Source organism: Triticum aestivum, chromosome 7A (genome assembly GCF_018294505.1).
Source record: "Triticum aestivum cultivar Chinese Spring chromosome 7A, IWGSC CS RefSeq v2.1, whole genome shotgun sequence".
NCBI classification, from domain to species: Eukaryota; Viridiplantae; Streptophyta; class Magnoliopsida; order Poales; family Poaceae; genus Triticum; species Triticum aestivum.
Window position 1 is genome coordinate 715315406 of NC_057812.1, and position 71293 is coordinate 715386698.

A 71293-nucleotide genomic window follows, 5' to 3' on the forward strand; every position below is an offset into this window, starting at 1 on the left:
TCCTGAGTAGGGCATCAATTTGTTTTAAAATATTATTAAATGCTCGGTGAAACTACAAGAAAAATATATATATTTTGCATCTGCTCAAATTTCTCTTTCAAATATATGCACTTTCACCTCATTGTGTCTACCAATGGCAATTAGTTCTAGTCAAAATTCAACTCACCTGAACATTTTCATCATTTCTTGTTGTAGGAGATTCAACCTGTTATAATGTCACTGCTACCACTTAAAGAGGCTGTGAGGGCCAGCATTGTTTCAAAAGGTTGGAGAATGCTCTGGAGATTCCATAGTAACCTATGTTTTGACAGCCGCAATGATATGGATTCTGACACAGATGATGAGTTTACTCATCGGGATAGTACCAAAATAAAACAAGCAAAGTTCATTGAGACTGTAAATTGTGTTATTCAACATCATAGTGGGCTAGGAATCAATAAGTTCAGCATTAGGTGTGGCCTGCACAAAGAGGACTCTGAACATCTTAACAGATGGGTTAGCTTTGCTGCTTCATCAAAGGCAAAGATAATAGATTTTAATCTGAAGATAATTGATTGCCCGTTCGACATAGTTCATCACTTTCCTCTTGAGGTCTTAGATGCTCAAGGTAGCTCATTTGTGCAGTCATTGTTTCTTGTTGAAGTTGCTATAAGCCCACACTCGGGCATACGTGGCTTCATAGTACTCAGAAGACTTGTTCTAAAATATGTTGAGATATTTGGAGACTTCCCAGGCTTTTTAGCAAATTTGCTAGCACTCGAGGACCTAGAGATGATCAAGTGCTCCGGTGTAACAACTTTGAGCATACCACGCCAAGTTGATAAGCTCAAGCATTTGCTAGTTGATATAATGGATGTTGAGATGGTTGAGTTTCATGCTGGTGATCTAACTCATTTTGAGTACCAAGGGCCAGTGATCCCTATAGTGCATCATGGTTGCTCAAAATTAGAGAAGGCAACAATAATGTTTGAAGGTAGTAAAGGACTGAGCCATGTGTTCAATGATGTTCCAATCATTTTGGGAGTGAATACACTAAGTGTGCAAGCTCATGTACTTGCATATGAACAGGTTACCTGGTGTCTATTTATCTATTCTGGTTTGCTTACCTCATTGTTCTTGAAACTGTGTTCTAATATTATCGTATTTCCCTATCATGTTTCAGTTGGAGAAGGTGGCACCAAGACCACATGGCATGTTTATGCATTCGCGGCACATGACTTGCGGATTAACTATCATCTCTAGCGTACCAAAGGCTGACAATGGAGTTCTTCAGCTTGCTTGTTGTCTAAATCTCACACCACAACTGGAGACGTTGCACTTGGATGTGAGTGGCACTTTGTTGGTATAGTTAAGACCCGTACTTGGATTGTTTCTGACTGAGTGGTTGCTAACATCCAAATGCAGATGACGTATTCACACTGTAATGTTTCGGTGCCTGATGATTTCGTGGAGGAGGAAGGTCCCCACATGCATCGCCATGATCATCTCAGGAGTGTCGGCATCAGCGGGTTCCGATGTTACACGGCTCAGACGGCACTTGCGTATTGTCTCCTGGAAAATGCTTGTGTTCTTGAGCACATGAGATTACAACCCTGGATCGTGACCTGGATATGCCCTAATCCTGGCATGGAGAATATCGGCGTCGAAGGAAGATTTCTGCTGGGGGTTCGTGAATGGGCACGACTCACCTCTGAGCACTTCGGTAAGGCGATCACCGTCTTAGATGCCCCTTCAGAGTGAGTAAGCATGTATCATCTCCTCATCTGTGAACCACCAAACCATATTGTCATTCATCTTTAAGGTTAATGTTGGCTGGTGCAGCTTCTGTGCGCGCGCTTGTTTTCTACATTTCTTCGGGCTATAGCCGGTGTGTTGTGTTATTGGCTTGGATGGTTGGATGTTCTTATGTTGAACTGGCTACTTCCAGTAGATATCCATAAGTCATGACCAGCATAGTCTTTCTCTTACAAAATAGCAAAACTATCTCTAGGTTTGTATCTTCAGTGAAAATGGAATGTATCTTCTAAGTATGCGCTAGGCTGTCTTGGGCCATACAGAACATGTACACAAATTTTGTTGCATGTCATTTTACATGGCTGGCACCCCGCACCCGTATGAACATGCATGCTCTAAAACCGTGCTCGTTTGCTAGCCCAACCACAGATGAGCATGGTTTTCTATAGCATGTTGTAGGGGCGAAGAAAGGCTCCCGGAGGGGGGGTTTCACTGTAGCGGTTCAACATGGGCATAGATTTTCGGTTTGTTTGGGCGGAATGCCACCCAAGCACACAAATTGTCACCGAAAGTTGGAGATGGCATGTTCACCGCATCGACCTCGCCAGAAAGATGGTCAGGAGGAGAAGGGTTGAGGACTTGAGGATGCACATGCACGAGGAGAGGAACATAGAAGGTGTTTGATTGACAACCCGTAATGAAAACTTAAACACATGATCCGATAAAGATGGGTAAAACTCATTTTTTTTGTTTGGTTTCTGCAAGTACCGGTATCAACAAAACGAAGGATGAACAACCACCCTTCTCCATAAAAGAAAATTCAGAAGAAAAAAAAAGGATGTCAAAGGACGAATCCAAAACATGGATATTAAACTGAATAATGCGACAAAGGAAGACGAGGAATTTTCTTGCAAGCGCCATCGCCTGATCGTTGCCCAACCGTGGAACACAATGTGACCCGTCGAATCTGGGAAAGGTGACGTCGTCAACCAAGTCAGATTGTGCCTAGATGTGGCTGGATTGACCCAAGCACCACCACATGAGAATACAGCCACGGGTCTCGACCAAGATATGCTGTTATGCTATCTTGTTGAATATGGGCATCAGAGGAAGATTTTTACCGGAGGTCCATGAATCGGCACGGCTCACCTCGGAGCGCTTCGGTAAGGCGATCACTGTCTTAGATGCCCCTTCAGAATGAGTACGTGTATATCATTTTCCTCATATGTGTATCGTCAAATTATCATTTCATCACCTATGCCTTTTTAAGCTTGGAACGAGAGGTTATTTTGTGTGTAGTAGCATAAAAGCTCGAACAGAATCATGACTTTCTTTTTATTCATTTACCTTTGCTGACTCTTGTGAAAGAAGTAAAACTATCTGTCTCTCGGTTGGACATGAAATGTCTCTACAAAGCACACTTGATTGGCTTGCCTGAACATGTACGCAAAATTAAATTTACTTGGAGCGGTTTTTGGTACGTTTTACATGGCATGCGTGTACGTGTGTAATCATCCTAGGAAGCGAAGGTGAGTGTCACAACCTTCTTCTTCCTCCTCCAAAGTGGAGAGGAAGTGGAAGTGCAAAAAGGGAAAGAAGAATAGAAGGTCTAATAGGCAGAAAAGGAAGTGGAAGCTTGCTTGGCAGGGAGCTCACGGCGGTGTCAAGGTGCCATTGTCCAGCCACCAGTTCTTTTTCTACCTCTTTGGCCTTCTATTCTTCCCCAATCTCCTTCTCCCAGGCCGACGGTGGACGGCGGGCGTTGGAGAAGTTGCCGCTTGCCGCATGCAGCTGTTGGTTACCTGGTCACTACAAATGCTTTTACAACATGAGGTTCTAATCACGGTAGAGGAGACTAAAATCAATACAAGAAACTAAATTGGAAACGGAAAAGGTGAAAATTTAAGCAACTTAACAGTAGCTAAGCCCAATTTCCCCATCTGAAGTGTATAAACTGAACCATGCCGAAAAATCCCAGAGATTCTAATCCTGAAAATCATACAAGCCTCGGAGGAAAAATTTCCGATGATTCTTTCCAAACATACAAAGTTCTTTTAAAAACTTAAAAAGTCCCTTAGAATAAACAATTTATATTTACATACATGTTGATTGAATATTTCTTGGTTAGAGGTACAAGTCCTTTTAATATAAAAGCACAACCAACTAGACTCCATAACTCAACAACAGCGACTCAGAAACACATCAGTACAAGAAGAATAAACTTAGATGGCCATGAACAAACTAACTTTTTACTTTTATGTTGATGCATGTTATCAATAAGAAAAATAATAACCACCCTGATTTTTTAGATGTTCTGTCACGCTCTACCACCATTTTCCCTATGCTTCGACCTTCCATCAACAAGATTCCACTCGGAAACACATCGGTACAAGGACATCTCATCAAATTCATCATGGTGGCAATCTGCTCTTGGTTTCTAGCACACGAAGCTGGAGCACGTCAGCTGGGGCTAACTTCAGACTCTTACTTGCTCTTGCCATGCTTCGCTCGGAGGTCAGCAGTGGCGGCCTTGATGGTGCAGAACCTGGCAAGCAATGCATCCTTCTCGTTCCCGGCAATTCCATGGCGTCCCAAATGTATCTTTCTTGTTGAAACCAGTACAAGATACACAAGCCGGATGACGTAAAATCGAATACCACAAAAAAGTAAGTAGTTCCCCTGTTACAGGGTTTAAGAATGGTGTTCAGGCACACAGAGCTTCAACACACCTGACGGCGAGACACAGCAGAGCAGATCATGAGATGCATGATTTGGTATGAGACTATTTGACAACAACAGCAAGTGCATAACACAATGTGCTCCCAGGACTAAACATTTTGGTTGACTCTGCCATATTGGGGTAGGGTCAACCAGCATGCGAATTAAACTATAACCATTTTCACTCTTTGGAGTATGATGGCATCACACGGTGGCGAGCGCCCATCAGCCACCTGTACTACATACTAACTACGATGACTGCAGTAGCTGATAGCTGGCCTAACATGACTACCTTATACAAGCAGAAGCGCAGCAGTAACTAACTATTTTTAGTGTATAGGCCTCAAGTATGACATAAAAAGTGGACCACATACCAAATCCATCAAAAGAAGCAAGAACAATCTCTCCAGGCAATGAGCTGAAAACCTCTCGCCAGCCTTTTGAGTTAGCTGATGACCTTGTAAAGTAGTCACTGCACTCTTCACAAGTCCAAATAACAGTACACTTTTCTAAGCCTGCCATCAACAACAAAACTAATGTTTCGATCAAGATTATGTACATAAAAATTGTGTAAATTAGCTCAAGGAAAACAAAATTCAATATTCTCATTAAGAAAACTCAGAAAATGAGACATCTGAATTTGTTGGACCAATAAGCACAAGCTGCATAGAACATGTGGTGCTAGGTACCCCGAGATCGCTGATGAACAGTGTGACAGTACCTGCAAGGCACACTGTTTAGACTCCATGTTCATTCACATGAATCTTTATGCTCAAATGATATATGATGTACTCCCTCCGTTCCCAAATATAAGTCTTTCTAGAGATTCCAACAAGTGACTACATACGGAGCAAAATGAGTGAATCTACACTCTAAAATATGTCTACATACATCCGTATGTTGTAATCTATTTGAAATGTCTAAAAAGACTTATATTTAGGAACGGAGGGAGTATTTACCAGCTCGCGATTATATCAACATAATGTACATAGCAGTAAAACAAGCTTAAAAAGAAAGGTCATCGTTAGAAATAAATACATTCCACGGTGAAAATCCAGTCAAAATGCAAATATCCACAATCACGGGCCATTTTGATACGAATGCTTGGGATTCTACCTATATGACATAAGGATCGAACCAAGGCATCAAGCCATAGCTACGATTTAACAGAGCAAGAACACAAGTTACATAGCAGTATAGCACCAGGGATGGCAAACAACAGAACTAGTAAAAGGCATGTAAGTGCCATCATGGTTACAGGAAGGATTAAAGAGATTGTCCCTAATGATCATAAGATTTTCTAACTCAACTGAAAGTATGAAATACCCTTAAAGAATAACGATATACTAATCTATCTTTGAATTATGAAGTGCCAAAAGCCATAGACGACAATCCCAGTTCCTTAAACTCCACCACGTTAACCTTTTTTCAAGATGAGTTGAGTATCTTCTAAAAAGAATTAACATGATTGTTGGACTATGCCAAATCCATAGTGTGCAGCAAATGCGAACGTCCATGTCTGTGGAAAAAAAAATCTTGCTGCTGACTTACTTCTGGATTATGTCAAGATTTGTTATGCAACTCCAATATTATCCTTTGATTTTCCTGTGGGATGTAAATAACTATCAATTTTGAAACGGAAAAATTATTATGAGAGAAATGTTTCTAGCTGGTAGAATTTCAGCATTTCTTGGAGGAAACATGTACAAGATAACCAAACAGTTAGAAATATAGTACAGTTCAGTTCGGTAGTGGTTCAGTTCATAACTGATTACCATTTAACATCAGGTCTGATTACCATGCATCATTGATCAATCCATCCATGGAAGTAAAGACATTTTCTCATGCTATTTTTGAGCTCATTTCTACCGGGAAACCAGCGACACAGTGGAGTTGCCTCAAAACAGAAACTCAACCAGTCATCACCGTGCCCAAAGAAGCAAAAAAGAAAAGAAAAATGAAAACCCTGAATTTGCAAAAGCAAGAAGCACTAATAAATCATCTCTCGTTACAATGAATCCTTTATCAGTGCTCACCCGTGCAGCCGCCTTACCGCGGGCTACGGTTGCTGCTGCTGCTGCCGGCCACCACTACACATCCTGAAGAAGCCGCATGTGCCGCCGCCATTTGCCTTCCCCTGACCACTCGTCACGGTCTCCTTGTCGTCCTCGAGCTGCTCCAGCGCCACCACCACCTGCTCCATGCCCGGCCGGACTCTCGGGTGGATGGAGATGCACCGGAGCGCGAGTGCAGCAGCCTTCTGCGCGCCGCCAAGGGAGTACTGCCCGTCCAGCCGCGCGTCCAGGATGTGGGAGATGCGTCGCTTGCTCTTCAGGTACGGCCGCGCCCACTCCACCAGGTTGCGCTCGCTGGACGGACGGCTCCTGCTCAGGGCTCGCCGGCCGGATAGGATCTCCAGGAGCACCACACCAAAACTGTACACATCGCACTTCGTCGTCAGATGGCCTGTTAAAACAAAGATTCAGAAAGACCCAACTAGATACTCCTCCTTCCAAGGGTGCAGATTCCATAGGCGTCAAAATCATATTTGTTTTTTCAGATGCTGCAAAGGAACAGACAAATGATCCAGCTTGGATATAACCCAACATGGATTAGCATACGCATTAGCAATATTATATGGGGATTACACTACACAGCTCATCCCTACCTAGGAGGCTAGGAACAAACAACTAAACTAAAAGAACATGTACTGGCCGCCGTTGACCGGTTGGTACAAAGTACATGGATGCTTATCTAGCTGCAAGATTATGCAGGATTCTTTTATGGATCGATCCCCTGCTACTCCCTTACAATTAAAGTGGTGGTGATACTTAATCAATCTGGTTTAGTGCATGCGGTGAAGGGGTCCAGTTAGGCCTGTAACCATGACAAATTGGAGCAGTTGTGCTGCAACTAACTAATATGACCTCCTCAAGACCTCAGCGTCCAACCCAAGGATTTTAATAGTGTTCTTTGCTGCTTCTCACAGTGCTTCATGACGACATCAAAATTATCATACTGAAAGTTCAGGGCATTTCTAGTATCTCCCCAATGCTAAATATACTCAATAAATTGAAGGTTAGAACCATTTCAATGACGCCAAAGCATATTATGAATATAAATTTACGCTAATCCGGTCATGACTTTGAAGAACAAATTAAGCTATCTGTTCATTTGATGTAAAGTACCTGTATCCAGATATTCAGGGGCTGCATATCCATCTGTGCCCATGACCCTTGTAGAGACATGGCTCTCATCATCGTTTGGCCCATCCCTCGCCAACCCAAAATCAGACAACTTTGCGCTGTAGCTCTGCAATCCACCAGTCAACACAACTAGCATCAACAAGGTACTGAACAAATTGTTTTCTCAATCAAATTAGAAGGCAAAAACAGAAACATACCGAATCAAGGAGAACATTTGACGTCTTGAAATCGCGGTAGATGACGTTGGCCTTGTCGCTGTGGAGGAACGCAAGCCCCTTAGCTGCTCCAAGAGCAACATTCATCCTCACATTCCATGACAGTGAGTGGAAATTTAAGCTCCCTACGTCACCATTCAATCAAAGTTGTTATTATCCCACTAACCACTATTTCACCCAGTAGTAACTAAGCTGGGCCATGTTGACCGATCAACGGAAGGCTAGAAGAGAGTTAGAAATTGCATTTACTCCCGAAAAGATGGTTCTCCAAGCTTCCCTGTGGCATGAACTCGTAGACAAGTAGGTGCTGCACGTCTTCGAGGCAGTAGCCTAGGAGCTTCACCAGATTGGGATGCGACAATCTGCCAAGGTAATTCACTTCAGCCTGCATGGGATTCAGAAACAGATCCAGAAATTAAGAACATATCATTCGGTAATAATGTATCCAGAAATTTCATTGACATGTTGATTGTGGATGTACATACATGCAGAATTGAAGAGATGAAATGAATTGGGATGATTGGTGGTGAGTACTGACCAGCCATTCCCTGTGGCCCTGGATGCCTTTCTGGCTGAGCCTCTTAACGGCAACGGGCATGCCAGTGTCGCTGCTGGCCGGGGCGAAGGTGCTCTCCTCGACCCACCCTTTGTACACCACTCCAAAGCCGCCCTCACCGAGGATGCTGTCCCGCCGGAAATTCCTAGTGGCTGTCCTGAGCTCCTTGAAGGTGAAGCTCCTGATGTTGGCCGAGTGGAGGATCTCGCCCTCGCTCCTAGAGGTTGGCTTCGCGAAGCAGTTACTCATGGCTGGTGATATGCCAGATCAAACCAAACTCCACAAACCAGCAGATGGATTAGAATGAATGAATACAACTATCTGAGCACCTTAAGACTGATAGTTGACTACTGACTAGACATGCACAAACGAGATCCCAGCTGAGCTTAATTATTTACTCCTCAACAACTACCACCACTACTCTTATATTCAGGAATTAATGAGCACAGAAAGGAGAGGATTAATTAATTTAATCATGTTAAAGCAGCAGGCACCGGCCAGTACATTTGTAATGGATAAACATATGACGCTACAGCAGTACTACATTGTGTTCACACTTTTCATAGGCTCTTCACCTCTGTACCATACAGTAGTCCCATAAGTGAAGAGCCTCATCCATCTATCTCCTTTGTTAAACAACTAAGCAACCAATGACCTATCTGCAGTTCTGTTCTGCACTACACAAAAAGCAATCTGTGCATACATCCATATTATCTAGTTGACCTTTGTTAATTCTGGCACGTGTCTTTTCTTGGAAGCTTCTGCATCGTGGCTGGCTCCATTGCAACAAGTTATAGCTCTTTGGCGCATACATAGTACAATGTCCAAGTGGCACCAACATTGTGTTCAACATAGGCCGCAATGAAACGGAGTGATGGCCCAAGAACAGAAGAACCTATGCAAGAAAGGAGTCAACTGGCAGAGTTAAGCTCCCACACACCACAAAATAATGTTGTTGAATTTCAGCAATGCACACAACATCTTTCATGAACAATCACCAAAACAATATGGAAAGCCTAGGCTGCAAGGGAACATATTGGTTTATATAGCACTAGTATTAGAATAATCTTGGTTTCATCTAAATTTGTCTGCGTTTTCAGCAACTTTTGGCAACAAAAATAATTAAAAAAATCAAACTGATTTATTGGCAAAAGAAGTATCGCTTAACCAGTCAAACAAGATTTATTTCATGCAACAATATCTGCAGCTGTTGATGTGCATATTTAAAAGAATAAAAAGAGAAGTCTCACATGGGAACAGACATTTTAAGTACTATTTCTATCTATAGTTAAGTGTTTTTAGCCCCCCGCCCCTCTTTTATGGTCATATTCTTGGGAGGCATACCTCACTACTCGCTAGCAGTGTAGCACTATGGCAGCGAGTTCATTATGCGTATGACTGCAGTAACCGATAGCTCGACTAACATGACAGCCTTGTATGATGAGAGGCAGCAGTAATTAATTATTTTTAGTGTAGGCCTGAAGTATGACATAAAAGGGGATCACGTACGAATCCATCAAGAGAAGCGACAACAATCTCTCCAGGCAATAGGCTGAAAACCTCTCGCCAGCCTTTGAGTTAGCTGATGAGCTTGTAACATGGCCAGTACTCTTCACAACTCCAAATAAAAGTATTCTAGCTGCCACTTTCTCAGACATTTTGGTGGTCAGCTTCTTACCCCTGCCAGCAACCACATGAGGTCATTCTTTCAGACCGACAACAAAAACTAATATTTGATTGAGATTATGTTCATGCAAATTGTGTAACTAAGCTCAAGGAAAAAATTCAGTATTCCCATCGAAACAACTAATCACAAAATGAGACATCAGGATTAGTTGGACTAATCAGCACAAGCTACATAAAACATGCGGTGCTATGTGCCTCGAGTTCGCTGATGAACAATGTGACAATATGACATCATTCACAAGGCACAGGGCTCAGACTCCTTGTTCATTTGAATGAATCTTCATGCTCAAATGATATACGGTATATTTAGCACCTCAAGATTATATCAACATAACATACTTAGCAGTAAAGCAAGCTTAAAAACATCTATGCCGTCGTCACAAATAAACAGTAAATACACACCCCAGTCTAAACCTTAAAAAAATGCAGATATTCACAATCACGGGGCATTCAATGCGGGCATAAAGATCAAACCAAGGCATCAAGCCATAGCTATGATTCAACAGAGCATGACCAAAAAGCTACTTAGCACCAGGGATAGCAAACTACAGACCTAGAAAAAGGCATGTAAGTTCCTGCATGATTACATGAATAATTTAAAGAGATTGTCCCGACCTATCATAAGATTTGTAACTCAACTGAAATACTCTTAAAGAACAATAAGATACTCATGCTGGACACTGTACCAGGGTATGAATTATGAAGTGCCAAAAGCCAGAGACAATCCCAGTTCCTCACCACTTTAACCTTTTGGGTTTTGTAAGATGAGTTGCATATCTTCTAAAAAGAATTCAAATGATTTGTTGGAATAAGTCGGGCTCATATTGTGCAAATGTGATAAGTCTATGCCCATGGAGACTATGGTCAACAAAATCTTGCCGCTGACTCCCTTTGGAAGAATGTCAAGATTCGTTGTGCACTCGAACATTTTGACATTGTCCTTTGACTTTCTTGTGGAATACTCAAAGATTTGTTGTTTTCCCTCTGTATCACAATTCACAAAGTTGACAATCACTTTGCTTTCAGCCTTGAATCACCAGTAGTCATTGCAAGAACATGACCCCATCTTGAAGTGATGGAATCTATTCAGATCCCTCACAACAAACTCACGCTCCATAATGTCACTTATGAGCTTGAACGCGTCATGGCAGTCGCAGCACATCCTCAGGTTCTTCATCACCCTGATGGTCATCCCCTTGGGGGTAACCAGCAAACCAAACCCCAAAGCCAATAACTCGCTGTGCACTCCAACCATCTCGCCTTTCCCATCCTCTCCATCCTCTTCATGAGCATCAAAGACTCTGGTACTACCTAGTCCACCCTTGTAACCCTTCTCCCGCATCTTACCCTCTAACTCATCAAGCAACATCATCACTTCACCTGCCCTTGCACCGGCGGGTGATACCAATCCGGCGTAGAACACGTACGGTATGTCTTTTATCTCAATCCAGCTGCACCCAGGGTCTTTCTGTATGCCTCGTCGTCTCATGTTCGACCATACAGCAGCAGCATTGTCAGTCTGGCCGGCTGAAGTGTATGCATTTGACATCACTACCAGTGCACCTGCTACATCTTGGTTGAACTCTGACACTCTGTGGGCAGCCCTGGTGGCTAGATCTAAGCGCCTATGTGTCCGGCAAGCTGACAGCAATGAGCTCCACAGCATGAGGGCATCGCGGCCTTCAACCTGCGCTTCGTTGGCCAGCTCAAATGCCTCCTCAAGCCGTCCTGCTCGGCCGAGCATGTCAACCGCACATGTGTAGTGGCTGGCGCATGGATGGATGTCATATTTGCTCTGCATGGAGTGGAGGAGATGGAGGCCAGTGTCAACAAGACCTGAATGGCTGCAAGCATGCATGACGCCAAGCAGTGTAACACTGTTCGGTAGCACATCTCGATCGATCATCTCATTGAAAAAAGTGAGTGCGCACCTCCCAAGACCGTACTTTGCTGCTGCCACGATGATGGAGGTATAGCAGATGACCGATGGATGCTCAATCCTGTCAAATACCTTTCTTGAGTACTCGTAGAATCCACACTTGGAGTACATGTCAACCAAGCCTACAACAATCACGCCATTGCATCCATGCCCAAACCGAAGGACTGTCCCATGCACAGACTTGCCAACTCCAAGCCGCCCAACACCTGCACACGCATTCACAACACTTGACAGCATGAAGTGGTTGGGCGCCATGAAATTGCTTTTCGTTCTGAACTCGGCAAAAAGTTGGATGGCCTCACGCCCAAGCGCATTCTGCGCGTATACAGACAGCATCGAGCCCCATGAAACTGCATTCCTCGCCGGAGCAGCCATACCAATAAACACTGCACGTGCAGTCTCCACATCTCCGGCCTTGCCATACATGTCAATGAGCGCGGTGGCAACAACAGCATCAGACGCATAGCCCTCGACCTCAGCACGGGCATGCACTTTCCGCCCAAGTCCAGCATCAGCAAGGCGTGCGCACGCGCTAACGGCAGTTGAGAAGGTGAAGGCATTCGGTGGCACACCGCTGTGAGACATGTCACGGAGGAGGGAAACAGCAAGGCGAGGTCGGCCGGTGCTAGAGTACCCGGACATGAGGGCTGTCCAGGAGATGACGTCCCGCTCGGGCATTCCATCGAACAGGTCGTGAGCGCGGGCAGTGACGCCGCATCGGCAGTAAGCAGCGATGATGTGGTTGCAAGATGAGACAGCGGAGGCGGTGCCGACCTTGAGCAGCTTTGCGTGGGTGGCGGCTACAGACGCGTGGTCGGTGGCGCCGCGCAGTAGGTGGATTAACAGCGGCGTGACCGTGGCTGTGGTTGATGTCGCCGCCATGGGAGTGGATTGTCATCCGAAGGTCATTACGTTCCATTCTCCCAGAGAATCAGCCCACCACTAATACCTCCTCTTAATACCATATACGAATGTAGAATTTGGCACAACTGCTACTTCTGCCTGCAATTCCACACACACACACAAAAAAAAATGAGAAGAACTATTGAACATTCAATACAAATTGAACATTTGAGAACCAGATTACCCTTTAAGCAAAATCACCTATAATGCTAGCTAAGATGGTCCAAGGTTTCAGGCAGCCTCTCTCTTACATCAGAGTGCAACTGCAAACCTATAAAAATGAAACTTTCTAAATGACCACTAACATGATTAAGGATCCTGATCAGTTGAAGACGCATTTGTTTTCCCGACATTCGAAAGCCCACTATCCAATGTTTCTAATTTCATCAGCCTGCAAATTTACGATGCCGTGGTAAACTAATCTGGTTAGCAAGTCGCGGCAACACATGACACTGAGTTGATATGCACGAACTAGACAGACATGGAAATAGAATCGGAAAATCGAGTTACCAAGGTGAGCGGCGCGGGGTCGCTGGGCAGCTCCGTGGACAATCAATCCACCTCGGCCTGTCGGGTCCGCGCCGGATTGGGAGTGGACACGCCTCAATCCGTGGCCCGCTACCGCGAAGCGGAGGCCTGCTGTGGCTGGGGAGCGCCGGGGCCTGGACGACGGCAAGCGGCGCCTCCCCTTGGGACTCGACGAGCAGGCGATGGGGGCGGCGGCGCGTGGCGGCGGGAGGAGATAGTGGCAGGGGCGGATGGCTGCTACTGTCGTTCTTCGGTCGTCACCCCCGTTCAGGTAACGAACGGCCGTGATTGAACAAGGAGAAGAGACACGGATGGCCCAGATCAACTTAGTTACAGTGGAGCTTAATTTTCTGTTATTTATGTTGGAGGTAACTAGGAATTGTCCAGTCTAGATTTTTTTTATCCTTTTTGAGAATCTGTCCAGTCTAGACAGGGAGGAACAAGAGCATAGATGGATGAGGCGGGAACCAAGGTTTTTTTTTTTTTTTGAAGGGAGGCGGGAACCAAGGTTTGTCAAAGTGGCTGCCTTTCATGAGGATGCAGGTAGAGGAGCAACAGTTGTAATAATCCGAGATGAGAAGGGACACTTTCTGGCTGCCCAATATAGATACAATGATTTTGCCCCAGATGCTACAACTATGGAGGATAGAGCAATGCGTGATGGTCTTCAACTTGCCAACTCTCTAGGCTTTAATCGAGTGGAAGTAGAATCAGACTCCCTTGAGTTGGAAGAAATGATTTGCCGTGAGTAATTGCCTCAGGCTGGTCTTGTATTTATAGTCAGGAGATATACATGGTGCAGAGTTTGTTACAACAAACATTGGCCGGATAAACATTGGCCGGATAGGAACAACTCTCTCTCGTGCTAGATAAGCTATAGGAGATACTAACAGACTAGCTATACGACTAGCTATACTAACTGACTAGTATCCTGGCTAACTCAATACGATTGCGTTAACATTCCCCCGCAATCTTAACCTATATGAAGGTTCAGATTGGTTCGTAATCGATTGAGCATGATCTTCGTGAGAGGTTTGGTGAAAGCGTCCGCCACTTGGTCTGCTGTTGAGACGAACCGAACATCAAGTGCTCCCATGGCGACCTTCTCTCTCACAAAGTGAAAATCAACTTCAATGTGCTTAGTGCGAGCATGAAATACTGGATTGGCCGTCAAATACGTAGCACCGAGATTGTCACACCACAGCACAGGAGCTCGGGGCTGAGGAACTCGCAGCTCTCTCAGCAATGACAGTAGCCAAGTAGCTTCGGCAGTCCCATTCGCCAACGCCTTGTACTCAGCTTCAGTGGATGAACGGGACACTGTTGGCTGCTTCCGTGCACTCCATGATACAAGGTTGGGTCCAAAGAAAACCGCAAACCCACGCGTAGACCTCCTGTCATCGCTGCAACCCGCCCAATCGGCATCAGTAAAGACACGCAGAAGAGTGGAAGGTGATCGCCGAAGGGTTAAACCAGTGGACAGTGATCCTCGCACATACCGCAAGATCCGTTTCACGGCCTCCCAGTGAGCATCAGTTGGTCTTGACAAGTACTGACAGACCTTGTTTACGGCAAAAGACAGATCAGGCCGTGTCAAGGTCAGATATTGAAGAGCTCCAACTGTACTACGATATCTGAAAGCTTCATCTTCACTAAGTCCATGACCTGAATCCAGTGTGAGCTTCTCATGAGTGCACATGGGCGTTGAGACTGCTTTGCAATTCGCCATATCTGTACGTTGCAACAAATCAAGAGCATACTTCTGCTGTGTAAGAATAATTCCCCCGGAATTGGGAAGCACCTCAATGCCAAGGAAATAATGGAGAGAACCAAGATCTTTGACAGGAAAAGTAGCTGATAATTGGCGTAGCAAATGCGTCATAGCCGAAGAGGAAGAGCTCGCAATGACGATGTCATCAACATAAACAAGCATGTAGATGGTGACACTGTCTTGGGCAAAGATAAACAGCGAGGTGTCGGCAACCGAGGGAACAAAACCGAGCTGCTGAAGACGCTCACTGAGACGAGCATACCATGCCCGAGGCGACTGCTTCAGACCGTAAAGCGCTTTATGGAGCTTGCAAACATAATCTGGACAAGAGGGATCTTGGAAACCCGGTGGCTGCTGCATATATGCTTCCTCAGCGAGAATTCCATGGAGAAAAGCATTGCTGATGTCCACCTGCCGGAGATGCCAGCCACGAGAGACGGCAAGAGAGAGCACAAGACGCACTGTGGCTGGTTTGACTACCGGAGAGAATGTTTCCGAGTAGTCGATCCCATACTGCTGAGTGAAGCCGCGAGCAACGAGACGTGCCTTGAACTTATCCAGGGAACCATCAGCTTTGTGCTTGACCTTGAAAACCCATTTACAGCCAATGATGTTCTTCCCGGGAGGACGAGGAACAAGTGTCCATGTCTTGTTTTGCTGAAGAGCCGAGAATTCAGACTCCATGGCTGGACGCCAGTGATCATCGGCAAGTGCCTGACGATAGGAGCGTGGTTCGGCATGAAACGCCCGCCGACGTGGATCATAGCGAACAGTGCCGTCGCTTGGCACCAGCTTTTTGACGATGTTGTCCTTGAGCCTGGTCGTCATCGGATGTGGCGCACTCGCGGGCGCGACGTCGGGGACGGCCTGGGCGGTCGATGGAGACGGCGGGTCGACGAATAGCGGCCCACGTGCCGAGCTGGATGCGGAGTCGCTCGCCGCACTGCCCGCCCCGTCAGCAGCGGAAGGGCCAGCCGGTGACACGGGCGAGACCGGGGCATCCGGCCCAGTGGGAGTCGATGGAGACGTGGGCTCATGCGGCTGCTGAGAAATCCCATCTACATGGGAGTGACCTGGCGTGCATGCCGATGTAGAGTCGCTGGAGGCCAATCCAGCAGCACCTGCAGGAGACAAAGACGAACTGCACGTAGCATCAGATAGCAAAGTCGTGTCATAATTGCGCATGCGATCATCCATTAGAGCCGGCTCTGTGATAGGAAAAAGAGTAGGTGGTGTGGAGAGTATGGAGGAGGAATTTTCCGCTGGCAAACTAGTGGAGAACGGGAACACATGCTCATCAAATATGACATCACGTGAAATATAAATTCGACCGCTTGAGCGATCCAAGCATTTGTAACCTTTGTGCATGGAACTATATCCCAAGAAAACGCATTGCTGAGAGCGGAATTCTAGCTTGCGATTATTGTAGGGGCGTAGGTTTGGCCAACAGGCACAACCAAAAGCGCGAAGAAAGGTATAATCAGGTTTGTCACCAAAAAGACAGGAAACTGGTGTGGAGTTTTGGAGAACCCGAGTGGGCATGCGATTGATAAGATAGCAAGCTGTGAGAAAAGCCTCATCCCAAAAATGAACCGGAAGGGAGGAGTGAGCGAGAAGGGCGATGCCTGTTTCAACGATATGGCGATGTTTCCGTTCAGCGATGCCATTTTGTTGGGAGGTGTGAGGGCAGGAGACCCGGTGCGCAATGCCTTCCTTTTGGAAGAAGCGAGAGAGACGGCGATACTCGCCACCCCAATCCGTTTGTACAGTTTTAATTTTAGCATCGAGCATGCGTTCAACATGTTTTTGGAAAGTGTAGAAGGCTTGTTCAACATCGGATTTACGCTTAAGGAGATAGATCCATGTAAAACGGCTATAATCATCCAAAAAACTCACATAATATTTGAAACCACCCACAGAGGTAATAGCAGGACCCCATACATCCGAATGAATAATTTCAAGAGGAGCATGAGTGACATGAGTAGAATCTCGAAAGGGTAGCTGATGAACTTTTGCACGTTGACATGCATCACAAACACTAGAATTGGTAGAGGGTGCACAAGCAAATTTATTTATCCTAAGAACTGAATCAACGACGTTTTTGGACGGATGACCTAATCTTGTATGCCACAAATCTGAAGATAGCCTGACACTGGAGAGAGCTCGAGGACCGGACACGAGGGACGACTGCTTGTAGCTTGGCACCGGGTAGAGACCATTGCGGCATCTACTTTGAAGAAGAACCGCCTTCGTTGCTCGGTCCTTAAGACGAAACACATGAGGGTGAAATTCAGCAATGGCATCATTATCAGAAACAAGTTTGTTCACAGATAGGAGATGTTTGTTGACGTGTGGAACATGCAGAACATTACGTAGATGAAGATTTTTGCATGAGCCGGGTATAGTGGATTGACCAACATGTGCAATAGACATACTTGCTCCGTTGGCTACGTGCACCTTGTCCTTGCCACCATAGCGCTGATGGAGGCTGAGACGATCAAGGTCGCTTGTCAGGTGGTCGGTGGCGCTGGTATCTGCATACCAGTCCATGTCAACGGAGTAGGAGCTAGAGCCGGTGCTGGCGACGTTGCCGGAGCGCTCACGCTGCTCCTCCGGCTGGAAGGCGTGGTTGAAGCGGTTGCGGCAGTGGAGAGCGTCGTGGCCGAATTTGGAGCAGACCTGACACTTCAGGTTACTCCGGCCATTGCCGCGGCCGCGGCCTCCACGACCACGTCCGCCCTGATCGCCTTGTCCACCGCGTGCGCCTTGGCCGCCTTGACCGCCGCGCGGCGATCAGAGTTGCGTGCAGCAGCGTTGGCAGATGGGTGGATGTTGCCGGACGAAGCTTGTTGCTCGAGGCGAAGCTCAGCGCTAAGGAAGAAGGCGTAGAAGCTGCTGAGGCTGATGGGGTCGTCACGCGTCGTAATCGACGCAACCAGAGGCTCGAACTCGGGACCCAGTCCGGCGAGTATGTAGCCGAGCACCTCGTCGTCTTGGAGCGGCTTGCCGATGGAGGCCATGGTGTCAGCAAAGCCCCGCATCTTGCGGTAGTACTCCGAGGCAGTGAGGTCATTTTTCTTCAGATTGGAGAGTTGATAACGCAGTTGCATGATGCATGCACGATTCTGTGAGGCAAACAAATCATGCAAGGTAGTCCAGACCTGAGCGGAAGTGGTGAGTTGGGTCATTTGCCCAAGGATGTCCTCCGTCATGGAGCCGAGGAGCGCGATCATGACGAGCTGGTCCTTCTGGTACCAGCTAAGGAACTCCGGGTTGGCGACCTCGACAGCTGCATCGCCGGTGCCCTGTGTGAGGGTCTGCGGCGGCGCTTCCTCGGTGCTGGCGACGTAGCCGGACAAACCGGTCGAGGCAAGGGCGGGGACGGCTTGAGTCTTCCACAACAGGAAGTTGTCTCGCGTGAGGCGAAGCGTGATGAGGTTGCCAAGAGTGGTGACAGAGATCGGAGCGGAAGAGGAGGAGCCGGCGGCAAGGGTGCCGGCGTTGATGGTGGAAAGGGCGCCGGAAGTGTTCGAGATGGGAGCAGCGGTGGAGTCAGCCATGATGGGCGAGATTGGATCTTACTGCTCTGATACCAAGTGGAAGAAATGATTTGCTGTGAGTAATTGCCTCAGGCTGGTCTTGTATTTATAGTCAGGAGATATACATGGTGCAGAGTTTGTTACAACAAACATTGGCCGGATAAACATTGGCCGGATAGGAACAACTCTATCTCGTGCTAGATAAACTATAGGAGATACTAACAGACTAGCTATACGACTAGCTATACTAACTGACTAGTATCCTGGCTAACTCAATACGATTGCGTTAACACCTTGAAGTCGTCCAATTTTACACAGGACAAACTTAGTGGTGGGATGCTTCGGTGGCGGTTTTTGCGGAGTGTCTGGATATTGTTACGTCCATTAGAAAGGTCATCAACTAGCTAAGTTTAGTTTTTGTAATAAACTTATAGGTTGTTGATTGACGGACCACCAGGGTGTGTCGCAAATAGTCTAGTGAACGATGCAATGTTGATCTAAATTATTAATAAAGCTAGCCATGATGGCCTTCCCTAGAAAAAAGAATTTGTCCTATTAGTTTATATCGTTCATGACATGATGATGAAAATACTCCTCTTTGTTGCGAGGCGGGTTGTAGTGGAAGTATTATAGCTAGTACCATGCATGTCAAATAGACAATTTTGATGAGATGACGTAAAATTAAATGAAAAAAAGGTTGAGTATCATATTATCATACTGTCTCATAATAAATTCTATACTACTATTTGTCATGCATGGCAATATATAAAACTACCTATGATACTACTCGATTATACTACTACCTCTGTCCTGATTTATTAATCCCATTCGTATTTTGTGCTAAATTTTGACCTTAAATTTAACTAACAAAAAGTTGATGCATGTCACTGAAAAAAACCTCATTGAAAAATATGTACAAATATGAATCAAAGGATATAATTTTTTATGATATGCATTCATATTTTGTCATTTAAAGCTATGGTCAAAATTTAACATAAAATACCAAGAGAGTCAATAAACTAAGATGGAGGTACATAGTGCATATATATATATATATATATATATATATATATATATATATATATATATATATATATACTAGTATTACAACCAGCCTGAGGAGAATAGTAGTGTCGCTTAGGTTTCCTTTCACCGCCCACTGCTTGATTATTTTTAAAAACACCTATAACTTTATCTGTATTTATCTATCTATACCTCTATATTTATATATATGCTCACGGAAATTGCCTCTGAAGTTTTAAAATATTACCCATCAATGACACTTATAAGTGATAAAAGAAACCGTTTTACACAGGGTAATCCCTGGCTTGGGCCGGCCCATACAGTAGGGACCTCCCTATACTGCGCTCTGCGCGCTGAGACAAGACGCAACACGCCCGTTTGGGCCGACCCATGTTTGGGCGGCCTATTTTCTCAATTTTGTTTCTATTTTTATTTTCTTTTCCTTTTTGATTTTTTCTATTTTAGATAACCTTGGACTTCCAAAAATTCTCAGTATTAAAAAATCAGTATTTTTCAATAAAATGATTAATTGTGGTTCAAAAAATGTTCACGATTTTAGAAAAAAAAATGTTTGCTTGTACAAATATGTTCGAAATTATGATAAAGAAATATGATGGAAAAAATCATGATTTTTTCAAAATTTCGTGTATTAAAAATTGTTAATGAAATTGAACAAAATTTCACCAATTCAAAAAATGTACATGACTGAAAAAATATCCTTGAAACTCCAAAACTATTTGTCAATTACAAAATAGTTTATTCATTCGTAAAATGTCCGCTGATTCAAAAATGATCACGCATTTCAATAACGTTCATTAAATAAAAAAAATGTTCATGAATTTCAAAAATTGATCCATCAATTTAAAAAAAATCTTCGTCAATTCTAGAAATTTTTGGCGATTCAAAAAAATGTTCATAATTTGTAAAAAATATTTGCAAAAAGTATAAAATGTCCTTGATTCTAGAAAATTTTCGAGGATTTGTAAAAGTCTTCATGAATTTAAAAAGTGTTCATGAATTTAAAAAGTGTTCATGAATTTAAAAAAATGTTCATGATTTCATGAAATTGAGAGTGATAGTGTATCTTGGTGATGCAGCAAAATATGGTCATGGCCGTTGAAGATTATGAATTTTTTTCCGCTGCAGTGCACGGACACTTTTGCTAGTAATAATAAAGAGATTATTGGTTCTTACGGTACATCATGGAAATTTTTCCAAAAATTTCCCATGCAGTATGGACCTAGTTTGGGCCGGACTATGCCCGCGCGGCCTATTTTGTAAATTTGTTTATGTTTACTATTCTTTTTTGTTTTGTTTTCTACATTAAATAATTAGGGACTACAAAAAACGAAAATTAAAAAATATATAACGTTGAAATTAAATATTTATAAATCACAAAATGTTGGGTTCAAAAAATGTTTGCGATTTTATAAAAAAATTGCTTATTCAAAACATGTTCGAAATTTTCATAAAAATGGTCGGGAAATAAAAAAGTGTTAATGATTTTTAAAAAAGTTCACGTGATTATTTTTATAATGAAATTGAACATAATTTCACCAATTGAAAAAACGCTCATGAACGGAAAAATATGCTAAAAAATCAAAAACTGTTCGAGACTTACAAAATAGTTATTTCTTTCATAAAATATTTGCTGATTCAAAAAATGATCATGCATTCAAAAAATGTTTGCTAAATCAAAAAAAGTTAATGAATTTCAAATTTTGTTTCACTAATTTCCAAAACAATGTTCGTCCATTCTAGAAATGTTCACCGATTCAAGAAAATTGTTAAAAAATTGTCATAATTTTTAGAAAAAGATTGCAAATAGTATATAATGTTGATGAATTCAAAAAATTGTTCTTGATTTTTAGAAAATGTTCGAAAAATTGTAAAAGTGTTCATGAATTTTAAAAATGTTCGTGAGTTTTAAAAAATTGTTCCTGATTTTACGAAATTGAGAGTGATAGTGTATCTCGGTGATGCAGCAAAATGTAATTATGGTCATTGGAGATTATGAATTTTTTGTTCATCCCATTGCAGCGCACATGCCCTGTTGCTAGTACCTACTAATAAAAGGAAACGTTCTATTTAAGCCGGATGATTTTCATGCCGCGTAAACCGCCTGGAGCACACGACACGTGTCCAGCCCCACACACCGTTCGCAACCAGCCAAAGCCTTATCTCTTCCTTCGTCTTCGCACGTTCTCCCCCACTCTTCCTCCTTTTCCCCTTTCGTCTGTCATCACAAGTGAGAGAAAGGGCCTGAGGCCGGCGCCGCGGCATGAAGGAGGAGGCCGAAGGCTGGCGCTGCTCGTCGCCGGTGCTCCAGCGCAACACGGGGAGGTCGGAATTGGGCGCCGCTCATCGCCGGAGGTAGCTACGTCCCCGTGGATCTCGCAATGCCAGCGGAGATGCAGTGCAGCACAAGCGGCGCTGCGACCACGTGGAGCTCGTCGGCGGCGGTGCTGCAATGGAACGCTCGCCGACGGCTCCTGGTGCTGCGTTGCAGTGCTCACCGGTGGGCTGTCGAGCTGCAGTGCAGCGCTCGGTGCTCAAGTGGAGCTCACTGGCGTTCTCAGTGCAGCACAAAACGGTGTCGCGGCCCCGTGGAGCTCGCCGCTCCGGTGCTGCAATGGAGCTCTCGCCGCTGCCTCCCATTGCGACGTTGCAGCGCTCGTCGGCGAGCCCGAAGCTGCAGTGCAGCAGCTCGGTGCCCCAATGGAGCTCTCGTCGGCGGCTCCTGGTGCTCCAATGGAGCCTCCCCGACAACTCTTGGAGCTGCGATGCAGCGGCTGTTGGGGAACGTAGCAGAAATTCAAAATTTTCTATGTGTCACCAAGATCTATCTATGGAGAAACCAGCAACGAGGGAAAGAAGAGTGCATCTACATACCCTTGTAGATCGCTATGCGGAAGCGTTCAAGAGAACGGGTTGAAGGAGTCGTACTCGTCGTGATCCAAATCACCGGAGATCCTAGTGCCGAACGGACGGCCCCTCCATGTTCAACACATGTACAGCCCGGTGACGTCTCCCATGCCTTGATCCAGCAAGGAGAGAGGAAGAGGTTGAGGAAGACTCCATCCAGCAGCAGCACAACGGCATGGTGGTGGTGGAGGAGCGTGGTACTCCAGCAGGGCTTAGCCAAGCACCGCAAGAGACGAGGAGGAGAGAGGTAGGGCTGCGCCAGGGAGAGATCAAATCGTGTGTCTTGGGCAGCCCAAAACCCCTACTATTTATAGGAGAAGGGGAGGAGGGTGCGCCCCCTCTAGGGTTCCCACCCCTAGGGGGCGGCAGCCCTAGATGGGATGGAGGGGGGGCGGCCAAGAGGGGGAGAAGGGGGCGCGCCCTAGGGTGGGCCTTAGGCCCATCTACGCCTAGGGTTTCCCCCTTCTCCTCCTAGCTACGCCTTGGGCCTTGTGGGAGGCGCACCAGCCCACTCAGGGGCTGGTCCCTTCCCACTCTTGGCCCATGCAAACCTCCGGGGCTGGTGGCCCCACTTGGTGGACCCCTGGGACCCTCCCGGTGGTCCCGGTACGTTACCGATAAAACCCGAAACTTTTCCGGTGACCAAAACAGGACTTCCCATATATAAATCTTTACCTCCGGACCATTCGGAAACTCCTCATGACGTCCGGGATCTCATCCGGGACTCCGAACAACATTCGGTAACCACATACAAACTTCCTTTATAACCCTAGCGTCATCGAACCTTAAGTGTGTAGACCCTACGGGTTCGGGAACCATGCAGACATGACCGAGACGTTCTCCGGTCAATAACCAACAACGGGATCTGGATACCCATGTTGGTTCCCACATGTTCCACGATGATCTCATCGGATGAACCACGATGTCGAGGATTCGATCAATCCCGTATACAATTCCCTTTGTCAGCGGTATTGTACTTGCCCGAGATTCGATCGTCGGTATCCCGATACCTTGTTCAATCTCGTTACTGGCAAGTCTCTTTACTCATTCCATAACACATCATCCCGTGATCAACTCCTTGGTCACTTTGTGCACATTATGATGATGTCCTACCGAGTGGGCCCAGAGATACCTCTCCGATCACACGGAGTGACAAATCCCAGTCTCGATTCGTGCCAACCCAACAGACACTCCCGGAGATACCTGTAGTGTACCTTTATAGCCACCCAGTTATGTTGTGACGTTTGGCACACCCAAAGCACTCATATGGTATCCGGGAGTTGCACAATCTCGTGGTCTAAGGAAATGATACTTGACATTAGAAAAGCTTTAGCATACGAACTACACGATCTTTGTGCTAGGCTTAGGATTGGGTCTTGTCCATCACATCATTCTCCTAATGATGTGATCCCGTTATCAACGACATCCAATGTCCATAGTCAGGAAACCGTAACCATCTATTGATCAACGAGCTAGTCAACTAGAGGCTTACTAGGGACGTGGTGTTGTCTATGTATCCACACATGTACCTGAGTTTCCTATCAATACAATTCTAGCATGGATAATAAACGATTATCATGAACAAGGAAATATAATAATAACTAATTTATTATTGTCTTTAGGGCATATTTCCAACAGTCTCCCACTTGCACTAGAGTCAATAATCTAGTTCACATCGCCATGTGATTAACACTCACAGGTCACATCGCCATGTGACCAACATCCAAAGAGTTTACTAGTGTCACTAAACTAGTTCACATCATCATGTGATTAAGGCTCAATGAGTTCTGGGGTTTGATCATGTTTTGCTTGTTAGAGAGGTTTTAGTCAACGGGTCTGCAACAATCAGATCCGTATGTACTTTGCAAATCTCTAGGTCATATTATAAATGCTGCTTCCACGCTCCACTTGGAGCTATTCCAAATGGTTGCTCCACTATACGTATCCGGTTTGCTACTCAGAGTCATTCGGATAGGTGTTAAAGCTTGCATCGATGTAACCCTTTACGCCGAACTCTTTATCACCTCCATAATTGAGAAACATGTCCTTATTACTCCAAGGACAATTTTGACCGCTGTTTAGTGATCCACTCCTGGATCACCTTTGTACCCTCTTGCCAGACATGTGGCAAGGCACACATCAGGTGCGGTACTCAGCATGGCATACCGTATAGAGTCTATGACAAAAGCATAGGGGACGACATTCGTCCTTTCTCTTTCTTCTGTCGTGGTCGAGCTTTAAGTCTTAACTTCATACCTTACAACTCAGGCAAGTACTCCTTCTTTGACTGATCCATCTTGAACACCTTCAAGATCATGTCAAGGTATGTGCTCATTTGAAAGTACCATTAAGCGTTTTGATCTATCCTTATAGATATTAATGCTCAATGTTCAAGTAGCTTAATCCAGGCTTTCCATTGAAAAACACTTTCCAAATAATCCTATATGCTTTCTAGAAATTCTACATCATTTCTGATCCACAATATGTCAACAACATATACTCATCAGAAATTCTATAGTGCTTCCACTCACTTCTTTGGAAATACAAGTTTCTCATAAACTTTGTATACACCCAAAATCTTTGATCATCTCATCAAAGCATACATTCCAACTCCGAGATGCTTACTCCAGTCCTTAGAAGGATTGTTGGAGCTTTGCATACTAATTAGCATCTTTCAGGATTGACAAAACCTTCCGGTTGTATCACATACAACCTTTCCTCAAGAAAATCGTCGAGGAAACAATGTTTTGACATCCTATCTGCAAGATTTCATAAATAATACAGTAATCGCTAATATAATTCCAACAGACTCTTAGCATCGCTACGAGTGAGAAAGTCTCATCATAGTCAACTCCTTGAACTTGTCGGAAAACATCTTAACGACAAGTCGAGCTTTCTTAATGGTGATACTTACCATCATTGTCCTTCTTCCTTTTAAAATTCATCTGTACTCAGTAGCCTTACGACCATCGAGCCGTTCTGCCAAAGTCTACACTTTGTTTTCATACATGGATCCTCTCTCGGATTTTATGGCCTCGAGCCATTTATCGGAATCTGGACCCACCATCGCTTCTCCATAGCTCGTAGGTTCATTGTTGTTTAGCAACATGACTTTCAAGACAGGATTACGTACCACTCTGAAGTAGTACGCATCCTTGTCATCCTACGAGGTTTGGGAATGACTTGATCCGAAATCTCATGAACAATATCATAAACTTCCACTTCAATTGCTGTAGGTGCCACAGGAACAACTCTTTGTGCCCTGCTAGGAGGGACGCTGGTGCGTGGCCAGGCTGGGTTGGTTGCAGGCAGAGGCAGCGTACGCGCACGCGTGAAGGCGGTCCAAGGGCTGCCTGGTGGCACGGTTATGACTTATGAGTAGGCTGGAAGGCTACAAAGCAAAATGCTAGCGACACGAGATTTTGTGGGAAAAAAAAAAGAATCGATCTCGGCGAGATGCTTATGCGGCAACGTGTCAGATCAGTTCGATCCGATCGGGAGTGAGTCGCGTCACGCGTGCAAACAGCAGCAGCGTAATGGAGTTGGAGCAGTGCGAGGCGGCGGCCTGTACGTGATGCGTGGGATCTGGGTCAGGCCAAACTTGCAGTCCGACATAGGCGTGCGGGCCAGGCGGGGCTAGGCCAGGTGCTGCTGCAAGGACGCACTGGCTGGCTTTCCTGTGCGAGGCAAGCCGCTAGTAGATCGCTCGAGATGATGCAAGGCACAAGAAATCAATCAGCGGAGAAATTCATCATGGTGAGCGTCCACCAGAAAGATGCTTTGGCAGCAAACTAAATGGCATCGGGTGTTGTGCTACAAGCGGTGCATTACGTGGAGCATGGCTTGGATCAAAGGCACGTGCATGGGAAGTATTGCAGCTTGGTTATTTCCATGGGTCAATCGTGGTAGACAAGGATGGAAATTTTGTTGGCACAATAGGGATGTTTGAAGTCGTTGCGGGAAGTCAAGCATGCTAAGATGGTACTATCATGTGATGATTGCGGATTCGTGGAAGATGATTTGGAAGCCCGGAGCGCACCGTAAAGGATCATGCAAACACAGGGCGTCATGCAATGCACGGATGTGCGGACGGAGACGACGCAGGGTGGAGCATAATTGCAGTCGGATAACTTCGGCTGGGTCGGACTGGACTGTCTGACGGATCGACGGGGATGTCGGTCAAAGCAGAAGATGGTGGTGATTTCAGCGACGACGACATAGGAGCGTGATGCTGATGGTGGCCGACTTCTGGGGCGTGGAAACACGTGGTGCAGGCTTGAGGGCTTGTGCGGCTTCGACAGACTATTGCGCAGGGTTGATTCAAGACGGTGCACTTGAGAGCTTGGAGTCGACAGGGCGCGGGAGGGTGGCACGTACAACCACCATAGAGTCATGTTGAAGGTGGAGTTGGAGTCTGATGGAGGACCACACTCTGTGCTGATGGAGGGGCTATGGCGTAAGAATTCAGAGAGTCGAAGCCTATTTCAGCGGGATAACAAGAGAACGTGGATCGGACTGGGTACCAGTGGTCTGATGGAGACGTGATACTCGGCATCGGTCGGTGATGATCGGTGGTTCTCTGCAGTGGGGGTTGAGGCAGTGTGGGCTAGCTACCCAAGAGACTCGACCAGGATAGCAGAGGCTCGACGCAGTGATAGTGGCGAGGCGTGCGGTAAGCACGGGACACAGCGACAGGCCAATGCACTAATGGTGAGACATGTGGTCAGACAAAGTGTGCAGGGGGTGCTGAAGTAGTGTTGACGAGTACCGGATTCAAGTTGGTGACTGGGTCTATCGGTGCCGGTTGATAGACGAGAGTTGACCATGGGGAATCTGAGAAAGTGGCGGAAAGTCTGAAATTGTCAAAACAGAGAGAGTACATGGCCGTATATTCTGTGGTGCTCGGTGCACATGGCAAAGTGCGGATGACAAGACAGAAGGAGGTGGAGTGCTATAGTTGTGGGACATCCCAGAGACTATCCGGAAAAAAAGGATGAGACAACTGCGAATTTGACTCAGGGTGACACAGGGTGACGGTGAAATTCCTTCAAGTTTTAGACAGACGGTCAAGAAAGAGCGGTGATGTTGAGTTCAGGTAACTCTTGTATGTGACATCCAATATGTGAGTTGTTCATTTTCACGCAGATAAATTATCGGCGTGTGATGGCATTGAACGGAAACTCCGAAAGTTGGTAGCACAAAGTAGAGCAATGAGAAACTTAATTTTGCTCGAGTATTGACTGTGAAGAAGACGAGAAGGGACTACAGTTGCAGGTGGAGTCATATGGAGTCTGGGAGTAGCAGCGGTGCTCATGGTGTATCTCAAGTCCAATGTACATGGAGGTTCGACGCACGGACGAATTCAAGGTGGTGGAGAATATTCGCCAAGGTGAAGTTTGTTAGAGTTGTGTCGAATATTATTGTACAAGTTAGGTTATAGTTGGACTTGGAGTCGTACGGTGTGTAGACAGGATATGCAGTCGTGTCCAAGTAGGACACTTATATCCTAGGCCTTTCATATATATCGAGTGTAGACACACGATGTAACCTATGCTAACATAATAGCACAGGCGCGCAAGGAGGAGTCGGCGGCGTGTGCCGGCGCCCGAGTGGCCGGTGTGCGGTATTGTGACGGTGTCACGGGGAGGAGCGCTGTAGTCAAGCCCCGGGATGTAGCCATGATGGTGAACCTCGTTAACAAATCTCGGTGTCGTGCTTGTGTGATTGCTTGGTCCTTGGTAGATCGACGGAACGCCTTGGATTTATTCTAATATAATTGATCTTTGGTGCGATGCCTGCTGTGTTCCCCACGGATCTGGACCTGTGGGGGTGAGTGGGTGGGGTGGTGGGGGGGGTGATATTTGGTGTTCTGTTTGAGTTACTCTGTTTTCCCGTCAGCTCAGTTAATACCTGCTGCCTTCTCCACGGATCTGAACCTGTAGGGGGGGGGGGGGGTGGAATATTTGGTGTTCTGTTTGTGTTCTTATCAGGATGTTTTAGGGCATCTTGCTTTCATCTCATTTTGTCTACCGATGGCAGTTAGTTCTTTTCAAAATTCAACCCACCTATAGTTCATGTCCTTTCTTGTTGCAGGAGGTTCAACCTGTTATAATGTCACTGCTGCCACTAGAGAGGCCGTGAGGACAAGCATTGTTTCAAGAAGTTGGAAAATGCTCTGGACATTCCACTGTAATCTATGTTTTCATGATCTCACTGATCCGGATTCTGACACCGATGACGAGTTCGCTGCTCAGGATAGTACCAAAATAAAGCAAGCAAAGTTCATTGAGACTGTAGATTCGGTTATCCAACAAACATAGTGGGATAGGAGTCAACAAGTTCAGCATCAGGTGTGGCCTGCACAAAGAAGACTCTCATCATCTTGACAGGTGGATTTCGTTTGCCACTTCATCGAAGGCGAAGATAATACATTTTGATCTGCTAATAATTGATGGTCCATTATATGGAGTTCACCACTTCCCTCTTGAGGCCTTGGATGCTCAAGATAGCTCATTTGTGCAGTCATTGTTTCTCGCTGCTGTTTCTATAAAGCCACACTCAGGAATATGTGGCTTTACAATACTCAGAAAGCTTGTTCTGAAATCTGTTCAGATATTCGGGGATTTTCCTGGCTTGCTTGCAAAGTGTTCAGCACTTGAGGACTTACAGATCATCAGCTGCTCTCGTGTTACTAGTTTAAGCGTACCACACAAACTCGATAAACTTCAACATTTGCTGATTGATAGTACATGGGATATCAAGACGGTTGAGTTTCATGCTGTTGATCTTGCTCATTTTGAGTACAGAGGGGAAGTGATCCCTATAGTGCTTCATGGTTGCTCAAAATTAGAGAAGGCAACAATAATGTTTATGGCCACTAAAGCAGTGACCCACACATTCACTGCAGTTCCAAGCATTTTTCCAGTAAAGATATTAAATATGCAAGCTGTTATATCAAAATATGCACAGGTTGCCTAGTTTTTTTCTTTTTTGCTTACCTCATAGATAGTTCTTCAAAATTGGTGTTACTGTTATGTCATCTTTTTTGTCCGGGTCATGTTTCAGTTGCAGAAGCTGCCAGCAAGACCACAGGGCATGTTTATGCATTTGAGGCATATGACTTGCTAACTAAGTGTAAATTGTAGAGAAGCAAATTACGATAATGAAGTTCTTCAACTGGCCCATTGTTTGGATGCTGCACCCGGACTGGAGACATCGCACTTGCATGTGAGTGCAATTTTATTTATTTAGAAAGATTAATATATGGACCTTCAGAAAAGAACTGTAGTTGGATTAGTTTGACCAAATGATTGCAATCTTCCAATGCAGATGTTCTATATGATATCCAGTGGTGTCTCCAGTGCTGAGGTGGCGGGTATGCGCCGCCATGATCATCTCAAGACGGTCTTCATGAGCGGATTTCGCTGTTACAAGGCTCAGATTGAGCTGGCGTGTTGTATCTTGGGGAATGCTTGTGTTCTTGAGCAGCTGACGATAGAACCAAAGGTCACAAACACAATATGGGCGGGTAATTATTATGCGTGGAATAAAGGCCTCGAAAGAATTTTACCGAGGGTCTGTGAGTGGGCACAGATCACCTCGGAGCGCTTCAGTAAGGTGATCACTGTGTTAGGTGCGCCCCTTCACAGTGAGTAAACTATCCTTTCCCATATATGTACTACGTGCTATTGAATAATCTTTAGTAGGCAGTCTTGAGCATTTCAGTGTAACTGGGAGAAGTTTATTCGTTCATGTAATGCTTCTGTAGTGACTGTTTGGTTACTATTTGTGTGTCCCTCTTATCTTAGGGAGAAAAAAGAACAATTTGTCTATGTGTGTCCAATGCATGTATTCCTTTCCGACCTGTAAGATGGTTATTTGTCCTGGTATGCTATCTTTGGAGCTGCTGAAAGAACCCGAGTCGTGAAAATTCAAACAAACTTGCATCTCTATATGTACATTTGCCAACTCTTGAAAGAAGTGAAGCTGTAATGGGAGCTCACTGGTAACAAAACTTACACCACAAAATTTATGTATCGTTGGCTTTCCTATCTGGGAGTCCAAACCCCATATTTGGTCAAATCTGGAAGCTAAAAATTCCTTTGAAGATTTTGGTTTTAACATGATAGGTTGTCCATGATAGAATAGAATCCCTACAAAAGAACAAGTACTTCATAGGCATGGGCCTACTGATAGCAAGTGTCCCCTGTGCAGGGAAACCGAAACAACTGATCATGTTTTCTTTTGTTTTCTCATTGCTGTCTTTGTCTGCTCCTTCTGTTCGGGAGGTTTTGGGTTGGAATTGGCACCCTCCATCAGTCCAAGACATGATTACATGGCTGAAATCTGAGCCGACTGGGAGCATTGATTATCTTTGCATTGGTATGTACAGCGGTTCGGTGGGCTCTTTGGAACATCCAACTGACTGACGTTATCTCTCACACATTACTTTTCCTGCAGCAATGGAGGCTTCTTTGGCCCAGCAAGACGCAGGATCTCTTCACCACCATCATTAGCGAGTGCCGTCATCGCCTTCTGATTATTAGGAGTAGATCTTAATTACTGGGATGCTATGCCGCTCAGATTCTGTAATCCCCTGATGTTTTTAACCTCACTGTATCCTGATCCTGGAGTGAGTTAGTATGTGTCTCTGTTAGGAAGTCTTGCACTCCGTTCTCTTCACTGTGATTATTCCAATGTAGTAACTGGTACCCTCCCCCACAAAGTAAACTTTGTTACCTTTTGCTCCAATGAAGGTTCGCCTGTCCCGGTGAAAAATGAAACACCTCTTCAAAGTGTATGCTAAGGTACCAAATCCTCAAGCCATACAAAACATCTACATGCAACATGACATCTTGCCGCTCGTTTGGTTTGGAATTGTGGTGAATTTGCCGGGGTTTTTCTTTGCGCGAATGTGAACTGAACATGGGGTTGCCCTGCAGCATATTTTGCTGATCACCCGGTTCACCGTGTCGACAACACCTGTAGAATAGTTAAAAAAAAGACAACACCTGGAGAATGAGGGCGATGACCGACGGTGGGCCTGGCCATAGTCGGAATGTCGGATCCACGTCCCCTGATGAGAGCACCATTGGTGGGTAGGCGGCACTGGTAGCAAGTTCACACTCAGATACGCAACCCGACCATGTCTGATCTAATGGCCTATACACATCTGAACTGAAGCCACAATTGCAGGTAGCAATTATCATTGGCGGACGATACTCTGCCGAGCGCCACAAATAACGCACTCATTCAGTTGTCATTTCCTCAAATCACGGGATACAGAACCGCCACTCTGAATCCTGCCTCCCCAACACGAGAGGCAACCGCGCCGCCTGCCGCTGCCCAACATGGCCCGGTGAAAAATGAAACACATTTTCAAAGTGTATGCTATCTCAGCCGTGACACGAACGGCGACCTCACGACTCGCGACAGCTTTCGGGTGGAATACTACAGAGTACCTGATGCAACCACTAAGTAGTTCCTAGCTGAAGATCCTGTGGCATGGATCTAGTAAAAAATTCTAGACGAAATTTCCCACGCACCCATTCAGTTGTCATTTCCTCAAATCACGGGATACAGAACCGCCACTCTGAATCCTGCCTCCCCAACACGAGAGGCAACTGCGCTGCCCGCCGCTGCCCAACATGGCCCGGTGAAAAATGAAACACATTTTCAAAGTGTATGCTATCTCAGCCGTGACACGAATGGCGACCTCACGACTCGCGACAGCTTTCGGGTGGAATACTACAGAGTACCTGATGCAACCACTAAGTAGTTCCTAGCTGAAGATCCTGTGGCATTTTGTATTTAGTAAAAAATTCTAGATGAAATTTCCCACGCACCCATTCAGTTTTCATTTCCTCAAATCACGGGATACATAACCGCCACTCTGAATCCTGCCTCCCCAACATGAGAGGCAACCGCGCCGCCCGCCGCTGCCCAACATGGCCCGGTGAAAAATGAAACACATTTTCAAAGTGTATGCTATCTCAGCCGTGACATGAACGGCGACCTCACGACTCGCGACAGCTTTCGGGTGGAATACTACAGAGTACCTGATGCAACCACTAAGTAGTTCCTAGCTGATGATCCTGTGGCATTTTGTATTTAGTAAAAAATTCTAGATGAAATTTCCCACGCACCCATTCAGTTTTCATTTCCTCAAATCACGGGACACAGAACCGCCACTCTGAATCCTGCCTCCCCAACACGAGAGGCAACCGCGCCGCCCGCCGCTGCCCAACATGGCCCGGTGAAAAATGAAACACATTTTCAAAGTGTATGCTATCTCAGCCGTGACACGAACGGCGACCTCACGACTCGCCACAGCTTTCGGGTGGAATACTACAGAGTACCTGATGCAACCACTAAGTAGTTCCTAGCTGAAGATCCTGTGGCATTTTGGATCTAGTAAAAAATTCTAGACGAAATTTCCCATGCACCCATTCAGGTGTCATTTCCTCAAATCACGGGATACAGAACCGCCACTCTGAATCCTGCCTCCCCAACACGAGAGGCAACCGCGCCGCCCGCCACTACCCATGCATGGCCCTGCTCCTCCATGTTTAATGTCGTTGCAGGCGTGAATGCAGCACTTCCGCCGCCGCCCCCATTCCCTCATCCCGTTGCCCTCTTCCGCGCATCCGGCGATTCGGTGCAATGGCGGGGGACATGTCTTTCTAGCAATCCTATCTCTCTCTCTCTCTCCAGATCGTTCTCTCTCTCTCTCTCTAGCAATCCTTCTTGCTTCCCCTGTTGTCTCTCTCAATGCCACTGTATGCAGGTTTTGACAGGTTTGTGTTGGCTGGAACTTCAGTTCACGCTCTGTTGTGGTGGATCTCACTACGCTCAGGAGGTGTTCCACGAAATGCAAAGCCAGAGAAAAACTACAGACGAGACACAGGTTCAGTTTTCTCTTCAGGCGATGAATGCCTTTCTCTCTTTTGCTCTGGCTACCAACATAGCCGGCTCCTTTTTTTTTGTGTGCAGTTGCACAAACACACACACACACACACACACACACATGTACGCCGGCTTTGCTACATCAACGGACAATTCCCCACCAGTTAAATCAGGGTCGTACAGGACCCATCATGAGACCCTCTCCCGCATGTGACACTTGGCGACACGAATCTTAAAGCACAACCTTCTCTAATCTCTCCAGCGGCGTTGTGATGCGCCATGGCTGCTCGCCACATTGCCGCCGGCGTGCTCCTCGACGTCAGGTACACCACCCCAGCTCAGCGTGCTTCATTCCCGTCGGAAACGGAGACGTCCCCGCCGGCCACGGCGATGTTCGTGGGCGCCTCCAAGCGCACTATGCATGCTGCATGCACTCTTTGGCTGCGGCCGAATTCACTAAGTTTGCTACGTCTGGGCACCTGTAGATGACTCAATCAGCACGTTCCTGTAATTTCTTGGTGCTTGACTTGAGCTTGGGGCACCGAGGTGTGTGGTCGTAAATGGTTGGGGAGGGCAGCGGGGATGGAGCTCCGGTGCTTCCGCAACAGAGCGGCGGCGAGCCGGCGACAACGACGACAAAGCGAGCGTTGGCAGCGGCGACGACGACGAGCGAGCGCTACAGCGGCCGAGGCGGCGAAGTAAAGAGCATTAGGGATTTTGGTAAATGGGATTCACGATTTGCTACTAGGTAAAGAGGATACTCAAACAAACTTGTGCTTTGAGATTCGTTTCTCCAGGTGTCACGCGCTAGAGAGGGTCTCACAATCGTTCCTGTACGACCCGGGTCGTATAAGATTTTCTTCCGTTAAATTAGGGGGCGGTTAATTAGGAGGAGAAGGTTATTTAGCCCAATTAAAAAAGAACAAGTCAGCTGATCCGTAAAGTCCCGTTGCTTTAGTCGTGTGTCTAGCATTTTTGCATGTACTATTTTTTACCCTTATTTTCAGATTTCCCCCACTTTTCTGTGTGCATTTTTTTGCAGGGTAAAGGGAGATTTCTATTAATTTAAGGTGGCTAGTCAGCCACAACCAATTTTACAATGTCACTCATACCCGAGCCCAACCAAACAGCAGTACGACACATACTTCTGCCATGTACAACAAGAGCATGACTCACTTTATTCTGCAAACGTCTAATAGCAGTAATCGAAATTTCCCTAGGGTCATCCGCAATCATCCTCTGAATTTTCATGACGAATGCACGCGATCGCGACCAGTCCACCGACCGAGCGTTCAACATCATGACCGCTTCGGTGTTGTCCATCTCAACCACAATGGGGCGGTCTGTGAGGTGTAGGGCGAACTCGAGTCCTTCATTGCACGCCGCAAATTCAACATCTAGGCTATTATCACATGTGATCTCTCTACATGCGGTAAATATAATTTCGCCCCTTTCCAAGCACAGCACCATACCGCCACCCGCCTCGCCTATAGCTGGCACGTAGCTACCATCAACATTCAGCTTGGTCCAACCAGGACATGTGGAGTCACCCAGTGCAGCTCTTCCTTAGAGCATCTCCAACGGCCGCACAAAAATTTCGCGCCCAATAAAAGTTATAGCGCGCCATTGTAGCATTTTTAATGCACCGGGACCAACTTTGCTTTAGCAGACGCTCAAAAAGCACACAGTGCAAATTGTGAAACGCGCGCAATCCGGAGCCCAAAATATGCTGCGCGCAATAGCGTTTTTCAGCGCGCGCCCAAAACTTTTTAGCGCTACAACATCTGTTGGAGCTGTTCGGCGCCAAAAAAATGAATTTTTAGTGCGCGGAGCTCTTTTTGGGCGCCTGTTGGAGATGCTCTTATGCTCCACAGTATGACAGCTAGCATCAGCTCCCACCAAGGTTTTGATTTTCGGTTTGTGAAATTTTTCGCCCAGGCTAAGATGGTCGAATTTCGGCCATTTTCAAAAATTTCGGCTGTAATTTGACCAGAATTTGGCAGAAATTTGACCAAAATCTAGTTTTTCGCCGAAAGATATTTTTCATCCCAGACCGAGATGGTCGAAATCCGTTTTTTCGACCGAAATTCGAAACACAGCTCCCACCTGGACGACCATCTTGCCCTTCACCATATCTCCATAAGGCCACTGGTGGATACACAAGAGAGAGTTGATACATCCTTGGAGGAATCTGCGGGAAGCTTCCGTCGGTGGATGGATCTTTCCATGGGTTATTTCATTGCGCATGTACCACGCATGCCACATGATCATAAGTAGTACCATGCACGTGGTGTCCGAGAGTGGTTCCAGCAGCGAGAACAGCCATTCCGGGCCTGTGTGCGTTTACTAGACGGTTATATGAATATGTGTCATTTTCAGTCCAGAAAAATCTATGTCAGTTCAAGTTTACATTGAGCATTTTTTAGTTCTCTCTCCTGTTAGGATAATTAGGTAGTTTTACTGGGCCATGCATATTCGCTTCGTGTCCTTTCTTTCAGATATTTGGCAAATTAAATTTTCTCACCCAGTGTTCAGTTATTTTTCTCATTTTATTTGCTGCTCGTGTATGTCTGCGGCCGGCTCATGTAATGTGATGCATCTATGTAAAGAATTTGGCTAAAATGTACTACACTACACTAGATGTAGATCCAAAGATTAGATACTTAATAAGGATCCTCGAATTTAGAAAGTCATTACAGCAGGGAGGAGATCATGGAAGTCATTCAAGGTAACACACTTGACTTGGGTCAGCTCCAAATTGCTATTCTGAATATAGTTTAATTCACATACATAATAAGCTATTTGATGCATTTCTTGTCCCTAGAGACTTCTCAGGTGCAGCCGGTATCTTTGAACCATCAACACCGCCTCCAGCTGACGCAGCCCTGGGCCGCTGACATCTGCTTAGGTGATGGCAGCGGCCGGGGTTGGTCTTCTTCTTGAAGCACATGCCTTACCTCTCCAAGATCTGTGGCTCCTTTGTTAGTTATTTAACCTCAGGCGTGCATTGAGAACTATGATAATGTCAGTGCTTGTGTTGCAAGGTTCTGTAATATCAAGTGTTGTCTTGATCGATCCTTGTGTACACGTGAAGTTCACTTTGTACAGTACCTTTTTAGGAAACTTTTGTACAGTACCTGAAGCAATAATTTGGCCATACATGTGATTTAATTTATCATGATTTTTAAATTATAATATCTCAGCCATAGACAATAATTTGGCCATACATGTGATTTAATTTATCTGGAAACTTTCCTAGAATTACAAGATCACTTATTTAGGTCAAGTTTGTATGTCTTATACATTAAAAAATCCCTCCTTCATCCAATGCAAAGAGAGCTTTAGAAAACTCAGAACTCAGAAACCTATTAGTTGGTCCCCTAAAATACCTAGGGTATATATTGTATATCCCTCTACTTGTATGGATGACATGAAATCATTTGAGAACTTATGTGCATCTTGCATTCTGTAGTAACCAGTGCAAATATATCCGATGGCTACGCTCGGGCATCGGCCGCCGCCACAGCCTGATCACAATGCCTCGATTGTAACTGAATAAATTCCTTTCTTTTCTGGTGCATGGCCTTCTCTCTCTCATCCTTTAATTTCTTTCCTCCGTGGTTCATGGCAACGAATGACTATATTTTTCTTTGATTCTTTATTAGGCGGCTTATCGGTTTCAACTGGGAAACATATAAAAGTTGGTGAAACTTGATCGAAAGGAGCGAGGTGGAACTATTTATAGTGAACGACCGGTTTCCTAGCACATACCATAACATAGCTGAGCTGGCTCCCATGATCTATATGTGACAGCAAGGTCTGGACTTCGAGTCTCCCATGTGCCTATAGTTTTTCGTTGCTCCTCCATTGATTCAAAAAAATGAGAGGAGGCCTACCTCGGCCCATAATAGTTTGTTCAAATAATGGGCTGGGAACACATATATGGGTCGGCGTAGGAAAACAATTAATTGTATGGAGAACTATGAAAGTCTCCATCCTTTAACATTAGGTAAAGATAAAGATATATACTTGTCATTTTGATTGTAAAAAACCTAAAACAATTGTTTAGAATAGAAAAACCACTGTTTTGGTATTATTAGACCTTTTTTATTTGTAATCGCATTTGCATTTATGAAGACGTATTTTGCACGTGCACGTTTATTAGGGTTGAATAAAAACACATCATAGTTTCCAAAAAAAAAATGATGAGGCGTGCATGCACCTGCGTGCCCTGCACGATGTCCTTCTCCCTCGCTACTTCTTCTGTATGGAGGAACGACCCCTCAGCCTACTGCGCGCCCACTCATCATGGTCATGTATACATGGATTCTAACCCCTAAAAAAATGTACACATGAATTCAAGTTAATTTTTTTCCACGTACGGTACGTGAGGCGTGGCCTACACTGCCATGCATCATGCTCATCAGCTCCCAGTAATGCTAATAATACATAGAGTAATGCTAGAAATACAGAGTTACACGGGATTTACAAACTGGTGAGCTTTGATTAGAAAGAAAGAGCTTTCTTTCTAACTAACCTCTCTACCCTGATTTTCACGAGTGTGGGCCCCTCCTCTCCCTCAATCTCCAGTCAAAACTCGCCAATTTGTAAATTCCATGTAACTCTATGTATCTCTAGCATTACTCCATCAGCTCACCTCGCTCCTCTCGTCGACCATCCGCTATATACATGCTTGCATAATACTTTGTGCTTCCTCTCCTTCCTCCTCTCATCCTCTAAGTACGAGTTATCTCCCGCCCTCCGTCCATGGTCCATGGTCTTCTCCTCTACACCCATGGTCTCTATCAGTGGCGGAGCTTCATGGGGCCAAAGGGGGCCATTGCCCCCTACTCCAGAAAAACTACCACTAATTATAGGTTTGAATATCAATTATTTCTTAGAGTTCATGCATAATTTATCTTCTTCGTCACCTCAACTCTGATTGCCCCCTCAAGCTAGTACACTACATCTACATGTTGGTCCAAGGCGCACCACCACCACCCTTGGCGTCGACAGCGCCAGCACACTCGTCCACCTCGTCGTTGGCACCACAGTTGGCGTTGAGGACATTCGTCGCCGGCAACGCCGGCGTTGAGAATCTTAGCACTACGTGTTGGAGCCCTACCTTTGGGATTGTGCATGCGCTCTCGGAGCGAGCAACTAGTACCCCTCCTCCGCCGGGGAGCCGCCGGAGCTCCCCCGGCGACAAGGAGGAGGGCACCGCGATGGTGCACCTCCCCGTTCGCTGCAGCTGGCACCGTGATGGGCCGATCGAATGACGTGGGCATCGAGCGCGGCATCCACGTGACCGGTGCAGCGCACCTCACCGAGCAGACTCGGCGAGAGGATGGTACCAGGTCTTCAATCTCCTTGTTCTTTTGGTGGTTTTTGCTTCCGGTTCCTCTATTCGTCATGGGTAGTTCATCGTGGAGTAGTAGTTTTCGGGCTCATAAAACCCCACTTTCTGTAGTAGGCAATTTGGAAGTTTTTAGCATATGGGTCTGTTTAGGGCGCATCTATGCGACATCTACTCATGTACAAAATTGTGGGCTCGTTTCGTTTTCTTTCTCTCAGTCCTTTGTAATTGTTTGGGAGCACCTATAGCTCAGCAGAAAAAAAGTTGACTGACGCAAACTGTTATTGTTTTGGTTTCCACTGATTAGGCCTACTGGTCAAGGTTTTTAACTTCGGAAACAAAATAATTTCTGGCCTCACCAAAATATGTGGAATTGTGGAAATTTTGCATATTCTGGATTTTTTAGATTTTAAATTTCACTTAATATTAATGAATTTTAACACAATTTATTTATTTTTAAATCAGTTTGAATCTACCTTGAAATTTCGGTGTTAAATATATTTTGGACCCCACTGAAATATGCGAAACTTCAAAAATTTCACTGAAATTTCGTTGAAATTTTTAACCCTGCTATTGGTTGTCTTTTGGTTATCCAGTTGCTGCTGTGTAGTGAGAGGCGAAAAATCAAAATCTTGCGTTCTGACGCAACAGAGTAAAAAGTATATATCAGGGCGGTTTGTTCCCAGTAGGGTTCCGTCAATGCATTGAGCACTGTTGCTCTGTATGATTAAAGATAAATCTTACTCCTATTTTAGTTTCAAGAAAAAGGAGCGGACGTGGTACGAGCTCTACAACAAGTATAAAAATGTGACATGGTTGGTTACTTCGTCATGGTTAGAGTGATAGTGGTATCCCAGTCCATTAGGGTTCAAGTCCTGGTGCTCACATTATTCCTGAAATTATTTTAGGATTTTCGGCGATGCGTTTTCAGTGGGAGGAGACGCTCCCGTCAACGACGACACGCCTACGATGATTTCGTAAATCTCAAGATGATATGGCGACTTAGTCTCTCGAAGGTGCTCATAGAGATAGGGTGTGCGTGTATACGTTCATAGGGTGAGTGTATGCGCGTATATATGAGCGCTTGTGTCTGTACTGTGTTAAAAACATTTCAATGTATAAAAAAGAAAAATACAGAAAATGGAACATGACTAAAACCTGATGAAAACACATTTAAATGAGATAAAAAAATCTAACTACTTAGAATGGAAAAACTGAGTTAAGATATGAAAAGATGTTTTGAACTGATACATGAACAATGAACTGAGAGTGGACGATAAAATCTTCTGAAAATGTATACCATTCTTTTTAATCCATTGCACAACGAATTGTATGAATGTACAGTGTGCACGTGCTTCGTTTGTGCACTGATGCCCTGTATTTTGTTGAACCTATAGCTTGATGCATGATTGATCGCTCAGGCTCACGTGTGTTCCGTTGTTATTCCACTAAGGCTGATCGACGTAGAACTTCTCTTCACAAAAAGTTGTTAATTGCCATGCAGCTGGAACATGGCGTGAAAAGGCTCATCTCATTCTCCTTTTGAAATGCTTTGTGTGTTAAAGCACAGGAAAAAAAATACATGATGAACATTTTATAAACAATTTCAAAATTTTCATTCGGGTGTTAAAAACAATTTTTAAAATGTTCATGAATTAGAAAAGCATTTTCAAGATACGAGACAAAACATTTTATAAAAATGCATGAGGAACATTTTATAAAAAAGCGATGAAAATTTTGAAAATGCGCGATGGATTTATTTTAAAATGAAGCAAACATTTTATAAGTCGCACGGTAGAGAAAAAAACCAAAAAACGAAAAAGTAAAAATATACATTAAAAAGATCCGCTACTGCTGGAAATTTTACAGAAAAGCCCTTGAGTAGAATAACAAATGTGAGCACCTAGGAAAAAGAGCAAAAATGGGGTCTTTTTTGGATAAATGTTAAGTTGTTCTAGAAAAACTGGGATAAATATTAACTGGATTAAAAGACATGTGTTGTTGCTAAACTTTTGAAAGGATGACAACCACTTGATTTGAACACAAAAATAGGCCATTTGTGTGTCAAGGCCAAATGCATGACAAGGATGGTCTTGAAAAAAATGATGAGACAAAAGGGTCAGGCTTGTTGTGTGTCGAGAATGAGCTTGCAACTGGTACAAAAGGGTGTGGCCATTTGCGTGTCAGTAATGAACATGGAACTGTGCTAAGGCGGTCGAGGACAGAAGTTCCTTGTCAATGGTGAACTTACAACTAGAACAAAAATGGTTGACCTCCAGTTGTGTGTTGATGGTGGACTTGCAAATTGGCAACAAAAAAAAAACGATCGCCGCTCACCCCAGTTGTATGTAGATGATGGACTTGTAACTAAGACAAAAAAGGTCGAGCCCAGTTGCGAGCCGAAAGTGGACTTGCAACTAGGGCAAAACAAAAAAAACATCGGGCCCTAGCTACACGTCAAGGATGGACTTGCAACCAGGGGAAAAAGACATGGTCCGGTTGCGTATCAAGTGTGAACTTGCTGGCCAAAATAAATAAATTCTATACCTAGTTGTATAATCGGGAAGCCTTTGATTGAGTTGTGTTCCCGGAACTTATTTCACCTAACAAAAACATTTCTTCCTCAGGTGATGATGACGAAAACAGCTTGTAGAGAAGTTTTCTTGCACATAGAACAGTATCTGGAAATTTTGTCCATGTTTTCTTGCAAGGATCCTATGTATTCATCCTATCGTACCTAACTTGCTTATTGAGCTGTGCATATTTCCCCGTGCCTTCTTCTCCTACCGCGGCCGCCTCCTTCACCTCAACGAGACGTGTTCCGCCTCGCGGAAGCGCTTGGTGGTTGGCCAAAGGATGTCATGGAGGCGATCAAACTCCCTCCACGCCCTCCGGTCGCCGCTGCAGGAGAGGGCACCATGCTCCCTCGCATGCACGCAGACCCATTCCCGGACCCGGGGGCGGATGACGGAGCTCCCGGCCTCATCGTCGTGGCAGGCAAGCTTGTGCAACGCCGAGCTACCGCATCCCCCTTGGCCACCACACCCACGTCCTCCACTCGACATCGAGGCGGTCAATGATTCGCTGTGCGCGAGGAAAATGCCAGCTGGAGAGAGAGAGAGAGAGAGAGAGAGAGAGAGAGAGAGAGAGAGAGAGAGAGAGAGAGAGAGAGAGAGAGAGAGAGAGAGAGAGGATTGCGATAGAGGAAGGTGGGGGATTTACCGGATAGGAACCCTAAAACTCATCGGATCAAGTAAATATAGCGGCCACGTTGGGGTTTTACGGGTCACCTGTATATTTTTTACGGGTTGGGCCTTTTTTACACGATCTGCTCGGGCCAAAATTTTCACATTTCTTGTGACTCAGCCGGGATTGTAAGGGCCGACAAGCTTATATATATGGGTCTTCTGAGAGCACCTCTAGAAGATGCCTTAAAAGCTCGCCGGCCCATGTTTTTCCGACGGATTTACATGTAAAAAAACTAGGACCGTAAACCGAAATCTGTGGTACCAGCTAAGGTTTGCAGGGTCTGCTAGGGATGCTCTAAGATGCTCTTATCCATTTCCTCGCTCCCACTACACCACACCTCGACCCCATCCAAACGATGGCAGGGGCCTTCTTGCTAGCGACGACGGCTCGCTCCGTGGTGGATGAGGCCGTTGTGCCATCCGATTCCACGTGCAGGGCAGGTGCGGCGGAAGAGTGGAATAGGCGCGAATGGCAGCAGCGCCGGTGGGCCACAGATGCAGGCCGCGACGAAAGGGAACGGGGTTGGGTTATGGTCCGCCCACGGGGCCTTGAGAGCGAGCCGGGGATGAGGACGTTGTGCCGCTCAAGGCCACGCGCAGAGCAGGCGTAGCGGCCAGACGAGACAGGAGGTGTGGCGTGATCAGGGCAGCCGCACCGGCAGACCGCGTACGCGGGCAACGGTGGAAGGGATTAGCACCAGCTCCAGCAGCTTCTCCGGCACCGCTACCAGCAGGCATACACATGGCGCAATGGGAAGGCGGCCTGGCCTCTCCCTATCGACTGCAGCAATTGCAGCTCGTCGAGGTCAGGTGCAGCAGCGTGCCCTCCGGCCAGGTAATCCAAAGGAAAAGGTGGAAAATTCAGATTTTGTTTTGGTGGCATTGCTACCCCTCGAAGACCTCGGAGTGCCCTAACCCAAGCCAGGTTGACCCAGAGATCTAGCCCTTTAACTTTCACCGGACGACCTTTGACCAATGAACATTTCCACCTGGTAAATTCATGAAATTTTGTGTCTGTGCTATGAAAAATTTCATCGATTTCCCTAGTCAAAGTATGATCAATTCATGAAATTTTGCGTTTCTCAAAAAAGAGGAAAATTCAGATTTTGTTTTGGTCCCAACAAATTGGCAGCAATTTTTAATGAATTTTTGCAATGTTCACATAGCAAAAAATATAATCTTTTGTGTCCTAAATCATTTAGACATTTTTAAGAAATGTTTTTCTCCCCATCATTGCATTATATGTATATTTGTGTTGCCTACAAACTGGTGTCAATCATTTTATATTTTTGCAATGTGACATGACAAAATTTATGATTGATTTTTGTTTTTTTTTTCAAAATCACGGCTTTCTTTGTGTAATATATAATCGTACAGAAATAGTTTCCTTTGGCAAATTTATTTTCATGGCCTCGCAATTTATTTATTTTCTTATCCATGGCAAATTGCAGGGAATGGTGATTGGGATTGGGCCGTTGGGGCCTTCGAATAGTTGGCTAGAATTCCGTTAATAACTGACGACGGCCAGTTATTGGCCTTCCCCCACCCAATGTTTTGCCGCTGATCAACTCCGACTTGTAGTAGGATAGATGACGACTGGACGGATTGATTTCCGTTCTACCACGGATTCGGTTTTGAATTCAAATTGCAGGGACCGGCAACGCCTTTAAAAGAATAATGCTACACGTACAAACGAGTTACGGTTCAAATCCACGAGACATTGTCCGCTCTTTTCGTGTGTAAGAACTAAGAAATCACGAGAAGATGACGCGAAAGGATGCCAAAGCGAGGGCGGGACGACGACGACGACGACGAGCAAGGAGGAAGAACAGCTAAGCCAAAGCCAAAGCGGCCGGAGGCACTCTACCTCGTCCTCGACGACTGGCACTCCGGATACACCATACGCAAGATGAACCTGTTGCCCGGCGGGAACCACCATGAGCAGACCTATTCTTCCCCTCGCCCTTTGCCTAAGCCTTTCAACCGGCTGACGGCGCCGCTCGGGTACCCCAAGCACATCACGTCGTCCTTCGGCGCCCGGATCCTGGCGATGCACACCAGAGATCCGCACGTCTTCCCCATGCTGGACGTCCGTTCGCGGGGCTTCACCTTCGGCCCGGGCCGGTGACATACTCTCAATCCCATCTACCTCCCCGTCCCGTCGAAACAAAGCTGCTGTTCACCCTCAGCATGGGTGCCTTCGAGATGCTCCGCCTGCTGGACCATGGTCCGTCCGAACCCATGGTCACTGCCGTTCGATCTAGTACTGCTCTCCATGTGGATTCGAGCCTGATTAACAATCAAATTTCTCAATTTAGCTTAATCCTTGTCTTGGCTAGCTTGCTCATAGCTTGCCTAGGTTCGCCTTTTCTGAACAAGATGGGCTGGAACAGTGGCACATGCCCCTATGAACTGTAGCAGTGTGCAATCTGTTTTTTTTATATCTATTGTTGTCTCATATGATTATGGATGATATATTTTTTGACAGGTTATGGATCGACATTCTACATGCGCTAGAGAATGACTATTCTTAACTAAATATAGATTTCAAGTATATTAAACATGCAGACTGACACCACAATGACACGCAGAGTTTTGTTTTCTTATTTTCTAGAAAAAATGTAGTCTACAATGGTATCCATATCAATAGTGAACACGTTGAAGAACAAGAATCTTCATCTTTATTTGCGATTCAAGAGGAGGAAATCTAAAATATTCTGAAGAGGAAACAAACTTCAGAAGCCATGCAACAAAAACAAAACATAAATAGTTTTTTTTTTTGCAACATAAACATAAATAGTTGAAATCTAGCTGAGTGCATGTTAGACATGGGGCCAGTCAAAACTGTGGAACGAGGCAAATAAAAAATTGTGAGCTGGCCTAGTTGAATTAAGTACTGATCAATCATGGCTACCATGCGCCTGCAAAAAAAAAATCATGGCTACCATGCAGCTGACCCGCAACACGATGCATTAAACAATTGTAACAGTGGGGATGCATAGGACCCGGTCCACTATTTTATTCCCTACTATGTTAGCAGTTGATAGGTTTATCAACTCAGGATCCTTCCCGCCATGAGCGTTGATTGTTCCCGCTTAGTTTTACCACTTCTGTCATGCACAGATCTCAAAAAATGTTGGCATGTGATGTGTGGAGCCGAGCCTAGGTTCGGGGGAACCATGGTCCTACTCAATATTTCCTGCGGCATGGAGTGGTCGTGGGAGGACCTCGCCGACCAGCCCTTCCATGCCTATGCCATCTCGTCCTACTCCGTGCACACTTCTGCACACACCATCGTCGTCAGCACCAAGATGGAGGACGACACCAAGGCCACCTTCGCCTTTGACACCGTGAACCTTGCGTGGAAACTGCTCGGCAACTGGGCGCTGCCCTTCGACGGCCGTGGCCACTTCGACCGGCGCCTCGAAGCCTTCGTGGGGCTCTCCAAGGACCCGGGCACCTTCGGCCAGCTCTGCTCCTGCGGCGTGCCCAGCTCTGCCTACACCGGTCAAGCGCAGTGCGCTCCCCCTCCGCGGCTGCTCTGCAAGGAGAAGCTCTTCAGCCAGGACCCGTCCCATCGGCATGTAAGCGCCACCCTGGTCTACATGGGACGCCAAAGCAAATTCTGCCTCGTGGAATGCCTCTCCATTGATGAAGACAATCAGCAGCACGTGAATGAGGATGATTGTTGTCCTGATCAAACCCTCGTCAAGGAGGAGGGAGATGTGGGTCTACACGGCTGCTGTGTCTATCGTCTGACCACATTCTCTCTCAGCCGTGACACGAACGGCGACCTCACGACTAGCGGCAGCTGTCGGGTGGAATACTACAGAGTGCCTGATGCAACCAATAAGTCGTTCCTAGCTGAAGATCCTGTCGCATTTTGGATGTAGTAAAATGCTAAAATATGATATGCGGTTTCTATGCTTATTTATTCGCTCACTTTCTGTTGCATTCTATGTTTAGTTAATATGTACACTCGCACTGATTCATTCAGTGAATGTATTGCGTTATGTTTTCAAAAAAAAATCCTCGACCATTTTCATCGTCAACAAGAAGATGCCTTTGATAATTTCATCACCCTCGACGATGGGACGTGGTGGTTCTGAGCTAAAAAAAATTCATAATCTTTTTATAACAAACATTGACAGTGCTCACAAAATTTCATCATGAAATGACATGGCAAAAAGGAAAGCAATGCTCCAAAAGCGTTACTTCCACAAATGTCATTTCATGATGAAACTTTGCAGGCACTCAAAATATCTGTTAAAATTCGCCACAAAAAAATTCATATATTTTAATTTTTTCATTTTTTTAGATTTTACTGTTCACGATGACACTGGTTCCCAACCGGTTTTCGGGTTGCTGATTCATAGTGAGAGAAATGGTATCAGTATTAAATTATTGTAGATGAATTGTTTCTAAAAATGCCACGGAAAGCTACTGGCGCTGGCATATTGAGAAGGTGAGGCAAACCAAACCATACGATCTAAAAGTTAATTAACCGTAAACCAGGTTATTTCTTCTTTTATTTTTCTTGTTTCTTTTTATTTATTTATTATTTTATTAAATGCGTGATTTTTTTTTTCAAATGTGAAACTTTCTTCAAATCCATGAACTTTTTTAATGATCCTTTTCTCAAATTAACGAACTTCTTTGAATTTTTAGTGCACATTTTCCCTTAAATTCATGATTTTTTCCTCAAATACGTGAAACTTTTAAAATCTGTGAACGACTTTTCCAATTTTTGTAAACCTTTTTCCTTAAAATCGTTGGCTTTTTTCAATTCCGTGAAACACGTGAACATTTTTCAAATTCATGAACTTTTTTCAAACTCACTTTTTGAAAGTTCAACAATAAATCAATAGTCAATGATTATTCATGAACTTTTTCCAAATTTACACACTTTTTTCAAATTCGTGAATTTTTCTAATTGGCAAACCTTTTAAAAGTTGTAGTGAAATTTTTTGAATTTTCCTTTTTCATATTCTTGAACTTTTTTCTTCTTTTTTGGACTTTTTGCAAAAGTCAACAGTCCATCGGTTAACCAGTCAAACCGGTCAACTGATGGAACAGGCAAGCGATTGGGCGTTGTTGGGCCGCGGCCCGCCCGTGGCATGCTTGAGCTCCATCCCACCTTCTTAGCGCTCAAGGTGCGGGATAGGAGGTCTCGGCCAGCCTCCCATGGTGGAAAATACCATTATAGGATTTCTATTTATGTGCCCTCGGTTCCTTAGTACTCCTCAGTTTTGCCTATGGTATCTAACTTTCCTCGTATTTCTCCTCCACCACTCGCCCTATTATCACAAAAGCTCAAATGGAGCCTTGCCGTTGGGTCAAAGCAGTTGAATGTTACCTGCTCAGATGCATGCGAATAGGTGGCGCGCATGTAGTGGGTGCATGGGAGATGTCAGTGGGCCCCGGCGCATGCAGTGGTGCATGCGGTGGAGAGACTGGCGGCGTGGGCGGGGTTGCATGGCGGACAGCGACAGGCGAGCCTGACGCGGTGGTCGGCCCGGGAGGCGACCCAAGGGAGCGCGGCGCGGAGGGAGTGGGAGGCGCGGTGCACGTGGTGGTGGGGTCAGCCTGGCCAGGTGGGGAGCTGGGTGCCGATTGGTTTGGCGCGTCCGGAGAGGAGGGAGCAGGCGAGGATCCCGGAGGGGATCGGTGCAGAGATGGTTGCGGGATGTGTGGCGCGCGGAGACCGGGGTGGATCACGGCGCCAGGATCGTCTGCGGCTAGGGGGACGGGTGAGGATTTTGTGGCATCAGCAGAAGAATAGGGAAAAGTCCGTTCATCAAACGTGACGTGCCGTGAGATGATAACCTTGCGAGTAGTCAGGTCGAGGCAGCGATATCCTTTATGTTCGAGAGGATAGCCGAGAAACACACATCGAGACGACCGCGGTGCGAGTTTGTGTGGACTCGTGGCGATGGTGTTAGGGAAACAAAGACAACCGAATGCGCACATATGGTCATACGTGGGGTGTTGGCCGAGGAGAAGGAAGTGGGGCATCAGAAAGTTGATGGCCGAGGAGGGACGCCGGTTTAGGATGTAGGTGGCGGTGTGAATAGCTTCGACCCAAAATGGGGGTGGCAAGTTTGCATGGATTAGGAGAACGCGAAGAATGTCGTTGGTGGTTCGGATTAGTCGCTCGGCTTTTCCATTCTGAGGTGATGTGTGAGGGCATGAGAGGCGGAAGGAGGAGCCGTGGCGAGAGAAGAGGTCGCGCAAGGAGGAAGTGAGGAACTCGCCACCGTTGTCACATTGCATGCATTGTATGGGGACGTGGAATTGGGTGAGAACGTACATAAAGAAACGTGAGACGGTAGCAGCGGTGTCAGACTTGTTGCGCAACGGAAAAGTCCACGAGTAATGGGAATAATCGTCGAGTATCACAAGATAATATTGAAAACCAGAAAAACTATAGATGGGTGATGTCCACAAGTCGCAATGTATTAATTGAAACGGCGCACTGGTTTTGGAAACAGAATGAGAAAAAGGCAGTCTTGGCTGCTTGCCTAGTTTACATGAAGGGCATACGGTGTTGCTAGGCATGTCTTTATTACAACTTGGAAGGAAATCACGAGCTAGAATGGAAACAGTTTTATTGCTAGCGTGGCCTAGTCGGAGATGCCATAGGCCGGTGGTGACGACTGAGAGAGCTTGCTGCACGCCAGAGTTGGTGAAGAAAGGATAGAGGTCGCCATGGCTATTGGACCTCATGATGAGTTTTCCCGTTGCTAGGTCCTTCACGGAAAAACCCAACGGGTCAAATTCTATCGAGCAAAAATTATCTTGAGTGAAACACGTACGGAAATTAAGTTCTTGATGATTGTGGGAGAAATAAGAACATCATGCAGAGAAAAATTAGAGATGGAGGTAGAACCTACGGCTGTAACAGGAAGACGAGACCCATCACCAACTAGGATGCCAGAGGAATGACGCAGAGAGGGGGAACCGTACGAGGTGAGTGTGTCTGTCGTACCTGCGACGTGCGACATTGCGCCCGTGTCGAGGAACCAGTCCGGCGCGCCGCCGGCCTGATGCTGCCGCACGGAGAGGCTCTGGAGGGCCGCATAGAGCTGATTATACTGCTCCCAAGTCGGCCCGCCGGCGGAGGAAGCAGCAGCGACCGGGTAGGCCTAGTGCGGTGGTGGTGGGCGCGGGCCTAGGACACCCGCGACGTTGGGGGCGGCCCAGGGCGCGCGAGGCTGGGGCAGGCCGGGGAGGAGGGCCCCGTAGGGAGCGAAGTAGCCTGTGGAGAGAGGCGCCAGCGCACCAGGTGCAGGCGGGGCAGCGCCGCATCCAGTCGGGGCGCCACCGGGGAACTGGGCGCCGTGCCCACGGCCACGCCCGCGGCCGCGCCCGCGCCCACCGCGGTCGTTGTTGGGGGACGCGGCCGGGCCCTTGCCGCGGTCGGTGTGGGAGCCGGCGGAGCTGCCGCGGTCGACGGAGGAGCCCCCGGAGGAGCCGGCGGAGCTGCCGCGGTCGACGGAGGAGCCCCCGGAGGAGCCGCCGGAGCCACCGAAACCACCGCCTGAACCGTGGCCGATGGTGAGCGACATGGCAGTTGCTTCAGGGCGACCGTCCAGGCGAGCCCGCTCATTGGCCGAGATCTCCTTCATGAGTAGTCTCGAGCGGGCCTGCACGAAGGAAGGGAACAGCGATTGCATCGGCAAGAGAGTGGCCATGACGTGGTACTTATGGTTGAGGCCACGGATGAGCTGGAGCGTGAGGGACTGGTCGGTGACGCATTCGCCCACATCCTCGAGGGCATCAGCAAGGGACTTGAGTCGCCTGCTATATTCGGCGATGGAGAGATCGCCCTGGACGAAACTCGGCGCCGAGGATGACGGCGCGGCCCGGCTGGTTGTCCATGAAGAGGAGGTGGAGCTGCGACCAGATGTCGTAGGCGGTGCTGGCCGGAGTGGCGACGACATCGAGAAGCTCCTCGTCGACCACGCCGTGCATCCAGAGCACGACGGTCAGGTCGTCGTTGCGCTAAACGGCGCTCTGGCCGAGCGAATCGGCGGCGACGTCGAGATGGTGCTGGACCTCATACTTGCAGGAGATGGTGTAGAAGAGCTGGCGCCAACGGGAATAGTTGCCCGACTCGAGTTGAAGTTTGGCGGAGAAGAAGTGGGCGATGGAGGGCGGAGACCTGTGGCCGTGGACGATGGGCCGGCGTTGGAGCTGCGAAGGCCGCCGAGCGCGAGATGGGGAACAATGGCGCGGCCTGGCCTGGTCGGCGCAGGGACAGGGGTGCTGCCGGCCGTGTGGAGGACACCTGCCGCGGGCGGTGGAGCGAGGCGCACCACGCGTGGTGCCGAGGAAGAAGAGGAGCCTGCGGGCGCAGCCGCGGGAGCGGGCATCTCGGGGACGTTGGCCTTGCCGCGATCGGCGAGGGTCGCGCGGTGGGGCGCGGGGTTGGCGAGGGGCGCCGTCAGGGCCGGTCCTGAAATTTCGGAGGCCCGGGGCGAAACTAAAACTCGGGGCCCTTAATTTAAACATAATAATAGTGAATATATACATATTTTTAACAGAATATATACATATATATGAAATGAAACCAATAAACACTTAAAATACAATATTCATATGAAATGATTTATACATATTACCCTAAAAAGATTCTTCTAGCATTCCTTGATATTAATTCACCTATGATCAATGTCAGCCTTATCCAATAATTTCTTCTATATGTGTAACGTTGCCAAATCAATCACTCTCTTGAATCATTAGTGAACTCAAATAGTTTTTCAATAATTCGACTTTGAGAAGCTTCTTCCAACCAATGCGATAGTCACATGCACGGCAAATAAGATGTGATAAGCAATGGAGACATTAGCATAATAATCAACTATATCACATGATCGAAAATCTTCATATCAACATTAAGCCATTGGGCAAAGTGAACTTTATAACCTTTAATTGCAAAATAAAATCATATACCCCAGCATCAGATGAACCATCGAGAGACATAGTTTATGCAATTTGTGCAACACTTTTCAAGTTCATTATCATTGAATGATTCAGGGTGCCCGTTCTCAATAAATATCCAAATATATCTTCAAACACCATGAGTGTCAGGGGTTCATCATCTTGTTCATCGACGCACTAGTATCACCTTGTTCATCGACGCACTAGTATCATCGTTCATCTCTGTGATTCTACCAAGAAGACCTCACGTTGTTTTCTTTTTCTTTTATCCCTACCGAATGAGTACTTTTTAGACGACATGATAATACAATGCTGAAAATATAAAAAAAATGGTATCAAAGGCTACACAATGTTAGTCGAAGGTAAATTACTTAATTGGCAAATAGCAACATATATATAGGATCTGGGAATAGGAGATAGGGAATGATTATCTGATATACCTCGTGAATTAGTCGAGATCGCGTGGCTGATGAAACTCGGCGATGAGGTGATGTTCGCCGTGTGCGTAAAGGCTGGAGAGTGGAGACCGGAGGCGCTCGGCGATGTTGTGCATGCTGCACCACCTGCGCCTCCGCTGCCGCCTGAGATGGGAATCGGGACTTCTGGATCAGCGGGAAAGTGACTACGTAATTAGGGATCTCACGAGCGTTTTTTAAGAAATATCTCACGATCTAAGAATCAATGGAAAACTACCTTTTTTAGACAAATCAATCAAAGGAAAACAACGTGAGGACTCCCAACGCTAACGCTAATTGCGTACGTACGCTGGGTTACCTTTTTCCGGGGAGAAGGCAGCAGGCCTTATGGGCCGATATACAGCACGCATACCCTGGGAGGGGGCCCCTGGCTTTTGGGGGCCCGGGGCGGCCGCCCCCCCTGCCCCCCCTCAGGGCCGGGCCCGGGCGCCATCGGGAGTGGAGTAGCCGCGGCCGGAGTGGCGGCAGGGATCGGGGCGAAGGGGTTGAACGGCGGCTTGTCGAGGTCCACCGAGCGGGTGCGACGGAGAAGGCTGTTCATGGCGGAAGCGAAGGAGGATCGAAGGTGGAGAGACTCGGCGTCTGATACCAAGCTAGATTAAGCAAACTCACACACTACTTCTATTCATCCATCAGGGGACATGAGAGAGAGAGAGAGAGCAGTGAGATCGTGTGAGAGTACAACGGCATTAGCCGGTTAGTGCTACCATGCAGGAGAAGATAAGTATGAAGTGTATGCGTCTGTTGGAGACGCGGACGACGCGGGCTGCATGGCTAGCCACCTGACGAGCGGGACGTGGGCACATTCCAACACGGAGATCTTTGGACATGTGGGCTGTGTATGACAGGTGGGCCATTGCCGTGACCGCTAATTACAACTAGAAGATTATATCTTTCGTGACACTGAGAAATGGAAGCGTATTGGTAAGAGCATCTCCAGCCATTGGCCCCTCCCAGGAGGCATAAAAACTGTCACCTGGGGGCGAGCCGGCGGTATAATCGGCTCTGGGGCAGTTGGGTACCCAATCGTCGCCCCCAGGCGCCGATATCGGCCCATTTTTAGCGCAAATGTGCCGTTTTTCGGCCCACTTTCAGCAATAAATGGCCCGATATAGGCGCGAGTCGGCCCATATTCGCCGTGGTTCGGCGTGAGTTCAACATAAGTAAAAAAATTATAACATAGTTCATCACAGAAAATCAATAGAAATCGAATAGTTCAACAACAAATAGTTCAACACAAATTATATAGTTCAATAAATAAAAACTCAAATTTATCACACGTCGAGCTAGGAGTTTCCCTTGAGCCTCCATAGGAGCTCCACCAGATCATGCTGCAGTTGTTGATGCACCTATGGGTCTCGGATCTCCTGACGCATATTGAGGAAGGCAGTCCAGGTTGTCGGTAGTTGATGATCAACTTGTGCAAGAGGATCCTGCATGTAATATGGTTCAGTGTCAAACATTGCCTCTTCCTGCTCGCTCTCAATGATCATGTTGTGCAAGATGACACAGCAAGTCATGATCTCTCACATTTGATCTTTCGACCATGTCTGAGCAGGGTACAGGAAAACAGCAAATCGAGATTGGAGCACACCAAATGCCCGCTCGACATCCTTCCTGCAAGCCTCCTGAACCTTCGCATAGTGGGACTTCTTGCCTCCTAGCACAGCGTTTGAGATAGTCTTCACAAATGTAGACCATCTCGGATAGATGCCATCAGCTAGGTAGTACCCCTTATTGTAGTGTCGCCCATTGACCTCGAAGTTCACCGGAGGAGAATGACCTTCAACAAGCTGGGCAAAGACAGGGAAGCACTGCAGCACGTTGATGTCATTGTGAGTTCCTGGCATACCAAAGAAGGAGTGTCAAGTCCAGAGGTCCTGTGTGGTCAGCGCCTCAAGTACCATGCGGCAACCGCCTTTAGCTCCTTTGTACATCCCCTGCCAAGCAAATGGGCAGTTCTTTCATTTTCAATGCATGCAGTCGATGCTTTCAAGCATCCTAGGAAATCCTCTTGCTGCATTCTGTGCTAAGATCCGAGCAGTGTCTTCCGCATTGGGTGTTCACAAGTATTGCGGTCCAAACTGCCACCACTGCCCTGCAGAACTTGTAGAAACAATCAATGGTCGTGGACTCGGCCATGCGCTCATAGTCGTTGAGTGAATCACCGGGAGCTCCTATGCAAGCATCCTCATAGCTGTCGTGCACTTCTGGATTGAGGTGAATCCAAGTTTGCCGGTGCAATCCTTCTTGCACTTGAAGTAGCTGTCGAACTCCCGGATGGAATTCACAATCCTGAGGAAAAGCTTTCGGCTCATCCGATAACGACGCCGGAATACTTTGTCGCCGTGTAGTGGAGCGTCGGCGAAGTAGTCAGAGTAGAGCATGCAATAGCCTTCCAGACGAAGCCGGTTCTTTGCTTTCAACCGCCCCGGCGCCGAGCCACCTTGCCGCGGCATTTCATTGCTCGCGAGTAGGCCGGCGAGGGCGGCGAGGACCATGAGGTATTCCTCATCCTGGACGTCGGCATCGGCTTCCTCCTGCAGCAGCGCCGCGAGCGCCTCCTCGTCGTCCGAGTCCATCGCCGAGCAAACAAAATGCCGAACACCTTGCGGGTGTGGTGGGCGCACACCCATCGATATACTGCCCTGCGCGGCCGGAGCGCCGGAAAACTCGCACGGACAGTGGTGGAGAGGCGGTCGCGGCGAAACCTTCTCTCTTTTCCGTCAGGGAATGACCTATCTAGCGGTGCTGGGCGGTGGGCTGCGCCGGGATCGGCAGGGTGGTGCCCGAGCGTGCGGGAGGTGGAGGCGAATCTGGATGAATGTCTTGACTTTTCGCCTGACAGTATGGCCCAGGCGTGTTTTTCCTTGCGCCGGAGCCCCCGAGCGCCCCCCCCCCCCCGAGTGTGTTAGGTTTCGCCTGCGATCGCCGGGCCCAAAATCGAGTCAAGCCGGCGGATTTCAGCGTCTTGGGGGCGCGACTGGGGTTTTGTTTCGGTGCCGGCGCTTAACAAGGCGCCCTGGGGGCCTGTTGGGTGCGCGGCTGGAGATGCTCTAATGGGAGGAACTCTCCTGGCATCAAAATGTTGGTCTTTTCAAGTCATTATGTTCTACTCCCTCTGTAAATTTTTATAAGATGTTTAGATCACTAAAGGACGTTTTAAATCACTACTTTAGTGATATAAAACGTCTTACAGAAGTTTATAGAGGGAATAGCTTGATAAACCAAAATAAACAAATAACAAAAATAAATATTAATATGCATTGGAAGTATTGAGGTCATTAATTGTTATTACTTACTGTATTGTAATTGTGGCTTCCATTTGTACTCCCTCCGTCCTTGAAAATATGTACTTTCAATTTTATTGAAAAGACAAACTTTTTTATGTTTAACCGTATTTATACAATAATACATCAATATTTATGCCATCAAATTAGTAGAATTAGATTCATCATAAAATATGTTTTCATCATATACCTATTTATTTCATGAACATTGATATATTTTTGCACAAACTCGGTCAAACTTTAAAATAGTTTGACCCTCCAACAAAGTTGCAAGTACACTCTTTGAAGGATGGAGGGAGTATTTGCTAGGCATGTTATAATTGTGATCATTTGTAGTTTGATTTCCCCTTTTTGTGATGATATTTGAGTGTCCTAAGCAATTATTTCTCAATGTCTATATCAAATGCACAATAAATTGACGCATATGAAATTGCTTATACATTATCACAGCTCGAAATTTCTCAAGTATCTATATTTCTAATTTTCTTAAGGTGGACGGGTGCGGCAAAGCACGCCTCTAGGATGTAGTAGAAAGGCACAAAAGACACCAAGCAACCAATATGCGGAGCAAATAGGTGTTAGAGCATCTCCAACAGGCTGGACTCTCGCGCGCTCGCTCACACCTCCCACCCCCCCTCAAGCCGCGCCGCCGCCGCCGACAGCGCCACCCTGCGACCGTTCTGACGCTTCCCCGGCCTATCCCCGCCCCGCGCGCGCTTTCTCTGGCCCCCCCTCTAGGCCCGCCGCCCCGCGCGTGTGCTGGTCCGCCGACGAACAGCGCCCGCGCGCTCGCTGCCGCTCGGCGCCCGCAAGGTGTTCGATAAAACGCCTAGAAGGTATGTATTGCTCAAAAGCCATGAATTTCGTGCATGTTGATTGTAGTTTTTTATTTATAGCATAATATTCAACATTGCAGATGAGTTCGTCGTATGATTCTTCCGAAGAAGAATTTGATATGAAAGAGGAGGAGGATCTTGCAATGATCCTAGCTATGCATATTAATAAAAAACCGAAGCACAGTGGTTCGGTTATGGGTCGGCAAGAAATTTGGAGGGATAGGATCGATGCCCACAACAGATTGATCAGGCATTATTTTGCGGAGAATCCCACATACCCCGAGTCATATTTTCGTCGCCGGTTTAGGATGAGCACCGAGTTGTTCAGGCGCATTGCAGAGAAACTAGCGAGCCATGACCGCTTTTTTCAGCAAAGGAGGAATGCCGCCGGAGAGCTCGGGCATAGCACCTTTCAGAAGGTGACAGCCGCTTTGCGTATGTTGGCATACGGTATACCGGCTGATCCAGTTGATGATCACTTGGCTATGGGTGAGAGCCAAGCCATCATGTGTGTCAAGCGCTTCGCAGTCGGAATTGTGCAAGTGTTTGGCAAGGAGTATTTGAGATCTCCCAACGCTGAAGACGTCGCAAGGCTTTTGGCGATGAACAAAGCTCGCGGCTTTCCTGGCATGCTTGGCTCAATAGATTGCATGCATTGGAGTTGGAAGAATTGTCCAAAGGCATGGCATGGGCAATTCCACAGCCAAAAAAAGGGTTCCACTATAATCCTTGAAGCGGTGGCCGATCAAGAGACTTGGATTTGGCATGCATTCTTTGGAATGCCTGGATCTTTGAATGACATCAATGTTGTCAACCGGTCACCATTGATGAGTAAGATTGCAAATGGGGAGTTGCCACCGGTGTAGTTTGTAGCAAATGGTCGTACATACAACTATGGCTATTATCTAGCGGATGGCATCTATCCAAAGTGGCAAACCTTTGTCAAGCCGTTGAAAAAGCCAGAAGGTAAGAAAAATCTTGATTTCCACAATGCTCAGGCGGCGGCTAGAAAAGATGTGGAGAGAGCTTTTGGGATTTTGCAAGCCCAATTTGCTATTGTGAGAGGACCGGCTAGATTTTGGGATCAAAAGATGCTTTGGTACATAATGCACGCTTGCGTGATCATGCACAACATGATTATCGAGAATGAGCGTGGCCAAGATGTAGACTACTCTCAGTATGAGCTCTTGGGATATCCCGTGCGAGTGCGATGGAGGGCTGAAAGGGTGGCCCGTTTTATTGCCTCCTATCATGCCATTCGACGTCCTGCAGTGCATAATGATCTTCAGAAGGATCTCATTGAGGAGTGGTGGACATGGAATGGACGACAAAGAGCATCATGATTTGTGCGCTCGTTATTGTATTGTTGAACTATTTGTTGTGTTTAATTGCACTATTTGTTGTATTGAACGATAAACTGTTTGTTTGAGTTGTAATAAACGAAATTGAACTATTTATTTTTGTTTGTTCTTAAAATTTTTTGCTTTTGTTTTCGAATGCATATGTTATTTATGCGCGTCGCGCGCGCTGCATTTTAACGCGGCTGCTGGAGCCAGCGCTGCGCGCCGTGCCAAACCAGGCGATGTGCGCGCGGCATATGTGTTTTTTGCGTGCGGCGCGACCGGCGCCTGTTGGAGATGCTCTTACAAAACTTATTTCATACGTCACCAAGCAATCATGCACGCGCCAATACACATATATACGTACAATCCCAGAGGAAAGCCAAACACCAGATATACTTAAAAGTCAAAGTCGAAGTCGGGTTCCTCTACGGAACCGCCATCGTCTAGATTAATTGAGTTGAAGAGATCAGCTACCGCTTCTCCAGTATCTATCGCGTCACTGATATGCCCGCTGACAGACAATGTGCGCTGGAATTTACTCCTGGACGGCTGATCTCTCCCGCGACCATCATCCTCGTTCTTGTTGACATCCAGTGGGTTTGCGCAGCACGGGTGGAGGCACAGCTTGCTGCTGTGGTAGTGGAATCCCAGCACGGCGTTGCCACAGGCGTCGCACACCAGCCTGCCGCCGTCCTTGGGGCCCTGGAACCGGAGCACCAGCTCGACGTTCTTAAGCAGCGGGTGCACAAGCTTGGTTCCTTGGTCCAAGGCGCACTGCTTGTGGAGGTCAAAGTCGCATGCATGGCACCTGTACCTTTCCTCCGTGCCGGGCTCACACGAAGTTGGAGAGGCCAGGGGCGCACAGCGTCAGCATGTGTTCCAAGTGGGCCGAGTGGGAGATCAAGCCTGAGGAGGCCATGATCTTGGTCCCTTGGCCCCAGGCGCACTGCTTGTGGAGGTCAAATTTGCAGGCCCGGCACCTGTACCTCTCGCCCAACCCGCTCTTACCGCAGCCATTGCACACGAACTTCCAGTAGTCAGTCGCCTCCAGCGACAGCTTGTGCCCCCAATGATCGGGGTGCGAGATGGAGCGTGGGAAAGCCATGATCTTGGTTCCTTCTTCCAAGGCGCACTGCTTGTGGAGGTCGAACCTGCAGGCCCGGCACCTGTACCTCTCGCCCGCGCCTCTCTCACGGCAGCCGTTGCACACGAACTCCCAGTACTCGGTCGCCTCCAGCGACAGCCTGTGTCCCAAGTGGGCGGGGTGGCAGATCGAGGCTGGCAAAGCCATGCTCTTGTCCAAGGCGCAATGCTTGTGGAGGTCGAAGTCGCATGGATGGCACCTGTACCTCTCGCCCCTGCCGGGCTCACGGCAACCGTCGCAAGAGAAGCTTTTCCCTGTGTCCTGCAGCCATAGCTTCTGTCCCAAGTGAGCCAGGTGGGAGATCGAGGCCGGCAAAGCCATGATCTTGCTTCCTTCGTCCACGTGTAATCTAGAATCTAGATCAGCCCAGCCAGCTTCTCTGATAACTAAAAAACATATCATGAAACTTTAGTACTTCACAATAATAGATATGGATCAATGCATGCATCAACGACGGAGAATGAAAAAAATTCACAAGGATTAATCTGTAGAATAAAAAAACCCTAAAGGATAACATCAAGAAAAGAAGAACAAAGCCAAAGACCACTCGCAAAGACAGGCAAAACCCTACAACAACTAGTGCATCATATATTCTCTGCGATTCGTTTTGATCAACAAAAAAACACTAGCATTTCATCTAGTATAGTCTAGATTTGAAAGTTTCAAAGATATGATAAGTATAAATCTACATAACCGAATGCCGGTGGCCGGGTGTGGTTCATGGTTCCAAAAGTATTAAGTCCCCAGAGAGCTGAGCACTAACCTTGAAGATGTGTAGTAATCGACTGATCGGTGCACTTCTCAGAAAACTAACATGCATCCAACAAGTGGGTGTACGAGAGGGGGACAAGAAGAAAAGGAGACTTATCTGCCTGCTTTTATACAGCAAAAAGAATGAAGAGCGGGCCGGCAGGGTAAGATAAGGAGAATGGTTGGCTACAGATGACCGGCTGACTGGTTCAGACGTCGGTAAACCGCCCCAGAACATCGTTTTCAGTTTCAGTTTCCTGTCGATCAACAAACCACATACATCTGGACTGGTATTAATCGGATCGTAACATACACGTACATATATATCTGGCTGGCATTGCCTGCGTGCATGCTAAGTATTTTGGTGGTGGCCACTCATCTCCTGATTTGAGTCAGTGTGTACAGTCTAGTTGACTTGGACTAGTAAACGCAAGACCACTTGCCTGTAGCCGTCCGAGGTGCCGTAACGGTAAGGCAACGTCGGCTTGCCTCTGCTCCCTATGTCGTCGGAAAACAAAAAATGTGACACTTTAGCATGCCACGGATTCCACCTACGGACTCCTCTTTATTGAGAACCACTCCGTGTATTTATTCATTCAAGTGGAGCATCTCTGATTGAGCAGGGTCAATCAGGAAATCAGGGATAACATTCATATTACAAGCATTGTCTAAAAAAGCGAATGCATGCCTAGCACATTGGTGAGCAACAAAATTGGCCTCCCTACGCACAAAGACTAGATCAAATCCCTCGAAGTCCGAGAGATAAGAGTGCATCTCTCTATAAACTTGGCCTCCGACTGACATGTCGTCTCCTATAGTCTCCATATGGTGCAAATGGATTGACAATCCGATTCCATGATCACATGTGATAACGATCTGCCTTACTAGCAAGTTTCATAGCATCACGACAAGCTAGGATTCCGGCTATAAATGGGTACTCCTTAGCAGGGTATTTAGAGCATCTCGCAAATAAGAAGGACCCTTGATCAACCGTAGCCACCACTCTGGCTCCTGCATCTCCCATCGCCTGGTCGGTCGCCTCGCCGCAGTTCAGTTTTACCCAGTTCAGTGGTGGTACCTTTCAATATTCCTTTACGAGGTCATGTCCATCTGTATCACCACTTGGAGTATCAAGTGATGTAATCAACTCATCCAATTGTCATGCCATATCAAAGTGGTCATATAATTCCCAATTCTTGGCCCGACATCTGAATCTGCACTCCAAGATAGTTGTCATCTAAACCTTTGTTCCGCTCCCCTCCCCCTCGTGTCGCCTTCCCTCGGGCGGCGCCAAGTCCCCCCGATCCCGTGCCACCAGCCCCTCCCGTGCGCGGGGCTAGCCTTTTACCCGTCCCCTAAACCCATCGGGTTTTCTAAACCCACGGGAAATCGGCAAGTTTAAGCAAACATAGTAGCAACACAAAATAGAATTTCAGCAGCAAAAAGAGCATATTTCAGCGGCATAACTTCAACCAAAAGATTAAAAATAGAAGTCAACAATGTACCTAAATGTACACTACCTATACCTGAATGCACAATTGCAATTTCTGTTGACGGTGTCAACAATGTACCTGAATGTACACCACCTATACCTGGGTGGGCTAGTGTGTAGTCGAGCCTGAATGGCCCAATACACTCAATGCAGTATTTTGGTGGGGGTGGCGGGTTTTGGGTTCGGGTATTGTTGAAATGGGTTTGAACCCGCGAAACATGACGGGTTTTATACTTTACCCAGCAGCAGCCCTGCGAGGTTAAAAAGACGCCCATTCATGTTCCCTGAGGCCATGTACAACGCATCACTTACAGCAGGCGCTTAGGAATAGAATCCCTGCCGTTTTGCTCGTACAGAAAGATTTTCCTGGCGTCTCCCGGCCAGCGATGCTAGACTTGGCAGCCGGTTAGATGTGACATAAAGTGCCTCGGCGTTTGTAACACAGGATCTTACGCTACAGTTTTTTAATTATTTTAATTTTTTAAAAGTCTATCTAAATGTCTATGCATTGGACATGCCCTATAATAGGGTAAAAAAAGAACCCACTGGGACACGGGTTCCGGGGCCCATTGCCATCTTGAGGCTGCACCTCCTCTAGATCAGAAAGTAGGTTGCGCTAGCATCCTCTCCCCTCCCCTCTCCTCTCCCGTGGGTGTTCTTGACAGATCGATCGATCTGCGGGCGTGGAGTTCCTGTGGCCATTAACTAACCTGTGGATCCTCCCTCACTGCAGCAGCCCATGGAAGATGCAGCCGGCGGGGGGCAGATCCGAGCACCACCACGGCGTCGCCGACGCGCCGCCCTTCCGGATGGAGGACCTGCCTGCGGTAACTACTCACATTCCGCCAGTTCCTCTTTTTTTTCTCTCCTAATCTTCCTTACATTACAGCAAGGGAAATAAAATCATTGCTTGATGTGATGCATTTGCATCTCCCTGAACCATGGGTTTGGAACTCTGGGGCAAAAATGTGAGCCTCAATGTTCAGGGCTTCTCGCTTAAATTGTTTTCTGCATAAATAGGAACATCAGCTATGCTTCAACTGTTGTTCATTTCATGTTTTCCTAAGTGGGGCTCGATATTTTAGGTTCCTCACTGTGTCTACCAATTAGAAACTCAGGTCCTTTCTTGTCGCAGGGGATTCGGACTCTTATAATCTCACTGCTGCCACTGAAAGAGGCTGTGAGGACAAGCATCGTTTCAACAAGTTGGAGAATGCTCTGGAAATTCCACTGTAATCTATGATTTGATGGCCCCAATGTTCCGGATTCTGATGCCGATGATGATGCCGGCGATGAGTTTGCTTATCTGGATTATGATACCGATGATGAGCTTGCTCATCAGGATGGTACCAAAATAACACGAGCAAAGTTCATTGAGATAGTAAAAGGGTTATTCGTCGGCGTAGTGGGATAGGGATCAATAAGTTCAGCATTAAGTGTGGCCTGCTCATAGAGTACTCTGATCATCTTGACAGGTGGATTGGGTTTGCCGCTTCATCGAAGGCAAAGATAATAAATATTGATCTGACGTACAAGGATTACATCTTCCAACAAGTTCACCAGTTCCCTCTTGAGGCCTTGGATGCTCAAGGTAGTTCCCTTGGGGCACCAAAAGCTTTTCCCTGTGTCCTGCAGCCATAGCTTCTGTTCCAAGTGAGCCAGGTGGGAGATCGAGGCCGGCAAAGCCATGATCTTGCTTCCTTCCTCCAGGTGTACTACTCTAGATGAGCCCAGCCAGCTTCTCTGATACCTAAAAAAACATATCATGAAATGAACTTCACAAGAATAGATATATAGATCAATGCGTTCATCAGTGATGGAGAATGAGAAAAGATCACAAGAATTGACCTGCAGAATTAATTGAAAAAGGAAAGAAACGCAAACTAGGAAAAACCTAAAGGCTAACATCAATAAAAGAAGAACAAAGCCAAAGACCACTCACAAAGACAAAGGCAAAACCCTACAACAACTAGAATATCATATATTCTCTGTGATTTGTTTTGATCAACAAAAAATACTTGTATTTCATCTAGTATAGTCTAGATTTGTATGTTTCAAGATATGATAAGAATAAAAACTGGAAGTTTCAAGATATGATAAGTTTAAAACTACATAACCGAAGGATGGTGGCCGGGTGGTTCATGGTTCCAAAAGTATTAATTCCCCAGAGAGGTGAGCACTAACCTTGAAGATGTGTAGTAATCGACCGAAAATTAACATGCATCCAACAAGTGGGCGTACGAGAGGGGGGCAAGAAGAAAAGGAGACTTATCTGCCTGCTTTTATACAGCAAAAAGAATGAAGAGCGGGCCGGCAGGGTAAGATAAGGAGAATGGTTGGCTACAGATGACCGGCTGACTGGTTCAGACGTCGGTAAACCGCCCCAGAACATCGTTTTCAGTTTCAGTTTCCTGTCGATCAACAAACCACATACATCTGGACTGGTATTAATCGGATCGTAACATACACGTACATATATATCTGGCTGGCATTGCCTGCGTGCATGCTAAGTATTTTGGTGGTGGCCACTCATCTCCTGATTTGAGTCAGTGTGTATAGTCTAGTTGACTTGGACGAGAGAAAAGTACTAGTCCTAGTAAACACACGACCACTTGCGTAGCTGTCCGAGGTGCGGAGAGGGACACGACAGGGCGAGCGCTCCTGCGACCGCCATGCTCGCGCGTGGCCGTCCGGCCGCCGCCGGCCTGATCTCCTAGCTCTCGCCTGCTCCGCGTCCGGCGAGACCAGATCCAGTACCCTTGTCCCGCGCTCTGTCTTCTCCGCGAGCTCCCCTGCTCCTCCGTCTAGTGCTCTGCCTCCTTGGTGATTTCCGGCGATTTCCCGGTGACTGGCGTCATGCCGCTTCTTCTCCTCCCCTTCCTTCTCTGATCTCCTATCTCATCCCTCGTCTCCCGGATTCCCTTCTCCTCTGTGTCTCCTCTCTACTTCCCCTTGTTCCCTCTATCCATCTTGCTCATCCAGATCCCCTTTTGTTGCTTCTCTGCTTCTTCCCTCCCGTGATATTCGCTGCCCTCCGATTCTGTTAGTGACCTGCTGCTGCTCTCCACTTTCGCCACAGATCCGGAGCTTCTGCCCAACGGCCTTATTTTCGCAGATCTGGCGTCTCCTTGCTGTGGGTGACCCCGGGCTCGCGCCGAGCCAGGAGAGTGGGGTGAGGAAGGCAGAGTTATTTGTCTCGATTCCAGATATCTTTTGGGCGCTATGAGGGCCATCGCCTGGAACTGCCGAGGTATGGGCAGAAGCCTTGGTAGTGAGAGGATGCTCTATCTTGCCAACTTGATGCGGTCTACGAAGACACAGGTAACATTTGTTTCAGAAATCAAGTCTTCCAAAGTCCATTCTGTCGATCTTGTTAATAGGTTTGATGTTGCCAACGGCTTTGTTGTTCCTTCTAGAGGTGCCTCAGGTGGCCTTTGGCTTATGTGGACCGATGAGCTCAAAGTTTCTGTGCATGCTGCTGCTTTTCACTATATTTTAGCAAATGTAGTTCATGCAGCTTCAGGGGTCAACTTTTGTCTTATTTGTATATATGGCAACCCGTATCACAGGCAGACTAATGCCATCTGGGACCAAGTTGCTGATTTTGTCTATGATAACCTAGGAAAGCCCATGGTTTGTATGGGGGACCTTAATGATATCCTTTATGATGTGGATGCGTGTGATGGTAATATTAACTTCTATCATATGAATGCTTTCAGGTCTCTTGTTAAAAATTGTGGGCTGTTTGATATTGGTTATAGTGGTCCTTCTTATACTTGGCGTGGTAGGCAACATACTTCTAAGCCCATTCATAGACGTCTTGATCGATGCTTGGTCAATTCTGATTGGTGCGCTTTTTATCCTAATACTAAAGTGCTGAATCTTCCTATTATTCTTGGTGACCATGCTCCCATTTTAATTTCCTCGGAAGGTAAACTTGTTAGGCCTAGACAATCTTTTAAATTTGAAAATTGGTGGCTTATGGAAATTTTTTTTCACTCTTTTGCTAAAAATAATTGGATTTCTAGTTCCCTGACCTCTTTTCCTGCAAAGTCATCTTGTTTGGCAGGATCTTTAAAAGTCTGGTGCAAGAAGAAAAAACCTCTCCAACAAGAACTTGCTGAGCTAGAATCCAGAATCAAGGATTTGCAACAGCTGCCTCTCCACCAACAGGACCATGTTTTGGAAAGTACTCTTACTAATAGGTATGAACTTACGCTTTCCAAACTCAATCAGTTTTACAGGCAAAGAAGTGAAAAGTCTTGGGCTGTAAAAGGTGATCGCAACACAAAATTCTTCCATCAGGTTGTGCTCAAACATAGAAAAAGAAATACCATTTGTTCTATCAAAGATGAGCATGACAATATTCATTTAAACCAGAGGCCATGATGCAAACGTTTGTTAATTATTTCAGGCACATATTTTCCTCTCCTAACACTTATGCTGGCAGGCCTTTTTCTTCCCCTATTTGGACTAATGACAACAATGATCCTACTTATTCTATTCCGGACAAGACTGAACTTTTGCGGATTCTTAAAGACATGAAGCTTAATGCTTCTCCTGGTCCTGATGGGTTCAATGTAGAATTTTATTTAGCTACTTGGGATTGGATTGGAGATGAGGTAACTCAGCTTGTCACTCACTTCTATAATACTGCTACACTTCCCCCTCACATCAATGATACCAATATTGCTCTTATCCCTAAGAAGTTGGTTCCTCTTGTGCCCATGGACTACCGTCCTATTAGTCTTTGTAATGTGCTTTATAAAATCATTGCTAAGTCTCTTGCGAATAGACTTAAGCATCATCTTCCTGATTACATTGACCAAGCTCAACAAGCATTTATTGAGGGTAGACGTATTAGTGACAACGTTATCATTGCTCAGGAAATTGCTCACTCGTTTTCTCTTAAATCCTGAAAATATGATGCCTTTATGCTTAAGATTGACCTTGCCAAAGCTTTTGATGGTTTAGAATGGAATTTCATTGTTTCTGCTCTGGCTCGTAAAGGGCTGCATGGTCATTTTGTTAATTTGGTTCATGCATGCATCTCATCTCCCTCATTCTCTGTTCTCATTAATGGCCAGCCCTCTCCTAAATTTAAGAGCTTCAGAGGAATACGACAAGGTTGTCCCATGTCTCTTTACTTGTTTGTTCTTGCAATTAATGAACTTTCCATCTTGCTTAATGAAGCTTTGCAGGCTAACCAATTGCAGGGAATTTCTCTTGGACCAAACTGCCCCTCTGTCCATTCTCTTCTATTTGCAGATGATCTTCTGGTGTGTGGGCACGCTACTTATCCGGAGGCTCAGACGATGGCTAGTCTTATTCAACACTTTTGTGCTCTTTCTGGTCAAACTCCTATCTGGAATAAATCTGCCATTCTCTTTAGCAATCATGTTTCTCAGAATATTATTAATAATATTAATCAAGTCTTTCCCGTTGCTAATCTTGATGCTAATTTCACTCATCTTGGTCATCCTCTAATTTTGCCTGCTAAGAATAGGGGTGCTGCTTATAACTTTGTTTTGGATAAATTTTTAAATAAGCTCCCCTCTTATAAAGCTAACATGCTATCTCATGCTGCCCGTCTTGAACTTATTCGCTCTGTCTTTTCTGCTATCCCTGTTTACTATATGGCAAACATTCTGTTTTTAAAAAAATTTATTGGCAAGCTCACTTCTATCATTAGGAATTTTTGGTGGACAGGGATTAGAGAAACAGATTCTGAGAGGAGTCTTTGTCTCAGAGCATGGAAGGATATTACCAACTCCAAGTCTGAAGGTGGTCTTGGAATCAGAAATCTAAAAGCCGTCAATGAGAGTCTTATTCTTGCTGCGGCTTGGAGGTTAGCTAAAAACCCCTCCTCCCAATTATATTGTGTCCTTCAAGCCAAATATTTTTCTACCACTTCTATTTGGAAAGCTACTAATAATCCACCTAAATCTGCCTTTTGGTCTTCCATTTTAAAAATGCTTCCTAAACTTAAAGAGCATGCCTTCTATCAACTCACCCAAGGTAATGTTTCTATTTGGAGCATGCCTTGGTGCAATCTTCGGAACTCTATTCATGATTTTCTCATTCCTCAACCATCAGGCTTTATTTATCCCTCATTGGTTAGGGATCTTTGGCAGCCTGGGCAAAGGCAATGGAACCGTCAGCTCATTTTCTCTCTTTTTCAGCAACCTTTGGCTACTCAGATTATCAACATTGATATTCTCGATGATGATAATGTTGATATTCTTTGTTGGCCTTTGGCTCCCAATGGTATTTGCTCTTCAAAAGCTGCTTATAAACTTTGCTTACAAGACATTCATACTAATCCTAGAACTGCTCCTCCGGATGTTCCTTTGGATTTGAAAGCTTTTCTTAAAACTATTTGGAAGCAGAAAGATTTATTGCCCAAGGTTAAAACTTTTGCTTGGAGGATGCTTAGCAAAGCTTTACCCACAGGAATGAGAGCAGGCCGTTTTTCTATTCACATTTCGCAGAATTGTTGTAGATGTGCTCAGCAAGAAGATGAGTTTCACCTTTTCTTTCTTTGTGACTTTGCTAGAGCGGCCTGGTTCTCTGCTCCTTGGTTTCTTAGATCTGACATCCTTGTGCAAGGTCACTCTTCAATGCATTCCCTTCTGATTCACTTTGCTTCTATGGGCCATCCTTATGCATCTTTGCATAATATTTTCAATTTTATGTGGTGCATTTGGAAGGCTAGAAATGATTTCCTCTTTGAGAGGAAATTTTCTTTTCCCTACCAAATTAAAATTGCTGCTACTAGTTTGAATAATATTCTCCAAGAGGAGATTCTGTCTTCTACTAATATTCAGTCTTTGCAGGCTTCTCAACACTAGTAGAAAACAGGGCTTTGGTCCAGGCTGGGTCAGCCCATTAGTCCCGGTTCAGTCCAGAACCGGGACCAATGTGGGCATTGGTCCCGTTTCGTGAGCCCAGGGGGCCGGCCGGGCCACGTGGGCCATTGGTCCCGATTCATCTGGACCTTTTGGTCCCGGTTGGTGGGATGAACCGGGACCAATGGGCCTCGCTCCTAGCCCACCACCATTGGTCCTGGTTGGTGGCTTGAACCGGGACCAAAGGCTCCCCTTTAGTCCCGGCTCATGTCACCAACCGGGACCAATGAGGTGCCTATATATACCCCTCGCTCGCGAGCAGAGCACCCCAGTGCTCTATTTTTCTCTGGCCGAGGGGGAGAGGGCTTGGTGGTGCTCTAGCTCACCTCCTATGCACACAAGGTGTTCGATGGAATGCCCGAGCCACACTACTTAAGCTTTCTCCTCTCCAAGCTCGACCTCCAAGCTCCATTTTCCATAATATTTGTCTAGGTTTAGCGGTCTGTCACGCCTCGTCCCCGTCTTCACCGCCGTTGATCACCCGCGCCGAGCTCATCGCCGGCACCACCGTGGTGAGCCTCTTGTTCTTATCTTCTTTCTAAAAGAAAAAATATTCTTACTTGTATGTTTACATAGATACTTGTATTATTTTCTTACTTTTATTATTGCATCTTATATAGTGCGATGGTTTTGGTATCCGCCCCCGTCGGCCCTCGTCCTGTCTATGATTCGGATGTGGTATATATATATTATCTTTATAACTATTGGTTCATTCATTGTTTATGAAAATTATGCTGACCAACGTGACATAGATTTTATTTATGTAGGATGTATGTGAATCGGAAATGCCAACCGATCCTATTGTCGAGAGGTTAAATTTAGTTGAAGATGAAAACAATTTGTTGAAGGAAAAAATAAAAAAAATTGAGGAGGAGAAGATGATATTGGAGTTGCATGTTGCGGATGTCGTCGATGATCACAAGATCAAGATGGATGCAATGCGCTTGAAGATTAGAAAGATTAGAAAATATGCCATTCATACCGAGGCTTGGTATCATTATGCCATTGGATCAATTGTTACCTTGGTTGCGATTATGATCACATTTGTTTTCGCATTGAAATGTTTTACATAGTTTCAATGTATGGTTTAATTAATTAGATGCTCTGGAGAGCTATATGTTGTTAGATGAGAACTATGTATGCACTTTGGTTTTAATGTGATGATGAACTTCTATTAATTTGGACACTTAATTATATATAATGCACGAAGATGAACCGGCAATGGATGTACGATGACAGACACACCTGCGAGTACATTAAGGGCGTGCATGAGTTTCTCGATGCGGCTGAGGCAAACAAGCAGAATGGTTTTATGTGTTGTCCATGCACTGAATGTGGGAATACGAGGTCTTACTCAAACCGGAAAATCCTTCACTCCCACCTGCTTTACAAGGGTTTCATGCCACACTATAATGTTTGGACGGGGCACGGAGAAATAGGGGTTATGATGGAAGACGGCGAAGAAGAAGAGTACGATGACAACTATGTGCCCCCTGAATACGGTGATGCTGCAACGGGGGGGGGGGGGCTAGTGAAGATCAAGAGGAACCAGACGATGTGCCCAATGATGCTGCAACGGGTGAAACTGCTGAAGATCAAGAGGAACCAGACGATGTGCCCGATGATGATGATCTCCGCCGGGTCATTGTCGATGCAAGGACGCAATGCGAAAGTCAAAAGGAGAAGCTGAAGTTCGATCGCATGTTAGAGGATCACAAAAAAGGGTTATACTCCAATTGCGAAGATGGCAACACAAAGCTCGGTACCGTACTGGAATTGCTGCAGTGGAAGGCAGAGAATGCTGTGGCTGACAAAGAATTTGAGAAGCTACTGAAAATATTGAAGAAGAAGCTTCCAAAGGATAACGAATTACCCGACAGTACATACGCAGCAAAGAAGGTTGTATGCCCTCTAGGATTAGAGGTGGAGAAGATACATGCATGCCCTAATGACTGCATCCTCTACCGCGGTGCATACAAGGATCTGAACGCATGCCCGGTATGCGGTGCATTGTGGTATAAGATCAGACGAGATGACCCTGGTGATGTTGACGGCGAGCCCCCCAGGAAGAGGGTTCCTGCGAAGGTGATGTGGTATGCTCCTATAATACCACGGTTGAAACGTCTGTTCAGAAACGAAGAGCATGCCAAGTTGATGCGATGGCACAGTGAGAACCAAAAGAAAGATGGGAAGTTGAGAGCACCCGCTGATGGGTCGTAGTGGAGAAAAATCGAGAGAAAGTACTGGGATGAGTTTGCAAAGGACCCAAGGAATGTATAGTTTGCTTTAAGCGCGGATGGCATTAATCCTTTCGGGGAGCAGAGCAGCAATCACAGCACCCGGCCCGTGACTCTATGTATGTATAACCTTCCTCCTTGGATGTGCATGAAGCGGAAGTTCATTATGATGCCAGTTCTCATCCAAGGCCCTAAGCAACCCGGTAACGAAATTGATGTGTACCTAAGGCCATTAGTTGAAGAACCTTTACAGCTGTGGAATGGAAACGGTGTACGTACGTGGGATGAGCACAGACAGGAGGAATTTAACCTTAAGGTGTTGCTGTTCGTGACCATCAACGATTGGCCCGCTCTCAGTAACCTTTCAGGACAGACAAACAAAGGATACCACGCATGCACGCACTGTTTAGATGACACTGAAAGTATATACCTGGACAAATGCAGGAAGAATGTGTACCTGGGCCATTGTCGATTTCTTTCGACCAACCATCAATGTCGAAAGAAAGGCAAGCATTTCAAAGGCGAGGCAGATCACCGGAAGAAGCCCGCCATGCGTACCGGTGATCACGTACTTGCTATGGTCAGTGATTTACACTACGTAATCTTTGGAAAGGGTCCCGGTGGACTAGCTGTTCCGAATGACGCTGAGGGACACGCACCCATGTGGAAGAAGAAATCTATATTTTGGGACCTACCCTACTGGAAAGACCTAGAGGTCCGCTCCTCAATCGACGTGATGCACGTGACGAAGAACCTTTGCGTGAACCTGCTAGGCTTCTTGGGCGTGTATGGGAAGACAAAAGATACACCTGAGGCACGGGAGGACCTGCAACATTTGCACGAAAAAGACGGCATGCCTCCGAAGCAGTATAAAGGTCCTGCCAGCTACGCTCTTACGAAAGAAGAGAAAGAAATCTTCTTTAAATGCCTGCTCAGTATGAAGGTCACGACTGGCTTCTCGTCGAATATAAAGGGAATAATAAATATGCTAGAGAAAAAGTTTCAGAACCTAAAGTCTCATGAATGCCACGTGATTATGACGCAACTGCTTCCGGTTGCATTGAGGGGGCTTCTACCAGAAAACGTCCGATTAGCCATTGTGAAGCTATGTGCATTCCTCAATGCAATCTCTCAGAAGGTGATCGATCCAGAAATCATACCAAGGCTAAGGAGTGATGTGGCGCAATGTCTTGTCGGTTTCGAGCTGGTGTTCCCACCATCCTTCTTCAATATCATGACACACGTCCTAGTTCATCTAGTCGACGAGATTGTCATCCTGGGGCCCGTATTTCTACACAATATGTTCCCCTTTGAGAGGTTCATGGGAGTCCTAAAGAAATATGTCCGTAACCGCGCTAGGCCAGAAGGAAGCATCTCCATGGGCCATCAAACAGAGGATGTTATCGGGTTTTGTGTTGACTTCATTCCTGGCCTTAAGAAGATAGGTCTCCCTAAATCGCGGTATGAGGGGAGACTGACTGGAAAAGGCACTCTTGGAAGAGACTCAATAATATGCAGGGATGGATATTCTTGGTCTCAAGCACACTACATAGTTCTACAGAACTCTACCTTGGTGACCCCATATGTCGATGAACACAAGAACAGTCTGCGCTCCAAACACC

General features: G+C 46.3%; 4 protein-coding genes, 1 long non-coding RNA gene and 1 pseudogene across 7 annotated transcripts in view; 2 read left to right on the forward strand and 4 right to left on the reverse strand.

Moving 5' to 3' along the window:
* LOC123153844 (putative F-box/LRR-repeat protein At5g54820) overlaps window positions 1–1740 on the forward strand; it is a 2172-nt gene extending 432 nt beyond the window's left edge. The window contains exons 3-5 of the mRNA XM_044572768.1: window positions 196–1068; window positions 1163–1324; window positions 1405–1740. Of these exons, the coding sequence (XP_044428703.1) occupies window positions 196–1068; window positions 1163–1324; window positions 1405–1740 (1371 nt within the window). The remainder of the gene's footprint in view (window positions 1–195; window positions 1069–1162; window positions 1325–1404) is intronic.
* A 3237-nt stretch (window positions 1741–4977) lies between these two features.
* LOC123149630 (receptor-like cytoplasmic kinase 176) lies at window positions 4978–8747 on the reverse strand. Its single transcript, XM_044569326.1, has 5 exons — window positions 8412–8747; window positions 8123–8258; window positions 7856–7998; window positions 7641–7764; window positions 4978–6918 (listed from the first exon to the last, which is right to left on the reverse strand). The coding sequence occupies exons 1-5, from the start codon at window positions 8676–8678 to the stop codon at window positions 6512–6514; spliced, it is 1077 nt and encodes a 358-aa protein (XP_044425261.1). The 5' UTR covers window positions 8679–8747; the 3' UTR covers window positions 4978–6511.
* Window positions 8748–10812: 2065 nt separating this feature from the next.
* LOC123149629 (pentatricopeptide repeat-containing protein At4g15720-like) lies at window positions 10813–13739 on the reverse strand. 3 transcript variants are annotated; one of them, XM_044569323.1, is made up of 3 exons: window positions 13468–13739; window positions 13159–13348; window positions 10813–13056 (listed from the first exon to the last, which is right to left on the reverse strand). In XM_044569323.1, the coding sequence occupies exon 3, from the start codon at window positions 12934–12936 to the stop codon at window positions 11149–11151; it is 1788 nt and encodes a 595-aa protein (XP_044425258.1). In that variant the 5' UTR covers window positions 12937–13056; window positions 13159–13348; window positions 13468–13739; the 3' UTR covers window positions 10813–11148. The 3 variants fall into 3 exon arrangements, with proteins under 3 accessions (XP_044425258.1, XP_044425260.1, XP_044425259.1); XM_044569325.1 differs by having other exon boundaries at window positions 13142–13348; XM_044569324.1 differs by lacking the exon at window positions 13159–13348.
* Window positions 13740–22288: 8549 nt separating this feature from the next.
* Window positions 22289–30403, forward strand: LOC123153845 (uncharacterized; annotated as a pseudogene).
* Window positions 30404–51125: 20722 nt separating this feature from the next.
* On the reverse strand, window positions 51126–51921 carry LOC123147351 (uncharacterized). Its single transcript, XR_006473170.1, has 2 exons — window positions 51636–51921; window positions 51126–51466 (listed from the first exon to the last, which is right to left on the reverse strand). It is a non-coding gene; the product is annotated as an uncharacterized lncRNA (long non-coding RNA).
* Window positions 51922–57739: 5818 nt separating this feature from the next.
* Window positions 57740–59122, reverse strand: LOC123146970 (uncharacterized). Its single transcript, XM_044566226.1, has 2 exons — window positions 59048–59122; window positions 57740–58670 (listed from the first exon to the last, which is right to left on the reverse strand). The coding sequence occupies exon 2, from the start codon at window positions 58603–58605 to the stop codon at window positions 57973–57975; it is 633 nt and encodes a 210-aa protein (XP_044422161.1). The 5' UTR covers window positions 58606–58670; window positions 59048–59122; the 3' UTR covers window positions 57740–57972.
* Window positions 59123–71293: the final 12171 nt, after the last annotated feature.

Bases quoted from the DNA above. Each gene is read 5' to 3' on its own strand.
- LOC123149630 (XM_044569326.1), bottom strand. From the start codon at position 8,678: ATGAGTAACTGCTTCGCGAAGCCAACCTCTAGGAGCGAGGGCGAGATC. The intron at 8,259-8,411 runs GTCAGTACTCAC...AATCCCATGCAG, and splicing joins AGGGCCACAGGGAATGGCTG to GCTGAAGTGAATTACCTTGG. The intron at 6,919-7,640 runs GTACTTTACATC...TTGTTTTAACAG, and splicing joins CCCTGAATATCTGGATACAG to GCCATCTGACGACGAAGTGC.
- LOC123149629 (XM_044569324.1), bottom strand. From the start codon at position 12,936: ATGGCGGCGACATCAACCACAGCCACGGTCACGCCGCTGTTAATCCAC.
- LOC123146970 (XM_044566226.1), bottom strand. From the start codon at position 58,605: ATGGCTTTGCCGGCCTCGATCTCCCACCTGGCTCACTTGGGACAGAAG.